The sequence below is a fragment of the Martes martes genome (genome assembly GCF_963455335.1).
Source record: "Martes martes genome assembly, chromosome: X".
NCBI classification, from domain to species: Eukaryota; Metazoa; Chordata; class Mammalia; order Carnivora; family Mustelidae; genus Martes; species Martes martes.
The window spans coordinates 78008414-78080502 of NC_137897.1; the positions used below are offsets into that span (position 1 = coordinate 78008414).

The 72089-nt window shown below is 40.3% G+C and overlaps 2 protein-coding genes and 1 pseudogene across 3 annotated transcripts in view; all 3 read left to right on the forward strand.

Annotated features, from left to right (window-relative positions):
• Positions 1-8354: 8354 nt before the first annotated feature.
• Positions 8355-31452, forward strand: LOC308337429 (aspartate aminotransferase, mitochondrial-like; annotated as a pseudogene). The gene is made up of 10 exons: positions 8355-8441; positions 8918-9022; positions 9135-9215; positions 10009-10113; positions 12119-12178; positions 12929-13224; positions 14667-14806; positions 17614-17796; positions 18066-19265; positions 31239-31452. The product of its transcript is annotated as an aspartate aminotransferase, mitochondrial-like (transcript).
• Positions 31339-43264, forward strand: ARMCX5 (armadillo repeat containing X-linked 5). Its single transcript, XM_080795008.1, has 4 exons — positions 31339-31437; positions 31658-31716; positions 33691-35623; positions 42039-43264. Exons 3-4 carry the CDS (start codon positions 34214-34216, stop codon positions 42075-42077), a joined length of 1449 nt encoding a protein of 482 aa, XP_080651134.1. The 5' UTR covers positions 31339-31437; positions 31658-31716; positions 33691-34213; the 3' UTR covers positions 42078-43264.
• Positions 43265-67108: 23844 nt separating this feature from the next.
• The window catches only part of GPRASP1 (G protein-coupled receptor associated sorting protein 1), a 6332-nt gene continuing 1351 nt past the window's right edge, over positions 67109-72089 (forward strand). The window contains exon 1 of the mRNA XM_080795005.1: positions 67109-72089. This exon is cut by the window's right edge and continues 1351 nt beyond it. Within this exon, the coding sequence (XP_080651131.1) occupies positions 68233-72089 (3857 nt within the window). The 5' untranslated portion in view covers positions 67109-68232.

Consider the following 72089-nt stretch of genomic DNA (forward strand, 5'->3'; position numbering starts at 1 on the left):
CATATGTCCCTTTAAAGGAGCATTTGATTGAATTTTTTTTAATCTGATGCTTTTTAAAGATTTTTTTAATTACTTGAGAGAGAGTGGGGGGAGGGGTGGAGGAAGAGAGAGAATCTCAAGCAGCTTTCCCACTGAGCCAGGAGCCTGACTTAGGGTTTGATCTCATGACCCTGAGATTAATGACCCGAGCCAAAATCAAGAGTGGGACACTTAACTGACTGAGCTACCCAGGCGCCCCTAAGCTAGGTTTATGATCTCTGGTTTTTAATTTGAAACCTTCAGGCCATTGACATATAATGTAATTCCAGCTATAATTTAGTTTAAATTATCTTATTGTTTACCCTATATTTATTTTCCTTTCTAGTTTCCTTTTCCTCTATTTCGTAGTGTTTAATACTATAATTTTTGATTTTTCAATTTTTACCCATTTCACTTGGAAGTTTAACATTCTTTTGTCATTTTTGTAGTGTTTACTATTCAGGTTACAACATATACTTTTGCTTTATCACAGTTTAACATAAATCAGTTCTTTTGCATTTCATTGGATAACACTCATATCTTTCATAGTTCAATTCTATTAATGCCTCTACTGATTTATTGATATGCATTTTAATCATATTATATAATATGTTTGTATAATATAATTATATAAAATTTTTTTCAAAGAAATTATCACTATATTATACAGTCAATATTCATTTAGATTTTCCTCCATATTTTGAAATTTCATTATTCTTCATTCTTCTTGCATCTATATGCCTTCATCTCAGATCATATTTTTTGACTTGAACATAAATCTTTAGTTTGAGTTGGCTGGTGACAGATTTGCTTAGCTTTTGTTTGCATTAAAATGTCTACTTTTAACTTCCATTTCCAAAAGATAAGTTTTTTATAGACACAAAATTCTAAGTATGCAGTTATTTTACTTCAATACTATGAAGATAGAATTTCACTTTCTTTAAGCCATCATTATTTCTGTTTGAACATTATATGTCAGTCTTAATTACGCTCATTTTAAGATAATCTGTTGTTTGTCTCTGTCTTCTTTAAATATTTTCTCTTTATTTGTGTTTCAACAGCTTTATTGTGATGGACCTGGGTTTGGTTTTCCTCATACCTCACTATGGTTGGCATATATACATACTGCTTCTTACATCTGTGACTTAATGTCTTATGTTACTTTTAAAATTTCTTGAACATTCTATCTTGAAATACTATTCTGCACTGTTCTTTCTCCTTTATAGGACTCCAGTTAAACATGTTTAATATATTTACTGAATACCTTTTAAATTTGTTCCATCTCTTTCTATATCCTTCATCATTTTGTCTCTCCATACTTCATTCTGGATATTTTTTTCAGACCCTTCATTTATTTCTCTGACTCTCCTTTCAGTGTGTCTCTTATGCTGCTAATACTGTAATTGTTCTTAATTCTGGGTATTGTGTTTTTAAGTTTTAGAATTTTCATTCATTTTTTTTATATTTTCAAATTCTTGGCCAAATTTTCAATTTTTTATATTTTCTTGACAATTATAGGCAAGATTATCTTAAAGTTTAACATCTAATAATGCCATTATCTGGATTTCATGTGGATTTTTAATGTCTTTTTTTATTCCTTCATTTTTAATCATATTATCTTATCTCTTTTTTAAGATTTTATTTATTTATTTGGCAGATAGATCACAAGTAGGCAGAGAGGCAGGCAGATAGAGGAAGGGAAGCAGGCTCCCTGCTGAGCAGAGAGCCCGATGCAGGGCTTGATCCCAGGACCCTGGGATCATGACCTGAGCCAAAGGCAGAGGCTTAACCCACTGAGCCACCCAGACGCCCCTATCTTATCTCTTTTTAGACTAGTTATTCTAATTTTTTTCAGGAAACTATATGTAATACACTGTGGATTTATTTACTTCAGTCCTAGAATGAAGTTACTGTTCTTCATGAAAAAAGTTTTTTTCATTTGTTTTTCCTGATAAACTGTCAGACAGCAACAAACAACCCCAAATACCTTTAATCCCATTGGTGGTTGAGATTATCAATCTGGACTTCAGTCCCTTAGAGGACTGATCTAGTTTCAATTTGCCCTTACTTGCCTTCTATAGTTCTTGGAAGTCCCTACTTAAGCCTGAGTGGTTGGCTAGGATCTCCTCTCCCTGGAAGCCCCACTTTCAACATTTATATACTTAACCTTATGACTCTGTAGAAAATCTGTCACAAATGTGCCAGCATTTAAGCATTTTATGTGTCTCCTTAGGAATCATCAATTGCTGCTCAAAGAGAAGTAGCCTCAAACATTGGGATTGCCTTCTGGATTTTCTTTTACCCTCTGATCTTTGCTCCATAGAATCTTATAGCATTGCAAGCTCTTTGATGCCTTCAAATAGTATTTTATTTTAAATGATTTTTTTACACATTTCAAGTTGTTCTTATTTGGAAGTTTGGTTCAATTTAGCTCATCTGTAAATGCTGGAAACAAAACTCTAAATTTATTTCTTTTTTCATGCTTTGTTTGGCATAGTCCTTATAATCACTATCTTCTGCACTGTGCTTTCTCTAATGTCTGGAAGATAAGTTAACAAGAACAGGAAAACACATGTAATATGCTTTCCATTAAGTTTTCCAGATGGATGTGTCTGGCCATCATGGAGTCAGTACCTCAGATAATTTTCTTACTTTATTATATTACAAGCACACATCATCATCTTATCCTCCTATTTTTGACTATTTGCTCCTTTTTCTGAGGCCCTCAGTTCAGTCACTCTCATATTTCAACCATTCCACTGAAAATAGATTCTGGATCCCCACTCCACTATATCTTCCTGTTTTAAATAAATACATATATTTATTAGAGGCAATGCTATTCTGAATATAAATTTAAAAGTTAATTGTCGGGGCACCTGGGTGGCTCAGTGGGTTAAAGCCTCTGCCTTCGGCTCAGGTCATGATCTCACGGTCCTGGGATCGAGCCCCACATCGGGCTCTCTGCTCAGCAGGGAGCCTGCTTCCTCCTCTCTCTCTCTGCCTGCCTCTCTGCCTACTTGTGATCTCTGTCTGTCAAATAAATAAATAAAATCTTAAAAAAAAAGGTAATTGTCTAATCAGAATGCAAACTCTTTAAATTTGAGGTGCACTGGTGAGTAAATAGACTCCTTCCCTCACTGTTGATTAGCATGCAGAGGTGTAAAAAAAAAATATATATATATATATATATGTATGTATGTCACTTATAAAAATTTCTTAAAATTGGTAATATTCATGTTTTGACCAAAATAATCTACTTATGGGAATTATTACATGGAAAACAATAAAATATATAGAATGTGTATATAATCTTTTTCATAATAGCTTATTGTAGCAAAACCTTGGATTTGTTAAAATTTGAAACTGTAGGGCGTCTGGGTGGCTCAGTGGGTTGGGCCTCTGCCTTTGGCTCAGGTCATGATCTCAGGGTCCTGGGATCGAGTCCCATATCTGGCTCTCTACTTGGAGGGGAGCCTGCTTCCTCCTCTCTCTCTCTCTGCCTACTTGTGATCTCTCTCTCTGTCAAATAAATAAACAAAATCTTTTTAAAATTTTTGAAACTGTATTAGTAGGTTAATGTTTGTGACAATTAAGATTTTAACTGAAATGATAATCTAATGTACAAATTATATGAAAATCAGAAATTATTATTTCTACATTTTTAAAATATAAAAAAGGTATGTTTCAAATTGATGTTATTTATTTTTTCCTGAGCTTCCAGCTCAATGAAATTAAGCCCTCAGTTCTTGCTCTGGTGAATAAGTTATCTTAGTTTTAATTTCTACAATGCCTTTAAAGAAAAAGCGTATTAATTTGACAAATAATAAAAATCTATTAAATACTTCTGAACATGCAATGGCATAAAAATTTTGTTAAATAAAAAGTGCTGGTTAAATAGATTTTTTGCTGATGATCATATTTTTATATATCTATATATAAATGCAGATATCTATATCTGCATAAATGCACAATATATCCCAGTAGCATACAAACATAAAATACCAAATATATTCACATATCTTTCCCCCTCATTTGTTTGTTAAAGAAACTCGTTCATTGCATCCTAATGCTGAAACAAGAACTTAAAAGTCTTTTTTTTTAAAGAGTTTATTTATTTATTTGACAGACAGAGATCACAAGTAGGCAGAGAGGCAGGCAGAGAGTGAGAGGGAAACAGGCTCCCCGCTGAGCAGAGAGCCTGATGCGGGGCTTGATCCCAGGACCCTGAGATCATGACCTGAGCTGAAGGCAGAGATTTTAACCCACTGAGCCACCCAGGTGCCCCAAGAATTTAAAAGTCTTGATCAGACACAGGTTTGATCCTTTTGACAAGACTTCTTCATAGACAGTGCCTATAACATAACACATGATGTCTGATTTGTGTGTGTGTGTGTGTGTGTGTGTGTGTGTGTGTGAGATATTTACCAGCCATTTATCACCATTGTGCAGGTTCCTTACTTAAGAGTTTTAAAATGATGATGCTCAAATTCTATCATGCCTTCTTATATTAGCTAGAATACACTTATAAAGAGAAACTCCATCACCAATAAATTTGCTATCTTTATGTACACCTTATACAGAAAAAAAGAATAAATATTTGATTCTTCCTCTTTATTTTTAAATTTTCAAGAAACTAAGTTGATTTACTGACCTTCTCCAAATGTCAACAACAAGGTTTCTTTTTGTTGCTGTTATCATGATGAACTCACCTTTTAACATTTTGATGGGCTTCAAGTCCTCTATAGCAAAAGACTGACAAGTTTTGACTTATGCTTTAAAATATCACTTTGCCAGCTGAGTTAAAATAGTGAGGGAGCATAGGTGAAAACAGAGGGACCAGTTGGAAGGCAATATAATACAGAAGACTGATGTTGGTAACAACCAGGTTAGTAGCGATAGAGGGGGTAAGAAGTAACTAGACTGGACATATTTTGAGGGCAAGCCAAGAGAACTTTTTGATAAGTTTGGTGTGAGGTATGAGATAAAGAGAGTACTCTAGGCTAACTCCAAGTTTTGGACACTAAGCATATGGAATTTCTGGTTCAAATACTTTAATTTCATTTCCATATGCCATACAAGGAAAATATCAAAAGTTGCGAGTAACAGGACTTTTCTGACAGAGGGTCACACTGTGAAAGTAACCACTTCCCAAAGGAGTTAATCCAAAGCCTGTTCATAATCAGTGCGTCATGGAGTGACCAGGAATGAATAGATCTTTACTCATAAGCATGCTCTGAGACAATGTGGAGTAATTAATATACAATGTGCAACACACAAACCTAGAGAAACTTAAATGTTAAAACCCAAGAAAATCTGGTTCCTAACCATCTAATTGCCTTAATCCTCCCTCCCCCAAAACCAGTAGTATAACTACCAACTGGTACATTGTTTCAGCTGAATTCCTCTGAATAGTAAAATATAGATACCCTTAGTGACCCTACTTTGGGAGAGATAATTGAAACAATCTTATTTCTGTAGATTCCAGAAAAAAATTTCCAAATATTGCCACATAATGAATTAGATATGTTGTGGTGGCAAGTGTGGGGTCCAAAAAAGAAAAACCGTAGGAGTGAGTAGTGTGAAATATTAAACACACACACACACACACACACACACACACACACATGTTTGGGATCCTGTAAATTTGAATTCCATTAAAATTTATTTCTAAAGTAAAAAAAAAGTTTATATCCATACCCAAGGCCATGATATCTGATAAAGCAGACTTTGGAACAAAGAAAATTAGAGGCATAGAGGATATTACAAAATGGTAGAAGGATAAATCAACTAGCAAGACCAAACAATCTTTAATGTGTGCACATCAAAACAACTGAATCTCAAAGTACATGAAGTAAAAACTGATGAGGTTGAAAGGAGAAATGACCATATCCACACTTATTGTTGGAGTCTCAACACCTGTTCTCAGGAAGTAATAGAATTAGTAGAGATAAAATTATCAGCAATATTGAAGAGCTGAATAATACAATCAATACAGTAGCATAATCTACATGACATATACCAGAATATTCTGCCCAACAACAACAGAGTATACATTTTTTCAAGTTCCCGTGCAACTTCATCAAGATAAACCATCTTCTGGGCCATTAAATAAACCTCAACAAATGTAAAAGAACCGAGATAAAGAGTATGTTCTCTGACTATAATGGAATCAAACTATATATCAATAACAGAAAGCAAACAGAAAAGTAAACACTTGGAAATTGTAGTTGACATCTATCATTCCAGTTCATTGTTCAGATCCTTGTTTTAAAACCTAGAGGTTAGGGGCGCCTGGATGGCTCAGTGGGTTAAGGCCTCTGCCTTCAGCTCGGGTCTTGGGCCCAGGGTCCTGGGATCGGCCCCGCATCGGGCTCTCTGCTTGGCGGTGAGCCTGCTTCCTCCTCTCTCTCTCTGCCTGCCTCTCTGCCTACTTGTGATCTCTCTGTCAAATTAAAAAAAAAATTTTTTAAAAACCCTAGAGGTTAGAAATAATGGTCTCCTGAGCTAAAGGACATTTTGTTGTGGACCAGCATAAGAAGTCCCAGGGAAGACCAAGAGAGAATGGTGGGAAATTAAGAAAAACAAGAGTCAGAAAGCTCGGATTGGGAGGTCTCCATGGGCTGATGACCCAGTGGAGTGCCAACATACATGAGAGACTTTATTTTATAGTTCAATAACAAGAATCAATAAAATAATTGATTTTATAGTTCAATATCAAGGAGCTCAAGGTCAGAGGACCACAATTCAGACCTCATGGCCTTGCTTAAAAAAAAAAAAAAGAATTTACTCAAGCATATTTACAGAGGAGCTCAAGGACCATGTCAGCTTGACCCAGAGTGCTTATGTAAGCCTAATCAAATAGTGAGTGAACTGCTGGGATTGAGGGATATAGCCCTTGGCAAAACTCCCTTGACTGCAAGGACCGCGTCAGCTTGCAGTCAATTCTCCACAACATGTCAGGCTGAACAAAAGAAAACTCATTCTGGATACTTCAGAATATTGTTGAGAGCAAGATTAGAAGGAGAGGGACAGTTTAGAAGGCTGTTACATCAGTCTCACCTGACATTAAAGCTTGTACTATACTAAAAAAGAAAGTACAGCTTGCTGATGTTAATGAAATCAGCTTCATAGTTTATTGGACTTGGGAGGTGAGAGAGAGGTTGCCTACCAGGTTGTGGTGAAGTTGTTAGATTAAAGAGGTCTGAAAGAAGGCAAGATTCAGATGCCTTTCTAGTGTATAACTCATGAATGTTCATACTTCTGTTCTTTATGACTACCACTCTATTTTCTAAATGGTTCTACATAGTTACCTTCTACTTATGATTTCCTCCCTGATTATGCCATCTGTCAAATAAAGCTCCCATATCTAGACAGGTAGAGAAATTTGCTTTGTGGGGTTTGTATGATTGTTCTATCCAGGCAGGTTGACACTTCACTTGCCCTACCATGCTGTTAGACCAAGATGAGGTATATAGTATGAAACCACTGATGTGTCTTCAAATTTGTATGTTTTCTTTCTTAATTTTGAAATTAATTTCATTTTAAATTTATTTTTTATTTATAATAAAAATGATGGTAGCTCTCATTAAAAAAATAAAGGCAAAGATTCTTCCTGGGGTAATTTTGGCAAAGGGAATCTTCATTATAAACATGTGGATATGAGCTTCATCATTCCCATCTTCAGGAGGACAATGGAAAGATAGCAATGTGGTGTCCCCAGTGAGACTCCCAAATAAGAGAGTAAGTGATCAGGCAGCCTAATTTACAACAATCACCCCCTGGGACTCTGAAACATTTTTGTTCTCCATAGTATTTTTCTTCTCTCACTGAAAGTGAAGAGTGATAGAACTGGAATAACAACTGAGCAATTCTAATTGTAGGCCTGGCATTATTGAGGTGAGAATATTAGAAAGTTTTGTAGCATTTCTATGCATTTCTATATATTTATGGACACTCCCTTCTACCAACAACTTCTCCACAACACTCTCTTTCTACTTTCCAATCCAGCAAAGCAGTGTAAAATGGCATAATGAATTCCAAGACAGAACATTTCCAGAGAGGGATATGGAGAACACACAGGATGGAAGCTCAGGGGGCTGGTTCAGGATCACAGTAAGTATCCTGACCAAAAAATAGGGAATGTGCAGGACAGGCAGATCAACGGGAGTTGTGTTGGTCTTATACAGAGATGCTAGGAACTTCGTTGAGGACAAAAGGAGTTAACATCTTTGATCATCTAAGGGTATGTTCACACAAACAATTCAGAAGGAACGGGTTGACTGAAGGGAGGTCACAGGAAATTGACTAAAGGCAAAGGGGAAAGTACTGCCGAGGATATGGAGCAACTCCTCACCAGATGCCACAGTTTGGCTCAAGCTGAGTGTGAAGGTATATACTCTCTAAATTCCTTGTCAGAGGAACACGTAGGGTTTTCAATACATAGGATTTCCTGGAACCGTATTAAAGGAAAATCATTTTAAATATCTAAATTTGATTATTTGGGAGTTAAATATTCAAATAGGGAGAATGGAAAATTAGAAAAATCCATGTCTGGTAAAAGAAAAAGTTAAAATCATGTCAATAGTCCCTACATTGGAAACCTTTTAGAGCTCAGTGGAAGGTTGGAATAGAACACCAATTTGGGTCTATTCTACAGTCTTAATGCCGTGTTGTCTCCCTTCTCTCCCATCCCTTCTTTTCATCCTTAGATTCCATATGAAATAAAGTATAACAAGACATGTCTAATAAATTCAATCCAAAGCCATTGTAGTGTCCCCTTTACCACAGTTAATGTAAGAGAGGATGGTGAAGCCAGATGAGTGGGCACAGGGAAGAGGGGGAGATAGCTCAGCAGGGGCCACTGACCTCTGACACTTGCTGTTGCCTTCAATCCCTGTAGTTCCATTACTTTAAAGACCAAGCCCAGTTCTTTATTCAGGATGTTAGTGCTGCTTCTGCATTGAATGATACCAACTACAAGATTTGTGATGAGAAAAATCAAAAGGTATGTGTTGAAGATATTACCCATGCCTAGTTCCAGTGCAGGAAGACAGGCCAGTGGCCAGTCATCTTAAAATGAGAGTTTTTAGTGCTTACCCCACCTCTCCTTCTTATAGATATCTATGCATGTTAATGCCTCTGCTGTACCCTACTCTATACAAAATAAATTGGAGCCAGAAGAAATGGAGCAGCTAAAGGTAATGAAGACTCAAGGTCCATTGTATGCCATACCCAGACCTACCTCTTCTTCCCCCAGCTCCCAATTTCCCTATCACCATGACAGACTCACAGTGGCTCTCACCATCTTTCTCTGAAGCTGACCTTGAGCAAATGCTGTATATCTCCCATAAAGCTCTTGACCTCCATAAACTCCACTTTGACCCAGGTGCAACTGATAGCAAATAACTGCTATTCTAGGGGTCTGCCTGGAAGGGAGACTGAAGAATGGTAATGAGGGAAAGGTTGGTGCTGGCCCTGGATCCCTCTCAGTCTTCTGATGCCTCCTCTCATCTTTTTGAAAAGTTGATGGACCATAATATAGATATAATCCTGAATTGAAGAAACTACATGGCTGCCACCCTGCAGATAATCAAAGAGAATTTCCCCAAAGTGAAGCCTTATGTCCACTGCTGGTATTATGGTACAGGGTGGAACACAGGGGGTAGAGGGAAGATTTGTCTCTGAGGCCATGGATAGTAACTGTCACTCTAAGTTCTTCCCCAAAAACTTTTGTCCTTGAACTTGTGCAAGAACAAACTGTACCAGCTGGATGGCTTGTCTGACATTATACAGATGGTCCCCACAGTAAATATCCTGAACCTCTCCAAAAATGAGTTGAGAAGAGAGAGCCAGATTAAAGTTGGGGTCGACAATGGGTGGTAGTGCTCATCAGTGTGATGACAGGCGTCAGGAGAAGATACCATAGCAGGAGGGAGGGCCCAGGTGTCTATTCCTGGGACATTTTTCTAGTTTCTTTCCCATATTTTTCAGGTACCATCAGTCTGGGAGTTAGGCAAGATGAAAGGGCTGAAGCTTGAAGAGCTGTGGCTGAAAGAGAACCCTCTGTGTGGCATCTTCCCAAACCAGTCCACCTGTGTAATGTCTGTAGTAACTTCTGTCACCCCTCCTGGGGAACTTTGTAACTTGGGAGCCTGAATTACCCCCTCTAGGAGGGGGGTCCCCTCTCTCCTCTCTCTGTGCCCCTTACCTGTGCTTAGAGGTCTTTTCCTTCCAATGACCTGCTCACTTGTTCTTCTGGTCTGGGCTGTTTCCCCACTCTGCACCAAACTGTTTCTAGCATTTCTTCCCATGAGAAAGCTCCAGGAAGCACAGGTCCTCCTCTTCAGGACCAGAAGTGATCGCCTTGAGCAAGATGCTAATACCTGAAATGACAAGGGTCCTCCAGCCCATGGCCTCATGCTGAGACAGGCCTTCCTACTCCCTGCTGAGATGGGGCTTCCCTCCTCACCCCAAGAGGAGAAACAAATGGGTCCCCTCTCTAATTCTAGGCTGCCTGCCCCATGCTGAGGGCTGAGGTCCTGGGGGTGGGGTGGGGAGGCTCTTCTTCAAGGTCCTGTTCCTCTGGCCCAATGTTAGGAACTGGGCCCTCCTTGGGAGAAACCAGGGTTGCCCGAATCAGGGAGCCAGAAATGGGTGACTGCCAGTGGGCAGAGGGCTTTCTGAAGCAGGAATGGAAGGTAGAGGGCGGAGGTGCTTGAGGAGAGAGGACAGGACTCTCAGATGCACTTCTTCCTCTCTTCCCTCCACATATCACATCATCCTGACTGGTCCTTCAGAGAAGCCTTGGGCAGCCTGACATGACAATAATCCATCAGGCTAGGAACTGACTGAGAGAAGCACAGGTGCATTGGGGCCATCAGGAGGGAAGGTGGTGATCATAAGAGGGTGCCCCACACCCTCAGCTCCATTCTGACCTGGGGCTTCATCCTCTACTCCTTGGAAAGGTCTCCTGCTCCCACGGCTGCCTTGTTCCCCATCCCCATCTCAGACTGAGCTCACACAGGTGACAAAGTTTCAGCTAGCACCAGTAGACCCCCAACCAAACACTGCATGTTTTCCATTCCTTCCTTGGGTGACAGGGCCAACCAGGGCAGATGAAGGAAAGGACTGCAGCCAGGGAGCCATTTTCTCCTTCTCTCTTCTTCCCTGACTCCCACCACCAGGGTAGAGCTTCTTTCCCTTCCATTTGCTTTGCTTTCTCTTCCTTCTTTGTCTCTGCTCCCTATGTCTCTCTTACATCTCCTCTCTTACCTTCACTCCCTCTTCTGTCTTCATCCACATCCCTCTCCCTCCCTGCCTCCTGGGTCTTGCCTCACTTACCTCTCTGCCCCAACATTCTGGGCCATCCCTGGAGGGTATCATGGTCCTGCAGAATACTGCACCCCTAGTGAGGTAGCAGAGCACTAGTTTTCCACCCCATTCCCCTTTCTTTCTGGAGCCTTTAGTGGAGACTTGGAAGAAGGAAGGGAGATGGGGAGGGGAAGGCAGCCCTGGAACCTGGGCTTCTGGTGGCACTGAAGAAGGGAGTCAGGGCAGTCTAGGTGGGAGTTACCCAGGAGGAAGGAAAGACAGAGAACCTTTACACCCTAAACTGCAATTCATTTCTTTCTATTTTTGGTCTTGAACAGTGCCATCAAGGATTGCTTCTCCACATTGTTATGTCTTGTAGGTGCCTACATTCATCATTGTCTCCTCCTATTAACATTGATGACCTCCACACCAGCCCTGAAGCTTTTGGGGATTTATACAGGTTATATTTTTGTATCTGACATTTAGCCCATTGAGGTATATAGAATCCTGACAAGAGCATGACTGTTCTTCCCGGAAAATGTACACACACACACACACACACACACACACACACACAGAGTCATTTACCTATTTACCCAAAGTTGCATATAATAATAGAGACTTACAGGATCCTATGTTGAAGACTCCTACTGTAGTCTTGCTGATAGAATTTTGGGAGCCATTTCACCCATGACCTCTGGCCCTTTTTCCCCCTATGCCTATACATGCCCTTTTTCACCTATTGCAACCTCCGTGGTCTGCACTTGTGATTTCCTCTTCCCTTCTTCAGGATGGCCAAGTGTTACCAACAAGAACTGTAATCTGCATTGAAGTCTCCAATGCCTGTAAGGTGAGGATGAACCAAGCATGATTTGGGATGTTGCAAGGGAGTCTTTGTCTACCACATAGTTTCAAGGTGTCTTTTTTTTTTAATTTTTTATTTCTTTTCAGCATAACAGTATTCATTGTTTTTTCACCACACCCAGTGCTCCATGCAATCCATGCCCTCCTTAATACCCATCACCTTATTTCCCCAACCTCCCACCCCCCGCCCCTTCAAAACCTTCAGGTTGTTTTTCAGAGTCCATAGTCTCTCATGGTTCACCTCCCCTTCCAATTTCCCTCACAAGGTGTCTTTTCCAGGAAAGCTATAAAGGATCTGAGATTCTTAAGAATTTAATCCTTCAATTCCTGCTTCAGTAAGTACCCTTGAGACCATAAGGCGGAACAGGGCTGGAATGGGCCACCCAAGCATAGGTCTGCTCATGGGTTGAGAGGAGCTTTCAAGTCCCCATGGGGACCCAAACTACAGAGATAGCCTATTTATTATTTTTGTTCCTCTTCATGTATTACTTGATCTATGACTCAGGAGATTGATAGGATCTTCTCAGTGCTCACCACAATGAGGGGTGCTTTTCCCTGACCATTCCCTTCAACCTTGAAGATGCAACCTTGTGAGTATCACAGCTCAGACTCTGCTCCTGGGCCATGTGTCTCCCCAGCAAACACAGATCAGCTTCTGGAAACATCCACACTGTCTGACCACCACCTCCCTTTCCTCTTTTTTCCCCCTAGAAACAGCTTGGAATAATACTTCAAGGACAACAGGGATATTAAGAAGGTCAAGAACCCTGGTAAATGTGAAAAGCAAGAAAATCAGCATGGGAAAAGTGGCATGATGAGAACATATGCAGGGGCCAAGGGCCTGAGGTTTCTTTCTGTTTCCCCCACAAACCTGCAGGTTCAGCTGCTAAAACATGCAAAATATGACATTGTTGACTCCCTCAATATGTTACCTAAAACTTGGCATGACCTTAACTCCTATGAGGTGGACCTGAGCATCCAGATGGTGAACAGGTGTTTCCTCCCTTGGGCAGACCAAGAAATTCAGAATGGGTAAGAGGTTCAGAAGGATATTGAGAGCCTTAGTAACTGTTCTCCCCTTTCAGGAAACAATGCTCTGTTTTTATGTCAATGGGGTTTTTAAGGTAGGTACAGATCTATAGAGTCCCCTCCCCAGATGTCTCACTATATCCTTCCGCTGGCTGGACTACCTCCCAATTTTTCCAGCTTTCCAAGTTACTCCTTCCCTTTCCCTTCCCTCCCCTCCCCTCCCCTTCCCTTCCCTCCCCTCCCCTTTCTTTCCCTCCCCTCCCCTCCCTCCCCTCCCCTTCTCTTCCCTCCCCTCTCCTCCCCTTCTCTTCCCTCCCCTCCCCTCCCCTTCCCTTCCCTTCCCTTCCTTTCCCTTCCCTTTTGATTCCTTTGTGTTCTCCCATCCCCACCTTGCCCCCAGACTATCCTGGTCTGACACACATCCATGCCTTTCTGACTCAATACAGTTCACATGTTAGAGGCACAGGCTGTGGCATTTTATACCTCTCATCTCAGTTCCTTACTTGGTGACCTTGAGCTGATTATCTAACCTTTCAGTTTCCTCATCTGCAAAACAGGCTAGTAATATGCTTATCTTCAGCTGCTTTAAAAAATGAATGAAGTGAACATGTATTTGTCAAAGGATCTGATACGTGTTGGGGGTCCTACCCCTGGGAGTTGATTATCCCTACTGTTACCCTCTCAGTCCTTGAAACACCCTCCTATCTCCAGTGAAAAATTGTCCCTGTCAGGCTCCCATCAGGGTACTGCAAGACTATCAAGTAAGTCCCTGAAAGGGGAATACTGCTTGTGTGAAAAATATATACAACTCTAAGGGGATATTGCTGTTTGTTCTCATTGAAGTAGAAAGAAATTCTCAAGGTTCTGTCCATGCTTTCAACCGGACCTTCATCTTGACTTCTGATAGCAATTCCAGGTAAGTGCTGTGTTGTAGGTACAACATGGAACAAACACCCATCCCAGTCTGAGGACAATGGTGTAGGAATCTAGTGGTACAGCCTAGAGGTTTCCTCAGTGGAAAGCCAACAGGTAGACCTAAGGAGAGGTCTAGGATCGTGGTTGAGTGTGGACTCTGGAGTCAGAATACCAGGTTCTTTTCTTGACCTCAACACTCACTAGCTAGCTGAGTGACCTTGGTCAAATTATAATACCTCAGTGACTCACTGTCTTACTTTGAAAATGAGGATTGAAGTATCCATTCTTTGTGTCTCTGTAAAAGGTAAATACATTATAATTAAATTTATAAATCTAGGGAAGCTGGTAGACAATCCCTCCAAAAATGATCTCGGGGGGGGGGGGCAGAGGTACCAGCCAAGGAATCCAGAGATCAGTCACAGTAGGGATATGAAAGGAATCGGGTTGCTGAGTGGCAATGGGAGCAAGAGGGTTGTTGGGGGTAGGGTTGTCTATTTCTCCAATTGTCTAAGGGTTCAACTTTTCTCTAGTCTATGCATTGTGAATGATAAACTGATTGTGGGGAATGCCAGGACCAAAGAAACTCAGAATGCCATCTCCATTCCAGTTGCCTCACCCTCTGCAAGCTGCATGCCTACCTTCTCCCAGAAACAGCAGGAAATGATGCAGGGTTTCTCTGCTTAGTCTGGGACAAACCTCCAGTGGTCTCAGAAGTGGGTCTTTAATTATGTCTCCAAAGGCAAAGGAAACAAAAGCTAAAATGAACTTTTGGGACTTCATCAAGATCAAAAGCTTCTGCACAGCAAAAGAAACAGTCAACAAAACAAAGAGGCAACACACGGAATGGGAGAAGACATTTGCAAATGACAGTATAGACAAAAGGCTGATATCCAGGATCTATAAAGAACTTCTCAAACTCAACACACACAAAACTGATAATCATATCAAAAAATGGGCAGAAGATATGAACAGACACTTCTCCAATGAAGACATACAAATGGCTATCAGACACATGAAAAAATGTTCATCATCACTAGCCATTAGGGAGATTCAAATTAAAACCACATTGAGATACCACCTTACAGCAGTTAGAATGGCCAAAATTAGCAAGACAGAAAACAACATGTGCTGGAGAGGATGTGAAGAAAGGGGAACCCTCTTACACTGTTGGTGGGAATGCAAGTTGGTGCAGCCACTTTGGAGAACAGTGTGGAGATTCCTCAAGAAATTAAAAATAGAGCTTCCCTATAATTCCCTATGGCATTACTGGGTATTTACCCCAAAGATACAGATGTAGTGAAAAGAAGGGCCATCTGTACCCCAATGTTTATAGCAGCAATGGCCATGGTCGCCAAACTGTGGAAAGAACCAAGATGCCTTTCAACGGATGAATGGATAAGGAAGATGTGGTCCATATACACTATGGAGTATTATGCCTCCATCAAAAAGGATGAATACCCAACTTTTGTAGCAACATGGACGGGACTGGAAAAGATTATGCTGAGTGAAATAAGTCAAGCAGAGAGAGCCAATTATCATATGGTTTCACTTATTTGTGGAGCATAACAAATAACATGGAGGACATGGGGAGATGGAGAGGAGAAGGGAGTTGAGGGAAATTGGAAGGGGAGGTGAACCATGAGAGACTATGGACTCTGAAAAACAACCTGAGGGTTTTGAAGGGGCGAGGGGTGGGAGGTTGGGGGAACCAGGTGGTGGGTATTGGGGAGGGCACGTATTGCATGGAGCACTGGGTGTGGTGCAAAAACAATGAATACTGTTACACTGAAAAGAAATAAAAAAAAAGAAGTGGGTCTTTAGATTCTCTAGGGATAGGAGAGAGCTGGGAGGAATGAAGGAGTGAAGGAATGAATAATAGGAACTTACAGTTAATCTGTGCAAAATAACTATTTGGATGTTGTGCTTCCAAAAAAGTAAGCTCATGAAAAATATATATTAATTTTATTGTGATATATGTAAATAATTTTAAAACAATATAATGTTCAGATGACATGACCATGTATATATAAAATCCTAAGGAAACTACCAAAAAACTATTAGAATTAATAAACAAATTCAACATTGTTAATGGATACAAAATCAATATACACAAATAAATTTTAATACCATACACTAGTAATGAACTGCCAGAAAATGAAATTAAGTAAATAATTCCATTTATAATAATGTTAAAAATAACATACTTAGGATGGTTACCAGAAGGGAGGAGGGAGGGGAGGTGGTCAAAATGGGTGAAGGGGAGTGGGAGGTACAGGCTTCCAGTTGTGGAATGAATAAGTCACAGGGCTAAAAGGTACAGCATAGGAAATATGGTCAATGTATTATAATAATTGTATAGGGGCGCCTGGGTGGCTCAGTGGGTTAAAGCCTCTGCCTTCGGCTCAGGTCATGATCCCGGGGTCCTGGGATCGAGCTCCACATCGGGCTCTCTGCTCAGCAGGGAGCCTGCTTCCTCCTCTCTCTCTGTCTGCCTCTACTTGTGATCTCTGTCAAATAAATAAATAAAAATGTTAAAAAAAAACTGAATCTCTAGAATGAGGTCTGCTTTATAATAGCATTGTATAGTGACAGATGGTAGCTACAGTTATGGTGAGTATAGTATAATGTATAGACTTGTCAAAGCACTATGTTGTACACCTGAAACTACTATAACATTGTGTATCAACAATACTTCAATAAAAAATTTAAATAACATACTTAGGAATCAAATTTAACAAAAGAAATATAAAATGTATACTCCAAAATCTGCAAAACATTGTTGAAGTAAATTTTAAGAGGCCTAAATAAGTAGAAAGAATCCCATGCCCCTGAATCAGAAGACTTAATATTGTTAAGATGGCAATATACCCCAAAGTAATATACAGATTCAGCACAAACCATATCTAAATCCCAACTTAATATTGTTAAGATGGCAATATACCCCAAAGTAATATACAGATTCAGCACAATCCATATCTAAATACCAGCTAAATCCATATCTAAATCCCATAGGAATTGGTAAGTTAATCCTAAAATTCATATGAAAATGCAATGGACCCAGAATAGAAAAAATGTTCTTGAAGAACAAAGGTGGAAGACTCATAATTCCATATTTCAAAACTTACTACTAAGCTAAAGTTATCAATACCACATGGAACTGACTTAAAGATATCATATAGATTAATGTAATAGGATTAAAGTTCACACACACACACGTGTGCACACACACACACACACACACCCTCACCTTTATGGACAATTTATTTTCAACCAGAGTGCTAAAAACATTCAGAGTAAAGAATAGTCTTTTCAACAACTGGCTAAGGAACAACTGGACCTCCACTCACAAAAGAATCAGTGTGTACCTCTATCTCACACCATATACAAACATAAATTACTATAAAAATCTTTTGAAAGGTGTCTGTGCCTGCTGCTCCTTCCTGTAAATACCCTCTGCTTTCTCCCCACCCACCATAGCCCTCCTGCACTCCAGCTGCATCCTGTCTTGTGTTGCCACTATTTTCCACGCAGGCCTCACTGCTATGACTCCTACCAGAGCCAGATCCTGGTGGATCCATGTGGGCATGTGGAGATGGGGCCACCAGAGCCCATCCTGGGAGTTAGAGAAGCCTTTAAGAGAGACACCAACAGGGCGCCTTGGTGGCTCATTGGGTTAAACCCTCTGCCTTCGGCTCAGGTCATGATCTCACGGTCCTGGGATCGAGCCCCGCATCAGGCTCTCTGCTCTGCTTGGCAGGGAGCCTGCTTCCTCCTCTCTCTCTGCCTCCCTCTCTGCCTACTTGTGATCTCTGCCTGTCAAATAAATAAATAAAATCTTAAAAAAAAAAAAAGCTAAAAGCACATTTAAAAAAAGAGAGAGAGACACCAACAGCAAAATAAATAAATAAATAAATAAATAAAATTAAATAAAAATTGGAATATGGTGCCTATCCAGATGATATGGAAAGCCTTATGTGCTCCCTAGTATCCAGAAGGCGAAGACCAAGATTGCTGCAAAAAAAAGTAGACAAAGAATACCTGCCCATCGTGGGAGTTGCTGAATTTTGTAAGGCATTTGTAGAACTAGCCCTGAGTGAGAACAATGAAGACTTGAAAAGTAGCCAGTATGTCACTAAGCAGGCCATTTCTGGAACCAGGACCTTGAGGATTAGAGACAGTTTACTGCAAAGATTTTTTAAGTTCAGCCGAGATGTCTTTCTGCCCAAATCATCCTAGGGAAATCATACACCTATCTTCAGGGACGCTGGCATGCAGTTACATGGTTATTGATACTAAGACCCCAAGACACGCAGCTGTGACTTCATAAGCACTCTAGAGGACATTTCAAAAATGCTACAGCAAAATGTTCTTCTGCATGTCTGTGCCCATAATCCCACAGGAGTGGACTTTCACCCTGAGCAATGGAAGGAAATAGCAACTGTGGTGAAGAAAAACAATATCTTTGTAGTCTTTGGCATGGCCTACCAAGGCTTTGCCAGTGATGATGGCAACAAGGATGCCTGGGATACATGTCACTTCATCTTCATTGAACAGGGCATTAATGTCTCTCTCTGCCAATCCTATGCGAAGAACACAGGCTTATACAGTGAGCATGTGGGAACCTTCACTGTGGTCTGCAAAGATACCGATGAAGCCAAAAAAGTGGAGTCACAGTTGAAAATATTGACCTCTCCCATGTATCCCAACCCTCCAGTCAGTGGGATTTGGATTGCATTGATCATTCTGACCAGCCCTGACATGTGAAAACAATGGTTGCAGTGATGGGACACCACATCACTAGCATGTGGGACTCAGCTGGTCTCCAGCCTTAAGAAGGAGGGCTTCCCCCACTACTGCCAGCACATCACTGACCAGATTGGCATGTTTTGTTTCACAGGACTAAAGCCTGAACAGGTAGAGAGGCTGACCAAGGAGTTCTCCACCTACATGACAAAGGATGACCACATCTCTGTGGCAGGGGTCACCTTGGACAACGTGAGCTATCTTGCCTATGCCATTCACCAGGTCACCAAAGTAATTTCCCTGGTGAAGGGAACACAGACAACCTTCCTGTCTACAGCATCTGCTGTTGTGAGATTCACATTGAGGGAGAAGAAGGGTGGATGGTTGTGAGCAGGTCATTTCTTTCAACCAAAGTAATTAACACTCAACCATTGAATCTGTTTATCAGAAAAGAACATGTAGTGAAATAGGGCAGAGGCATCTGTGGCAGGTGCCTGAAACTTTGTCTCTCAAAACCAAACTCCTGCTCATCTTTAACTCCAGCTGTTCCAAAAGAGTTTACATGTACAAGAAAGACATAGCCTTCCCCCCAAAATAACTGTCAATCATGCTATTGCAACCAATATTTCAGAAGCCTTAACTGAAGCACCTTATGGTGTTGGGGCACCTCTGCTGATCCGGCATGAGAATATTACCTACAAGAGTCTCTGTGAAAGGAATATTGAAAAAGAAAGCCAAAGTTGGTGGCATCACAATTCCAGCACCTTATGGTGTTGGGGCACCTCTGCTGATCTGGCATGAGAATATTACCTACAAGAGTCTCTGTGAGAGGAATATTGAAAAAGAAAGCCAAAGTTGGTGGCATCACAATTCCAGACTTCAAGCTCTATTACAAAGCTGTCATCATCAAGACAGTGTGGTACTGGCACAAAACCAGGCATATAGATCAATGGAACAGAATAGAGAGCCCAGAAATAGACCCTCAACTCTATGGTCAACTAATCTTTGACAAAGCAGGAAAGAATGTCCAATGGAAAAAAAGACAGCCTCTTCAACAAATGGTGTTGGGAAAATTGGACAGCCACATGCAGAAAAGTGAAACTGGACCACTTCCTTAAACCACACACGAAAATAGATTCAAAATGGATGAAGGACCTTAATGTGAGAAAGGAATCCATCAAAATCCTTGAGAACACAGGCAGCAACCTCTTCGACCTCAGCCACAGCAACTTCTTCCTAGGAACGTTGCCAAAGAAAAGGGAAGCAAGGGCAAAAATGAACCATTGGGACTTCATGAAGATCAAAAGTTTTTGCACAGCAAAGGAAACAGTTAACAAAACCAAAAGAACTGACAGAATGGGAGAAGATATTTGCAAACGACATACCAGATAAAGGGCTAGTATCCAAAATCTATAAAGAGCTTATCAAACTCAACACCCAAAGAACCAATAATCCAATCAAGAAATGGACAGAGGACATGAACAGACATTTCTGCAAAGAAGACATCCAGATGGCCAACAGACACGTGAAAAAGTGCTCCACATCACTCAGCATCAGGGAAATACAAATCAAAACCTCAATAAGATACCACCTCACACCAGTTAGAATGGCTAAAATTAACAAGTCAGGAAATGACAGATGCTGGTGAGGATGCGGAGAAAGGGGAACCATCCTACACTGTTGGTGGGAATGCAAGCTGGTGCAACCACTCTGGAAAACAGCATGGAGGTTCCTCAAAAAGTTGAAAATAGAGCTACCCTATGACCCAGCAATCACACTACTGGGTATTTGCCCTAAAGATACAAACGTGGTGCTCCAAAGGGGCACGTGCACCCGAATGTTTATAGCAGCAATGTCCACAATAGCCAAACCATGGAAAGAACCTAGATGTCCACCAACAGATGAATGGATAAAGAAGATGTGGTATATATATACAGTGGAATACCATGCAACCATCAAAAGAAATGAAATCTTGCCATTTGTGATAATGTGGATGGAACTAGAGGGTATTACGCTTAGCGAAATAAGTCAATTGGAGAAAGACAACTATCATATGATCTCCCTGATATGAGGAAGTGGAGATGTAACGTGGGGGGTTGGGGGGGTAGGAAAAGAATAAATGGAGCAAAATGGGCTCGGGAGAGAGACAAAGCATAAGAGACTCTTAATGTCACAAAACAAACTGAGGGTGGCCGGGGGGAGGGGATAAGGAGAGGGTGGTGGGGTTATGGACATTGGGGAGGGTATGTGCTATGGTGAGTGCTGTGAAGTGTGTAAACCTGGCGATTCACAGACCTGTACCCCTGGGGCTAATAATACATTATATGTTTATAAAAATATATAAAAATTATTAAAAAAAAGAGTCTCTGTGAGAAGACTTATTTCTAACATTAGCAGTCAGACTCATGTTTTTCCTTCTGTGATTGAACAAGCTTATCAATAGACCTTGTTTTGGAAATCATGTTTCATGAAAACAAGCAAGTGTGCTGCCATTGCATGAGGAAAATAAAAGATGCTCTTTCCTGTCTTATTTAAGAAAAAAAAAGCTCTTCTTTTTAATACTTTCAGGCATTTTAATGTTCCTCTCTACTTTTTTATCATTGCTGTTCTTTTCTTTAGGCACAAAGATCTATAACTAGCCTATATTTTCATCCTATTGTACTGCTTGATTGACCATCAACTCCATCCTATAGGATTTACTTACTTGAATAATGAAGAATATAATTTACAGTTTATCCAATATCCTCACCTTCCTTGTCAAAGAATATCAGAGAGTAGATAACTGAACTTAGGGGCGCCTGGGTGGCTCAGTGGGTTAAAGCCTCTGCCTTCGGCTCAGGTCATGATTCCAGGGTTCTGGGATTGAGCCCCGCATCGGGCTATCTGCTCCGCAGGGAGCCTGCTTCCCTTCCTCACTTTCTGCCTGCTTCTCTGCCTACTTGTGATCTCCGTCTGTCAAATAAATAAATAAAATATTTAAAAAAAATCTGCTTTAGCATGGTTGCTAAAGTCTTAAAAAAAGATAACTGAACTTAACTTCAGCATCCTCTTCAATGATCATTTAATTGTCTCCTGTCAGAGTATTGCTTCTGCCCAGGTGTAATCTCTCATCTCACATCATGAGCTGGTGTTGCAGGGCAGAACCAGGAAAGAAGATATCTGGGCTTTGTTTTTAACCTTTGTGCACTGGGAACCTTTTGGAAAGATAACCACTATCTACTCTAATCATGTAGACTTACTGCAGCCTGGTTTCTCTGTTAAAGTTACTGCAGACAAAAAATATATATTTATCATTATTATTATTAAATTAAATAATAATAACATCATTTATGATATATATTAAGATTATACATATATATATATACACACACACACACACATATATATATATATCTTAAAAGAGGGATGCCTGCTTGGATCAGTCAGTAGAGCATTGCAACTCTTGACCTCAGGGTTGTGAGTTCAAGCCCCATATTGGGCATAAAGCTTACTTTAAAAACATCTTAGGGCACCTGGGTGGCTCAGTGGGTTAAGCCTCTGCCTTCGGCTCAGGTCATGATCTCAGGGTCCTGGGATCAAGCCCTGCATCAGGCTCTCTGCTCGTCAGGGAGCCTGCTTCCTCTCTCTCTCTGCCTGCCTCTCTGCCTACTTGTGATCTCGCTCTGTCAAATAAATAAATAAAATCTTTAAAAAAAAAACCATCTTAAAATATATTGTAACCTTAAATTAGGTAGAAGTTTCTGAAATAAAATGCAAAAACACAAAATAAGAAAGAAAAAATAGATCAATTGGACTTCACCAAAATATAAAATTTTTTGCATCAAAGACAACTAACTATAACCAACAGAATGAGAGAAAATATTTTCAAATCATATCTGATAAGGGATGTGTGTCCTGAGTAAATAAAGAACTCTTAGAATTTTTTTTTCAACTAACATCTTTATTCCTGGGGCTAGAAACATTTTCTTTTTTATGTAAATTCAATTAATTAACATAGTGTATTATTAGTTTTGGACGTACAATTCAGTGATTCATCAGTTGTGTATGACACCCAGTGCTCATTACATCACATGCCCTCCTTAATGCCCATCACCCTGTTATGCCATGGCCACAACCTCCTCCTGTCCAGCAACCTGCAGTTTGTTTCCTAGAGTTCAAGCTCTCTTATGGTTTTTCTCCTATCTGATTACATCTTCCCTTCCTCTATGTTCCTGTTTTGTTTCTTAAATTCCACATATGAGTGAAACCATATGATAATTGTCTTTCTCTGACTGACTTATTTTGCTTAGAATACTACCTTCTAGTTCCAGCCACATCATTGCAAATGGCAAGGTTTCAATTTTTTTATGGCTGACTAATACTCCATTGTGTGTGTATACCACTTCTTTATCCATTCATCTGTGGATGGATATCTGGGGTCTCTCCATGGTCTGGCTATTGTGGACATTGCTTCTATAAACATCGGGGTGCAGGTGTCCCTTCAAATCCGTACATTTGTATCATTGGGGTATATACATAGTGGTGCAGTTGGTGGGTCTTAGAGTAGCTCTATTTTCAACTCCCTGAGGAAGCTCCATACTGTTTTCCAGAGTGGCTGCACCAGCTTACACTCCCACCAGCAGTGTGAGGGTTCCCCTTTCTCTGCATCCTTGCCAACATTTGTTGTTTTCTGAGTTGTTCATTTCAGCCACTCTGACTGGTGTGTGGTGGTATCTCATTGTGGTTTTGATTTGTATTTCCCTGATGCTGAGGAATACGGAGCATTTTTTTATGTGTCTGTTGGCCATTTGCATGTCTTCTTTGGAGAAATGTCTGTTCATGTCTTCTGCCCATTTCTTGACGGAATTATTTATTCTTTGTGTGTAGAGTTTGATAAGTTCTTTTTAGATTTTGGATGCTAACCCTTTCTCTGATAAAACATTTGTAAAAATCTTCCATTCTGTAGGTTGTCTTTTTTTTTTTTTTCCGACTGTTTCCTTTGCTGTGCAAAAGCTTTTATCTTGATGAATCCCAATAGCTCACTTTTGCCTTTGTTTCCCTTTTGGAGACATGTCTAACTAGAAATTACTGTGGCCAAAGTTGAAGAGGTTGCTGCCTTTGTTCTTTTCTAGGATTATGATGGATTCCTGTCTCACATTAGGTCTTTCATCCATTTTAAGTATATTTTTTGTAAATGGTGTAAGAAAATGGTTCACTCTTCTGCATGTGGCTGTCCAATTTTCCCAAAGTCATTTGTTGAAGAGACTTTTTTCCCATTGGGTATTCTTTCCTGCTTTTTGATAATTAGTTGACCATAGATTTGAGAGTCCATTTCTGGACTCTATTCTGTTCCATTGTTCTATGTGTCTTTTTTTATGGCAGTACCATACTATATTGATGATTACAGCTTTGTAATACAGCTTGAAGTTCAGACTTGTGATGCCACCAACTTTGGATTTCTTTTTCAAAATTCCTTTGGCTATTTGGGCTCTTTTCTGGTTCCAAACAAATTTAAGGATAATTTGTTCCAGCTCTCTGCAAAAAGTTGATGGTATTTTGATAGGGACTGCATTGAACGTATAGATTGCTCTGGGAAGCATAGACATTTTAGGAATACTTGTTCTTCCAATTCATGAGAATAGAAAGTTTTTCCATTTGTGTTTTCCTCAATTTTTTTTTTTTTTGTGAGAATTCTATAGTTTTCTGAGTACAGATCCTTTGCCTCTTTGGTTAGGTTTATTCCTAGGTATCTTATGGGTTTTTTTTAAAAAGATTTTATTTATTTATTTGACAGACAGAGATCACAAGTAGGCAGAGAGGCAGGCAGAGAGAGAGAGAGAGGGAAACAGGCTCCCCGCTGAGCAGGGAGCCTGATTCGGGGCTCGATTCCAGGACCCCGAGATCATGACCTGAGCCGAAGGCAGAGGCTTTACCCACTGAGCCACCTAGGTGCCCCTCTTACGGTTTTTGATGTAATTGTAAATGTGGTTGTTTTCTTAGTTTCTCTTTAAGTTACTTCATTATTAGTGTATAAGAATGCAATATATTTTTCTACATTGATTTAGTATCCTGCAACTTTACTGAATTCATTTTCAGTTCTAGTAGCTTTTTGGTGAAGTCTTTAGGGTTTTCTATATATATTATTATGTCATCTGCAAATAGTGTAAGTTTTACCACTTCCTCACAATTTGGATCCCTTTTAATTTCTTTTTGTTGTCTGACTGCTGTGGCTAGGACTTCCAGTACTATACTGAATCAAAGTGGTAAGAGTGGACACCCGTGTCTTGTTCCTGACCTTAGCAGGAAAGTTCTCAGTATTTTCCCATTGACTATGATGTTCACTGTGGGTTTTTCATATATGGCCTTTATTATGTTGAGGTATGTTCCTTTAAACCTACTTTGCTGAGGGTTTTTATCGTGAATGGTTATTGTACTTTGTCAAGTACTTTTTCTGAATCTATTGAAATGATCATATGTTTTTTATCCTTTCTCAAATTGATATGTATCACATTGATTGATTTGTGAATATTGACCTATGATTGCTTCCAAGGAATAAATCTTACGTGATTGTGATGAATGATTTTTTTCATGTATTGTTGGACTCAGTTTGCTAGGATTTTGTTGAGGATTTTTGCATGTATGTTCATCAGACATATGTATATTAATCAGACATAATGACCTGTATTTCTCTTTTGTGGTGTCTTCATCTGGTTTTGATATCAGGGTAATGCTGGCCTCATAAAATGAATTTGGAAGTTTTCCTTTCTCCTCCATTTTTTTGGACTATTTTGAGAGAATAGGTATTAATTCTTCCTTAAATGTTTTGTAGAATTTGCCTGTGAAGCCATCTGTTCCTGGACTTTTTTGTTGTTGTTGTTGGGAGTTTTTGATTACTGATTCAATTTCCTTGCTGGTAATTTCTATGTTCAATTTTCTATTTCTTTTTTTGTTTCATTTTTTTAATTAATTTTTTTCAGTGTTCTAGAATTCATTGTTTATGCACCACACCCAGTGCTCCATGCAATACCTGCTCTCCATAATACCCACCACCAGGCTCACCCAACCCCTACCCCTCTCCCCTCCAAAACCCTCAGTTTGTTTCTCAGAATCCAGTCTCTCATGGTTCGTCTCTCCCTCCAGTTTCCCCCAACTCACTTCTCCTCTCCCTCTCCCCCTGTCCTCCATGTTATTCTTTATGCTCCACAAATAAGCGAAACCATATGATAATTGACTGTGTATGCTTGACTTATTTCACTTAGCACAGTCTCTTCCAGTCCCATCCATGTTGCTACAAAAGTTGGGTATTCATCCTTTCTGATGGAGGCATAATACTTCATAGCATATATGGACCATATCTTCTTTATCCATTCGTCCATTGAAGGGCATCTTGGTTCTTTCCACAGTTTGGTGACTGTGGCCATTGCTGCTATGAACATTGGGGTACAGATGGCCCTTATTTTCACTACATCTGTATCTTTGGGGTAAATACCCAATAGTGCAATTTCAGGGTCATAGGGAAGCTCTATTTTTAATTTCTTAAGGAATCTCCACACTGTTTTTCAAAGTGGTTGCACTGACTTGCATTCCCACCAACAGTGTAAGAGGGTTCCCCTTTCTTCACATCCTCTCCAACAAATAATCTTCAAGAAAAGCAGGAAAAAATATATAGTGGAAAAAAGACAGTCTCTTCAATAAATGGTGCATTTAATTTTTTCATAATGTTCTCTTACAGACTTTTATATTTCTGCGTTGGCTGTTATTTCTCCTCTTTCAGTTGTGATTTTATTTGGGTACTCTGTCTCTCTTTTGTGTTAAATATTGCAATATTTTTATTTCAATTCTAGTTAGCATACATGGTAAAATTGGTTTTAGGTGTAGAGTTTAGTGGTTTATCACTTATGTATAATATCCAGTGCTCATCACAAGTGACTCCTTTTTTACATTTTTTTTAAATTTTCTTATAAGCATATAATGTATTATTAGCCCCAGGGGTACAGGTCTGTGAATCGCCAGGTTTACACACTTCACAGCACTCACCATAGCACATACCCTCCCCAGTGTCCATAACCCCACCACCCTCTCCCTATCCACCTCTCCCCAGCAACCCTCAGTTTGTTTTGTGATATTGAGAGTCTCTTTTGGTTTGTCTCCCTCCTGATCCCATCTTGTTTCATTTATTCTTTTCCAATCCCCCTAACCCCCCTCCCCCATTGCATCTCCACTTCCTCATATCAGGGATATCATATGATAGTTGTCTTTCTCCGATTGACTTATTTCACTAAGCATAATACCCTCTAGTTCATCCATGTCGACAAGTGACTTCTTTTTTACCCATCATCTGTTTAGGCCTTCTCCTCCCCACCCCCCTCCATCAGCCCTCAGTTTGTTCTCTATAGTTAAGAGCCTCTTACAGTTTGTTTCCCTCTTTTTTTCATTCCTTTATTAAATTCCAGAAATGAGGGACATTATATGGTATTTGTCTTTCTCTGACAGACTTATTTCACTTAGCATAATATGTTCTAGCTCCATCCACTTTGTTGCAAATGGCAAGTGTTCATTTTTTATGGCAGAATAATATTTCATTGTGTATATATATCACTTCTTCTTCATCTGTTCATCAGTCAATGGATATTGGGCTTTTCCATGATTTGGCTATTGTCGATAATGCTGCTATAAGCATCAGGATGCATGTGCACCTTCAAATCAGAATTTTTTTGTACGTTTGGATAAATACCTAGTAGTGCAATTGCTGGGTTATAGGGTAGTTCTATTTTTAACATCTTGAGGAACCTCCACACTGTTTTCCAGAGTGGCTGCACCAGTTTGCATTCCCACTGACAATGTAAGAGAGTTCTCCTTTATCTGCATCCTGGCCAACATCTGTTGTTTCCTGTATTGCTAATTTTAGCCTTTCTGACAAGTGGAAGGTGGTATCTTATCATGGTTTTGATTTATGTTTCCCTGATGATGAATGATGTTGAGCATCTTTTCATGTGTCTGTTAGCCATCTGTATGTCTCCTTTGGCAAAATGTCTATTCATGTCTTTTGCCCATTTCTTAACTGGATAATTTATTTTTTGGGGTGTTGAATTTGATAAGTTCTTTATAGATTTTGCACACTAACCCTTTATCATATATGTCATTTTCAAATATCTTCTCCCATTCCATAGGTTACCTTTTAGTTTTATTGATTATTTCCTTTGCTATGCAGAAGCCTTTTATCTTGATGAAGTCCCAATAGTTCATGTTTGCTTTTGTTTCCCTTGCTTCCTGAAACCTGTATAGTAAGAAACTGCTGTTGCAGAGGTTAGAGTGGTTGCTGCCAACCCATGGCAGCATGGGTTGCTGCCATTTTCTCCTCTAGGATTTTGATGTTTTCCTGTCCCATACTTAGCTCTTTCATCCATATTGAATTTGTTTTTGTGTATTCTGTAAGAGGTCCAGTTTCATTCTTCTGCATGTTGCTGTCCAGTTTTTCCAACACCATTTGTTGAAGAGACCATCTTTTCTCAATTGGATATACTTTTCTGTTTTCTGGAGGGTTAGTTGACCATACAGTTGTGGGTCTAATTCTGGGTTCTCTATTCTGTTCCATTGATCTATGTGTCTGTTTTTGTGCTAGTACCATCCTGTTTTGATGACTACAGCACTGTATTATTGCTTGAAATCTAGAATTGTGATGCCTCTAGCATTGTTTATCTTTTTCAAGAAAAGGGTATTCAGAGTCTTTCGTGATTCTGTACAATTTTTTGAATGGTTTGTTTTAGCTCTCTGAAAAATGCTGGTGTTATTTTGATAGGATTGCGTTAAATGTGTAGATTGCTTTGGTAGACTAGGCATTTTAATAATATTTGTTCTTGCAATCCATTAGCATGGAATATTTTTTCCATTTTTTGTGTGTGTCCTCTTCAACTCAATTTCTTTCGTCAGTATTCTATAGTTTTCAGAGTACAGATCTTTTACCTCTTTGGTTAATTTTTTTCTTTTTTTTTAGTCTATGGATTTTGGTGTAATTATAATGTAATCAATTCCTTGATTTCTCTTTCTGCTGCTTCATTATTGGTGTATTCAAATGCAACAGATTTCTGTATGTTCATTTTATTTTTCTTAAGGTTTTATTTATTTATTTGTCAGAGAGAGAGAGTGAGCACACGCAGGGGGAGCAGCAGGTAGAGGAAGAAGCAGACTCCTTACTGAGCAGGGAACCCCATGCAGGACTCGATCTCAGGACCCTGGGATCATGACTTGCTCCAAAGGCAGACCAAGTGAGCCACCCAGGCATCCCCATTAGGATAGATTTTTAAAGGATAATTGCTGGTCAATAGTTATGTGCATTTGCATTTTGATAAACATTGCCAAATAACCTTCACAGAGGGTGAAACAATTTATACTCCAACTGGTAACATATAGGAATGCCAGTTTTCTCACCTCTTCTCCAATAAGCTTTGTTTCCAAATTTTCTTTCTTTGTCAATATGATAGATGAGAAACAATTTATCACTGTAAGTATAACTTGCATTGACATTATCAGTGAAATGAAAAATTGTCTCATATACTTATAAAACACTGACTTGTCTTTTTAATGAACAGTCAGTTCATTTATTTTTCCATTGGATTGTTGGTCATTATCTTTCCTTTACAAATTCATAGAGGTTTGCTATATATTCGGGAACTTAGTAAGGCATAATTCTAAACATGAATAGAAGAGAAAAAAAGAGTAACAAACCACCAAATCCAAATTATATGTATCCACCAAATATTATTACAGTATGAGATATTAAGATACCCTATGTTTCTTTCTAAAATATATTTTAGTAAACTATTTCTTCCTTCCTCCATGGAAAAATTAATATAAAACATTTCCTGTGTGACAGACTGTAGACTAAGTCCTGGGGTTATAGACATCAAAGACAAAGACACACTTATAGACAGATATTGGTCTACAACCATCAGAAGATACCATAGTATCCTCATGACTCAGTGGCCCTCACCTCCTTCAACTATTAACTGACTCCTCTTTCTTTAATGTGTGACACTGAGGATACAGTGGTTAACCAAGACTGAGAAAGGGGCTCTTCCTTCATGGAACTTACAGTATAATTCAAATTCCCTCCTGATAGTACTTGGAATGGAAATTCAAAGAATTTTATATATTCAGGGAGAAAGAGCAAATACGTTCATTAGGCAGGTGGGAGAAAAGGAGTCAGGAGAGCAGCTAGGTTCTGCCTTGAGAAGTACATTGGTAGTATCCCTTTTCCTTAGAGAGGAGTGTGGAAGAGAAGCTAGAACCGCTCCTAACTAGCTCCTGACACCTGGGTGTGAGGTGACAGAGAGGACTGCATGACCCCGTCTGGATCCTTACAGAAACAGGCCCTTTTTCTTGGGCAACTGTAGGGACCTGGAAATGATACAGTGTAAGCGAGAAAAAAAGGAGTGTGGCAGAAAGACAGGCACAGGCCAGTAGTTTGTTTCTTCGGGTTAGAGGGTGAGATCTGCTTTCTTTTAGAAGGCAGTGGTGAGGCCTCCGTGGGCGCCCCTTCCCACCTTCTTCTCTTCCATGGCCCACGAGCAGTGAGAAAAGTTGGGAAGGCCACTATAAACCCTCCAGCACAAGCGGTATACAGGTACAAAGTTATTTAACTATTAAACCTCTTTCATGACTGCAGAGTTGTTTTCCTCATGCACATGCTCAGGACCATGCATATTTAGGTCCAGGGAATATTGTGGACATCAGGAGGGGAGGCAGGGCTTGAGAATGGCATATGTACACACAGGGGTAGATTGGTATTAATATGCTTCTCTTATCCATCACCAATTCCCCTATATCTTTCTCCCACCTTACCTTCAACTACTTCAGTGCAAGAAACATTGTAGGCAATAAAATGAGAGCCTTAGAGGAGAGGAACAATAAAAGACTAAGATATTTGACATGGATCAGCAAGTCAGACCAGGGTGGTTTTCCAGACGCCAAGCCCACAGTAGCCCAATTTGTGCAGAGAATTTAGTGCTTGGAGCAGCAGCTTGGAGGGTCTTATCTCATAGAAGGACACAACTTTTGGAATAGATTAGAACGTACCCTCTTCTCTCAGTCTTGAGCTCCCCCACCCTCCCCGCCACGCTCTTATCCCTTCCCCAAGCCCCCTAATTATGTAGGCCTAGGACTTTGGAGAAGCGAATGCGTAAACACAACCCTGAGGTATCCTTCCGCATGCTCGGCCTGGCGTGGAGTCAGCAAAGAAACCGCCCCATATCCGCATGCGTTTCAGTTCAAGAAGAAAAAAATATATAGGCTTGGTTGGGGGAGAACCTAAAAGACGGCAAGTAATGCTGAGACCCTTTGCTACTGGTCTGCTTCTCTCTGTATTGCGCTTCTTTCTCTAGGTTCAGACGTCGCCCCAGCCCTTACCGAGATGAGAAAAGGCTAGGGTTGAGCTCACGGACAGAGGGCGGAGTGGTGTTGTGCAAAGCTTGGTATCACTCCGCTTCCGTGAGGCCGGATCCTCTTACACCGCTCTCTAGCTTCTCCCGCTGCAGATTTGGGTACGGGGGACGTGGCAAAGCAGAGTCTGCGGAAGAAAAGGTAGCAGTTAATTAGTCACTAGGCGTGGGTCTCGGAGGAGCTTTGGGGACGGGAGGAAGGGAGTACCAAAAAGTGGCAATTGTTTGCCAGTTAAGGCCCTTAATCTGACAAAGCAGGTTTCGCGTCGTAAATCCCAGGTGCCGGGCCAATCCCCAAACACAGTCGCCGCCATTGTCTCGTGTTCTCGTGTCCATCTGACTGTCCGTCCCTCTTTCTGTAGGGCACGGCACCTCTTGAGGCAAGGAAATAAGAAAACTGCCTCTGATCCAAGCAGAGCAGGTCAGTGAGAAGGCGGGCATCGCTTGGGAGTGTGGATATGGGTATCAGAGAGGAATGTGGGATACGTGATCTGGTCGTGGGGCGCGGGTGGTGAGAGGAAGAGGGGGACAGGGTAAATTTGAGTGGTACGCAACTATAAATTTAAAATGATCTTGCTAGCTTGATTTCCAGACACTAATCACCTCCGATCGTGTTTGGGAAGGTAAAGGAGTATAACAGCGGCTTCTAGCGGAGAAATGGCGGTTTATGTAATAGGAGGAGGGGCTGCTGCTGTTGGTGAGAGCAGTTGTCAGGGAATCCCTGGGGGAGAGAGTGTAAAAGGGAAGTTGTGTTTGATAATCAAAGTCCTGGATTAGAAAATGTTCTCCTGTCCTACTAGTCTGACCATTAATAACCGAGTCTCTCCCACTGTGTTTTCGTTTGGTCCTTAGGTGTGTATCATGCGTTTATTTCGGTCTGTTCGTAAATTTTCAGTACAGCATGTTTTTGTAAAGATCCTGGAAGGCTGTGGACCTCAAAGGGAGGGGATAAGAAAAGGAAACTTGGCCTAATTTTTGCGGAGTGGGCAGTGCTTGGAGTTGGTAGATGTCTAAGACTAGAACAGGCAGGATTCTGGGGGAAAACTCTAGATTCCCTTTGTGCATGCTTTCCAGACAGCCCTCCGTTACTCCTGTTGTATTGCAGAAAATGTTAGGCTTTAGGGAGAGGAAGGAGATATAAAATCTTAGAAATTTGGAGATAATACTTTTTATTGATTTCCAGCCAGCTTCCATGGCTTGTCTGAGCATTCCATCTCTACCACCACCACCACTATCTTGCGGGGATGTTTGAGTTGGCTGTGCAGGAGAATTAGCAGACTTTTGGGATGGAGCAGAGGAACTTGGAGGGAGGAGGAGAAAGAAAGAGCCATAGAAATTTTTGGCAAACAGGTACCTGTTTTCAGAAAGGGTCGGTGTCCCAGGTGCTGATCTCTACCAAGGACTCAGTCTCCATTGTATCCTGTGGCTTGATTTATTTATTTATCTCTGCATTTGTGAAACCCTGGGTATAGACCCATCCCCAGGTCTGTGGAACTCTCAGTTGTTATGAAAGTTTGCAATTTGAACTCAAGTTCAAGTAACCCAACTTGAACCTGGGAAATAATGAAAAAGAGAAACATGCGCTGTGTCTGTTAGAATTGGTGTGAGGGTAGGTGGACAGGAGAAGTTTGAGACTTGGAAATTTTATTCTCTTTTGTTTTGCCAGTTTACAAATCCCTCTTTGGTCCCCTGCTAACCTAGTTGGGAATCTTTGAACGCTTTGGGAGTATAGAAGGTTAACACTTGTTTTTCTGATTTCCCACTTGCTTTTCTTATTCTTATGCTTCACCCAGGCCAATTTTAAATGAGAGAAATGCAAGGACAGTCACTGAACAGTAAAATGGTGGGCAGCAAGGAGACAGAGGATCAGTCCTGAATATGGGTAATGGTGGTATGGGACAGAAGGAGGGAAACACCAGACAGACTCAAATATAGGGACCAGGAACCAAGGTCTTTCTACCAAGAGGTCATTTTCCATATCCTGTTTGTTTATTTGTCCATACATCTGCCTGTAGGTATGCTGTAGGGCTTGTCAACATTGGAAGCAAGGAGAAGAAAATTACTCCAGATCACTGAAGTTTGGTATGAGTATGGAGACTTCCCCAGTAGACATATAAGATGAAGTAGGATTCCAGCAGGGATAAAGAGCCAGTATAGGGATTCCTCAGTCTCTCTCACCTCCATTAAGCTTTCCCACTCTCCATATTCCTGTTTTGTGTCTGGAAAGAAGATTAGTAGCACCTGCAGTTTTGTAGAGAGTGTGAAATGAGGAGAGAGTTTGATTATTATCTACCTCTCCCACTTAGTACTGAATGTTCATACTCTCCTGTCTCTCTGTACTAATCAAAATAAATTGGAAGCGTCTCAAAGCCCCATTTCCTTCCTCCACCCCTAGGTCCAACTTCAGTGGCAGATCTGGTGTCCTTGGAGTGGCTGAAGACCACCACCCTCCACAGGGCTGCGCTCAGGCACACAGCCATTCTTCCCTTACCTGAGTGAGCTTCCTCTGCACGTTGTTTATATCATTGGCAGAGCCTGTAGTTGGAAAGGGGGCCGAGTGACGAATGGACTTTGTATGAAAACACCAACCTGGGACAGAACTTCAGTCAAGGTTGAGACGGGGTTGGGGCATATAACTTGGCCTTGCCTTTAACTTGGATCATGACTGGCTCTGAGGCTAAGGCAGGGGCAGAGCAGGAGCTGGAGCTGCCCTAAAAGCTCGAATCAGTGGCCCTGCCAACACTAGAGCCAAGGCTAAGATCCAGGCCAAGGCAGTGGCTGAGGCAGAACTGAAAACAGGACCAGTGACCCAGGCCAAGGCTGGGGATGGAGCAGTGGCCAGGACACAGTGACCTACACTGAGGCCGTGGCTATGACAAGGAATGTGGGCAAGATGGAAGCTATGACAGAATAGAGTCATGACTGAGACTAAGGCAAAATCCATGGCAGAACCTGGTACAGTGCCCCAAACCAAGTCAAAGGTGATGCCTATGGCCAGGGTCAGTGCAGTGACCAAGTATGAAGTCAAGGCTTGTGCTGGAAGTGAAGCCAATATCAGGTCCTTTGCCAAGGCTGATGATAAAGCCAATATTGAGTCCAGGCCCCAGAGAAAGAGAGAGGATGGCATCAAATTCAGGGCTGGGGCTGAGGACAGAGCTGGTATTGTAACCGAGTCCATTGATAAGGATGAAGAAAATGTCTGCTCCTGGTTCTGGACCGGAGAAGAACCTAGTGTAGGATCCTGGTTCTGGCCTGAAGAGGAGACCCCTTCTCAAGTTTATAAGCCTCCACCTAAGATCCAGGAAAAGGCCAAGCCCATTCCCAAACCAGAACTCACTATAAAACAAAAAGCAGCAGCATGGTCAAGGGCCAGGTATAGTGTCCTAGTCCCAATAGAAGGAGGGGAGCCATCCTTGCCTCCAGAAGGGAATTGGACTCTGGTTGAGACCTTGATTGAAACTCCTCTGGGGATTCGGCCTCTGACCAAGATTCCACCCTATAATGGGCCTTACTTCCAAACCTTAGCTGAGATCAAAAAACAGGTTAAGTATAGGGAAAAGTATGGGCCCAATCCAAGAGCCTGCCGCTGTAAATCACGTGACTTTAGTTTAGAGCCTAAAGAATTTGATAAACTCGTTGCCCTACTTAAGTTAACTAAGGATCCTTTTATTCATGAAATAGCTACTATGATAATGGGCATCAGTCCGGCTTATCCATTTACGCAAGATATAATTCATGATGTAGGTATTACTGTTATGATTGAAAACTTGGTCAATAATCCCAATGTTACAGAACACCCTAGAGTTTTAAATATGGTAGATGACAACTCTGAGTCTTCTGAAGAACCAAAACCAGCAGAGTCGTACATACATCAAGTTTGTAAGGACATAATCTCTTACCCATTGAACTCCCCCGTGCAACTGGCTGGACTAAAATTATTAGTGCACCTGAGTGTGAAATTTGAGGATCACCATATAATTGCTAATTACATTCCAGATTTTCTTACCTTGTTAAACAAGGGAAGTGTCAAAACTAAGTTTTATGTTTTAAAAGTGTTCTTGCGCTTGTCCAAAAATCAAGCCAATACAAGAGAACTGATTAGTGCCAAAGTACTATCATCATTGGTTGCGCCCTTTAACAAGAATGAGTCAAAGGCCAATATTCTTAATATCATTGAAATATTTGAGAATATAAATTTCCAATTCAAAAAGAAGGTGAAGCTGTTTACCAAGGAAGAGTTCACTAAATCTGAGCTTATTTCCATATTCCAGGAAGCAAAAGAGTTTGGTCAGAAACTCCAAGACTTAGCAGATCACAGTGATCCTGAGGTGAGAGATAAAGTTATACGATTAATACTGAAACTCTGAATGGTTGTATGTTCTTACAAAACTGTGAACAATTTTTTTTGGTGTTGTAATATGAAGCCATGCATATTTTAACTGTAAGTTTATCTAAGTTCAATATTTATGTTATTTGTATTGATTGAAGGAGGCAGCTTTATGGATACCAAATGATCTTGAGAGCTTGAATGTTCATTTTTATTGTGCTATATAAATGGAGATATTTTTAGTATTTCTGCAACATTACCTGATAATTAACCTATTCATTCTGAATAAGCTATATTTCTGTGCTTTATAGTGACATAAATGTATTCGTTTGAGACTTTATTTACATGTTAATAAAGTTGCATGCTCAAACTGGTGAAAACATTGTCCTAGTTCTTCAGCTGAATGAAGTCTAGTCAGAAGGATAAAGCACAATCACCACAAAGATGATAAAGAGCACTGTCTGTATGTAGGAGGGTACAAACAAAACAAGTTTGCATAGATAGATCTTCTAGTTTCAACATGTTCAAGGAATGGAATCACTCTACACAAGAAGACAGGACTGTGCTACTAGATGACGTCTGTGCAGATCTGGGGAAAGGGGCAAGGACACAGACCTAGGAGAAAGGGAACACAGATTCTTTCTTTCCAGTCTGAGTCCCTGAACTTGGGTTTACCCTTTAACACAGGATTTCTCCTCAGGATATCTTGAAGCTTTTTAACTCCCAGGAGGATTCCTGGTTCTCACCCCTACTCAGTAAAGCCATGGAAATATGGTTCTGAAAGGACCCAGCCCCACCATGCCCTCAAAATCTAGGTACCCCATCAAGGGACCAGGTTTACTGCTTCATTCCCTGTAGTCCTGGGCCTCAGAGGAATGTCTTCCTGGAACTAATTACAGAAGCTGCTTCATGGATAGTCTCATTTGTCCTACCTTGGTGACTCTTTACTCTCATCCTTGCTTTTGTTTGCTGGTCAACACTTTGGGCTTGGTAATTTGCACCTATCCTTGGTGGTAGGTAGCTTGGAGCTGAGCAGGCTGAGCAAGCTGAGCTCAGTGAGATAGCTGCAGGGCTCAGAAGTCCTTAAGGGTGTATAGTTAGGAAGAAATTAATTCCCCTAATTCCGTTATCCTATCTGGGCAGTTTGCGGAGCTGAAGCCATGTGGTCTATACCTCTTCAGGTCCTCCTGTTTATACTTAACGAAAGCTAGGTTCTGGCTGGGGGTTACTGACATAGAATGCCAGGGTATAGATTGGTATATGGGGTTACCTTTGCCTCCTTTGCTGTTATTGGCCCTTTCCTTTACTGCCAAGAATTGGGAAATAAGATACTAGGATCAGTGTATAAATACTAGTCTTTCTTTTGAACTTCCTCTTGCTCCTAATTTATGTATTTGGGGAAAGGCCTAAACTGAAAAGTCTCAACAAGGTTTCATGTATTCCTAGTTTTAGAAGCCATGCCTAGTTTAATTTCTGTTAAGGTCAGTTCTAAACCTATCTTTTATATATCTAGGAGTTAAAATGAAGGACACCTGGCCATACATGTGCACTAAAGGGTGAAAAAAGTAGGGATTTTGCAATGTGCAGTTACTACTTAGATGATTTTTGAAGTTCTTTGTAATTTTTTTATAAGTAGGCTTTGCGCCTGGTGTGGAGCCCAATACAGGGCTTGAGTTCAGGACCCTGAGTTCAAGACCTGAGCTGAGATCAAGAGTCGGATGCTCAACCTACTGAGCCACCCAGGTTCCTGTTTATAATTTGTTTTTTAGTCCCTTGGAATTCCAGCCATGTGTATTAATTTCAGAGTTGGGATCTTCCCAATACAATCAGATCAGACCCTTTGGAAATACTCTGTGTCTCATGCCCTATGGCGCACACAGTCAGCTATGGAATTTTCCATTGGCTAAAGAGAAGAATGAGTGTGGCGTATGCAGGTATTTGTGTCAAAGTAAGAAGCTGATGGTCTCCCTTAGGTGGGAATTATGGGAGACAGTCATTTCCCAAATTGTTCCTGGGGTGTGCTTGAAGTCAAAACCCTGTTGCTCATTCCTTGTTTCACTCCTTTCCTGGAAAAATAATTCAGGGAACTCCATGTAGTATCAGAGTTGATCTGATATTACTCCTCTTAAAATGTTGCTGCCTGGGAGTGAAAATCAGGATGGATTTCTCATCTTTCCTGTCATGAAGTAAAGCAAGTAATCTTCCTACAACAAACCTGGACTGTTAGCACACACTGTTAGTGGGAACTTCATTAGAATGACAACTGTGATGTTCCTCTGCCCTCATCCTTGCTCGCTCTTATTTTTCCATCTTCCCTTTCTCTTTGAAAGTTTGCCTTACCACAAAGGGCTGTGTCCTACTTTTCTTTTCCATAATATAAGTTTTCATGTGTGCAGTGAAATACATCCCCAGTTTCTAATTAGGTGGGATATTGTAGCAAATTCTTGGATTTATTTTTAGGAACACTATTGTCTGGAATTCTAAGTCACATTCGTCTGTATCAAATTTGTCAGTAACAAAGATTCTTTTATTCCCCAGGTTTACAGAGATATTACTGACATATAACATATGTAAATTTAAGTTGTATAACATCATGGTTTGATATACATATATATTGTGAGATGATTACCACTATAAGGTTGGTTAACATCACCATTCCATCACATGAATACCATTTTTTGTGGTGATAATATTTAGGATTTACTTTCTTAAAGATTTTCATATGTGTAATACAGTATTATTAGTTATAGTCACCATACTGTACATCAGATCACCAGAACTTGTTCATCTTATAGGTGGAAATTTGTACCCTTTGACAAACATCTCATCTCATCCATCCCCAGCCCCTGGCAACCACCATTGCTACTCTCTATTTCTGTGAGTTGTTTTGTTAGATTCCACATATAAGTAAGAATATTTTGTATTTGTCTTTCTCTGTCTGGCTTATTTCATATGGCATAATGCCCTCAAGGTCCATTGTTAGGGTCCCTAAAGAGAGGATTTCCAGTTTTGTGGTTGAATAATATTATTTTGTATATACACCACATTTACATTATCCATTCATCTGTCAATGGACAGTTAAGTTGTTTCCATGTCTTGGCAATTTGAATAAGGCTACAGTAAACATGGAGGTAAAGATGTCTCTTTGAGAAAGTGATTTTATTTCTTTCAGATATATATCTAGAAGTGGGATTGCTAGATATGTGGTAGTTATATTTTTATTTTTATTATTTTTTAAAAGATTTTATTTATTTGACACAGAGAGAGATCACAAGTAGGCAGAGAGGCAGGCAGAGAGAGAGAGGGGAAAGCAGGCTCCTCGCTGTGCAGAGAGCCCAATGCGGGGCTTGATCCCAGGACCCTGAGATCATGACCTGAGCCAAAGGCAGAGGCTTAACCCATTGAGCCACCCAGGCACCCCTATATTTTTAATTCTTCAAGGAACTTCCATACTGTTTTCTATAGTGGTTAAACAAATTTACCTTACCACCAACTGTGCACAGGGGTTTATTACTACAAATCTCCCTCTTAGACAAGCTGATACATCCTATAAGTTTTGGTATGTTGTGTTTCCTCTTTCATTGTTTGAAGATTTTTTTAAATTTACTTTTTGATTTTATTTTTGATCCATTGGTTGTTCAGGAGCATGTTGCTTAATTTCCACTTATTTGTGAATTTTCAGGTTTTCCTCCTGTTATCTTCAGCCTTTTAAAAATATTTTGTTTATTTATTTTGACACAAAGAGAGAGAGGGAGAGAGCACAAGTAGGGGGAGAAGCAGGCTCCCAGCTGAGCAGAGAGCCCTATGTGGGGTCTATCCCAGGATCCCGGGATCATGACCTGAGCCAAAGGCAGACACTTAATGAACTGAGTCACCCAGATGCCCCTATCTTCAGCTTAAGGAATTGAAGCTTTTGGGATGCCTGGGTGGCTCAGTCCATTAAGCATCTGCCTTTGGCTCAGGTCATGATTCTAGTGTCCTTGTTTAGCAGGGAGCCTGCTTCTCCCTTTCCTTGTTGCTCCCTCTGCTTGTGCATGCTCTCTCTCTCTGACAGATAAATAAATGAAGTTTTTTTTTTTAAAGAATTGAATCCTTTAAGAACTTAAAGAACTGAATGATGAATCCTCCTTTCATTATTTCTTGTAAGGTAGATCTAGTGGTGATGAACTGCCTCAGCTTTTGTATTTTTGGTAAATTATTTATCTCTCATTTGTGAAAGACAACTTTGTTGAGTAATGTGCTCTTGGTTGGCAGTTTTTTTCCTTCCAGCACTTTGAATATATCATCCCACTCTCTCTTAGCCTGCAAGATTTCTACTGAGAAATCCATTGATAGTATTATGGAGGTTCCCTTGTAAGTTATAGTCTTCTTATCTTTGCTGCTTTTAAGATTTTCTTTTTGTCTTTGGCAGTGACAAAGTGTGCTTGAATCTTAAAAAAACCTTGTTTTAGGTTGAAATTTGGGGCTGGCCTATGACCTTCATGAACTATATGTCCAAATCTCTCCCCAAATTTGGTAAGTTCTTAGTCATTATTTCTTTAAATAAGCTTTCTTCTCCTTTCTCCCACTCTTCTTCTGGGACTCCAGTAATGCAGAGATTTTTTAAAAATAATATCCCCTAATTTATGTAGTATTTCTTCACCCTATTTCATTATTCTTTCTTTTTGCTTTTTACTGAAAGATTTCAAGTGACATTCAGATACCTTCTTATTCACTAATTCTGCTTGGTTGAGTCTGCTGTTGAACTCTCTTTTGAATTCTTCAGTTCATTCAGTGTCTTCTAGGATTTCTGCCTTTTTTTTTTAATAGTTTCTGTATCTTTATTGAACTTCTCACTTTGTTTTTCCCTAATTTCATTTACTTGTCTGTGTTTTCATGTAGTTCACTTAATTTAAGAGAATTATTCTGAATTCTTTGTCAGTTCATAGATCCGTTTCTGTAGAGTCAGTCATTGGAGTTTTATCAGTTTCCTTTGGCAAAGTTGTGTTTCCTTGATTACTCATGATCCCTGTGGCCTTGTTTCAGTGCCTGCACATTTGAAGAATTAGAACCTCTTCTAGTCTTTATAGACTGCTTCTGCAGACAAAAACCATCATTAAACAACTCATCCACAGATTCAGGGTGGGCTATCCAGTGGTGTCCATGGTGGACTCTCTGCTGGACTCTGAGTGGGCAGGTCTGGTAACTGGGTAAGCAAGTGGGCAAGCCTCATGCTTGTGTACATGGGGATCCACCTGGTGCCTGGGTCCAAGGAGGCAGGCCTGGAGCCTAGGTTTACTGGGACCTAATAGGCACCAGGGACCACTGGAGTTGGCCTGATGTCTCAGTCCACAGGGGCCAGTTGTGTACTAGGGGAAGCTGTGAGCCTGGTCACAGGAGCCAACCTGAAGGCAAGGGCCATTGTGACTACTCTGGTGCTGGGGAAGGCCAGGTACCTGGGAGCTATCCTTGAGGCTCGAGCACAGAGGCTGGCCTGGTGCTGGGATAGGCTAAGAGCCTGGGTCCATAGGAACTGCCCTAGAGTTTAGGTCTGCAGGGACTAGTCTGGCACTGGGATGGGCTGGGGGACTAGGGCTGCAGAAGCTAGCCTGGTGCTGGGGTGTATCAAAAGCCTGGGTCGGCAGTACCCAGCCTGATGTTGGGTTCAGCTGGGAGCCTGAATTCATAGTAGCTGATTAGTAGCCTGAGGTGACAGGAACCACCTGGGGCTGTGGGAGTTGGCAAGAATGAGGATATACTGAAAGCCTGGGCCACAGAGCCATTCATGGCCTTAGGAAACAGCCAGCTCTGTCGTAAGCCGGGAACCTAGGTGTGCAGAAGCCTGCTATGAATATGGACCCACAGATGCCACCTCAGACCATTGGGGCTGGTTTTTGCCAGGGTGAGCCAGAAGCCTGGGTTCATAAGAACCCTCTGGGATCCTGGTGCTACAGCAGCCACCTGAAGCCACAGGAGTTGGCAGACACCTGGATGAGTCAGAGGCTGGGGTTTTTGGGAGCCTGCCAGGAGTCTGGGGCTCTGGAAGCTGTCTGGAACCATGGGAGTCACTTGGGCATGCTGGAGCTGATAGTACTGAGGTGAGCCAGGAGCCTGGTTTTACAGGAGCTGATTGAGAGCCTGGTGTCATGGGAAATGCCTAAAGTTGTGGATCTGAAAGGCACTGCAGTGAGCTGGGGGCCTGGGTTTGTGGGAGACTGCACAGAGCCACTTAGGGCCATAAGAGTTGACCTTGTGCTGGGACAGTTTGGCTCTGGAGTCTGGTGAAATTGGACACTCACTTCACTCTCCATTTCCCATGGGAAGGGTATCTCTCCATGCTGGGCTACTGGGTTTGGGGAGAAAGGTGATAGAGTTAATGTGAATCTATTTTCCTACCCTCCTCAATACATCTTTTCTTATTTCTGTGCTTCACCCAGGTGCTGTCATCCCTCAACTGGAATCCTTGGCTCTTTTGAAGGTATTTTTGTGCATGGATAGTTATTCAAATTGGTATTTCTGAGGTGTTTGAGCACTAGGAAGCCCTATGCATCTGTGTTGCTGACATCATTCCTTACTTTATTATTTTTATTCATTTTATCTAGAGCATAGTTAGGGGAAGAAGATATTTACTTGGACCCTCAAACCTCTAATAGTACAATATCTTAATACATTCTACTTTCAAAAACTTAAACATCATAAATAAAGACCTCTTTGAATGCAACTCCAATCCCAGCCTCTTCCTAGAGGCAACACATATTTGTCAGTTTCTAGAACTTTTCTATACATTCCCTACATACAAAGCTATATAAATGTCCTGAGGATTTTTAAAGTATTAAATTTTATCATAGTATATGTATTATTCTTTAACATTTTTTCAATAGTTTGATTTAGAGATTTTTCTGTATAAGTATGTATCTATGTCTTTCTTCTTAGTGCTGTATTGAATTTCATGTATTACAATATCATTTTTGTTTCTTTGGGTGATTCTAAGTAGACTTCTGGGTCATAGGTACTTTTCATTTTAATAGACATTTGAAATCTCCTTAAAAAGGGATTATATTATCTTACCCACTGACTATCAGTATATGAGAGTCCCTGGTTCCCTACACCCACTAACAGTTCTGATTATTTACATATTTAAACATATCTGCCAATCTGATAGATGCAAAATGGTATCACTTTGTTTTAATTAAAATTTTACTAATATTGAAGAAAATATATAAGTTCCGTTAACTCACAGAAAAGAATCAGATGAGGAATATGAGTTTCCCCTTTAAGAAAATACAATTCAGGGGCACCTGGGTGGCTCAGTTAAGCACTTGACTCTTGATTTCAGCTCAGGTCATGGTCACAGGATCATAGGATTGAGCCTTGCATTGGGCTCTGTGCTCAATGTGGAGTCTGCTCCAGATTCTCTCTCTCCCTGTGCCCTTCCTCTCTCTCTTTCTCTGTCCCCCTCTCTCTCAAATAAATAAATAAAATCTAAAAAAAAAGAAAAATACAACTCAATTTCTAAGTGGCTAAGTGCTTCATAGTAGCTTTTTGGGGGCTGTGGAAAAGTCTGAAAAGAAAATTTTTTTTGCACAAACTTAAGATTCACAGATCCCTGGTATGCAAAGAAAAGATAAGAATTCTCATAGTGCTAATAAATTTGAGAGTTTACTATTATGAGTTATAAGATGCTTTGTTATTTTGTTTCAAATATGTGGAGATACTGTTCAGATAATTATATAAATAATTAATATAAATCATCAATAATTTGTGTGATGAATGATTTCTCAGTAAGATTATCAAACTTTTCTAAAGAGAAGGGACACAAGGGGAAGTTATTAATTTATTTGTATGTGGGGCAGAATAGAAGGAGGGGTGAAGCTTAAAAGCTGACAGTAGTCAAAGATCAAAAAATGGAGCCAGCCTTTTTATTACACAGACTATAAAATGTTTTTTTTTTTTTTTTACCAGTCATAAGTAGAAGCTTATACAGATAAGTTTCTATTGTGATTGAAGCAAAATGTCAATTTTGGTTGATCAAATTTCTCTGAAATATGTACTTTTGTTCTGGCATCTTTGTCCCCAAAACTAAATGTATCAGAATATCCTGGAGTTGCAAGGATTCAATAAATCAATTGCATGGATATCTTGAGTAACTTATGTATTGGCTTTACTACATTGATACCAGGGTTTAATGATTAATATGATGAATATAACATAATGAATATTAATATGTTGAATACTGAATTAATATAATGAATACTGTTTTCCAAAGTATTTTCCTCTAGCACTTTTTAGAACAAAGCTATTAGGCTTACTCAATTTGGCTTTAAACATAGTAACATGTTTCAAATGGTGCCATCACTAAAGTAAAAAGACTACTCATGGCATAGGAGAAAGTATTTGCAAATTTTGTATATGATATGGGTCTAGTACCCAGAATATAAAATATAAAATATAAATATTATATTAATAATATTAATTTATATTTATTAGTATAAATATAAAATATAACTCTTTCTACTCAATACAGAGACAAATAAAATTATTACAGAATAGTCAAAGGATTTGAATAGATATTTCTCCAAAGAAGATATTCAAATAATCAATAATGGTTCAAGTCAAAACTGCAGTGATATCAATTCACAGCCACTAAATAGTTATAATTCTTTAAAAAGTGAGTAATAGCAAGTGTTAGCAAGGATGTAGAGAAACTGGAGCCCTTGTACATTCTGGTGGGAATGTAAAAAAGGTATAGCCACTGTGCAAAGCAATTTGGTATTTTCTGTACCATTTTGATTTACTTCTTGTTTTTTGTGTATGTTTTTAGTTTTTTTTTTCCTTAGTGACTACTCTGGCAATTATAATTAATATCTTAAGTCTGTAAAACCCCAGTTTGTACAAGTATCAACTTAGTTTCAGTAGTATACAAAACTGCTCCTTTACAACTCTGGTTCCCTCTTTATGTTATTATTGTCACAAATTAGATCTTTATACATTGCATATTCATTAATGCAAATCTTTAATTATAGTTTTATGCATTTGGCTTTTAAAATGCACTAGAAAAAAACAAGAAATGACGAACCAAAAATGCAATAATATTGGCTTTAAAAGAATTACTTGACTGTTTTAGAGCAGTTTTAGTTAGTAACTGTACTTTGTTGAACAGAAAGCTCAAACATACTACTTCTCTCCCACCCCCCTTTCCCCACATGGTTTCTCATAGTATTAGTATCTTACATTAGTGTGATACATTTGTTATAGTTGATGAATGAATATTGCTACATTTTTGTTAACTAAAGTCTCTAGTTTACATTAGCGTTCACTTTTTGTATTATACATTTCTGTTTTTTTAACATTGTGGTAATATATACATAACATAAAATTTGCCATTTTAACCAATTTTATATTTATAATTTGTTGGCATTAAGTACATCCACTTGTGGTTCAACCATCACCACTGTCCATCCCTAGAACATTTTTTGTCATCCCAAACTGAAACTCTGTATCCATTAAGCAGTAACTTCCCAATCCTTACTACCCACTCCTAGTCAGCCACTTACAGCACTATTCTATTTTCTGTCTCTAGAAAGTTGCCGACTCTAAATATATCACAAAAGTGAAATCGTACAATATTTATTACTTGGTTTCTGGCTGTTTCACATAGTGTTTTCGAAGTTTATACTTGTGTCAGAATTTCATTTCTTTGTAAGACTGAATGATATTTCAAAATTCCATTCATCTCTATGTATATTTTGGTGGTTTGCACACTTTGACAGTCGTGAATATGCTGCTAAGAACACTGGTTATACCACTGAGTCCCTGCTTTCAGTTGGTTTGGATACATACTTAGAAGTGGAATTGTTACATCATATGTTAATTCTGTGTTTAATTTTTTGAGGAACCACCATACTCTTTTCCAAAGCAGCTGCACCATTTTACTTTCCTACCAGCAATATACATGGGTTTTAAGTTCTCCACATCCCTGCCAGCATTTGTTGTTTTCAGTGGTTTGATAATACCCGTCTTAATGTGTGTGAAGTGGTATCTCATGGTTGCTTTGTATGCCCACGATGACTATTGATTTGATCATCCTTTCATGTTCTTATTGGCCACTTGTATATTTTCTTTGAAAAATTCCTATTCAGGGGTTTTGCCCTTAAAAATAAGCCCTTAAAATAGGGTTGTTTGGTCTTTCTGTTGCCATTGGTGAGTTTTAGGAGTTCTTTATAAATTTTTGGTATTAAGCCCTTACCATATTTATGATTCAGAAGTTTTTTCTCCCACTCGGTGTGGGTTGTGTTTTCACTCTCTTCAAAGGGTCTTTTGATGTGCCAAAGATTTTAATTTTGATGAAGTCCAATTGATCTATTTTTTCTTATGATTTTGGTGTCGTATTGAAAAAATCATTGCCAAACCCAATGTCATGAAGTTTTTCCCTATGTTTTCTTTTAAAAGTTTTAAAGCTTTAGCTCTTAAGTTTGTCTTTGATCAATTTTGAGTTAATTTTATATATTGTATAAGGTAAGGGTCCAGATTTATTCTTTTGCATATGATTTCCAGTTTTCCCAACACCATTTCTTGAAAAGAATAATCTCTTCTCCATCGAATGGACTTGATACTCTTGCCAGACATTACTTGGCCATATATACAGGGGTTGATTTCTGGCATCTCTAGTCTATTTTACCGGTCTATTTATCTGTTTTTATGCCAGTACCATACTGTTTAGATTACTGAAGTATTGTAGGAGGCTCTGTGTGATATTATGGTTTATAAGAAATATATATTTGGTCTTTATCCATGATTCCTGGCTCACGGCTCCCAAAAACCCTTGGAATTTCCTGAGTGATAAGAACAATGGGGGCATCTTTTTTTTTAATTATGTTATATTAATCGCCATACAGTACATCATTAGTTTTTGACATGGTGTTCCATGATTCATTGTTTGCATATAATACCCAGTGTTCCATACAATATGTGCCCTCCTTAATACCCGTCATCGGGCTAACCCATCCCCCCACCCCTCCCCTCTAAAACTCTCAGTTTGTTTCTCAGAGTCCAAAGTCTTTTAGGGTTCATCTCCCCCTCTGATTCCTCTCCTTCATTTTTTTCCTTCCCTCTCCTAATGTCTTCCATGCTATTCCTTATGTTCCACAAATAAGTGAAACCAAATGATAATTTACTTTCTCTGCTTGATTTATTTCACTTAGCATAATCTCCTCCAGTCCCATCCATGTTGATGAAAAAGTTGGGTATTCATCCTTTCCAATGGCTGAGTAATATTCAGTTGTGTATATGGACCCCATTTTCTTTATCCATTCTTCTGTTGAAGGGCATCTTGGCTCTTTCCACAGTTTGGCAATTGTGGCCATTGCTGCTGTGGACATTGGGGTACACATGGCCCTTCTTTTCACTACATCTGTACCTTTGAGGTAAATACCCAGTAGTGCAATTGCTGGGTCTTAGGGTAGCTCTATTTTTAACTTTTTGAGGAGCCTCCACCCTGTTTTCCAAAGTGTCTGTATCAACTTGAATTCCCACCAACAATGTAAAGGGTCCTCCTTTCTCCACAATGTCTTCAACGTTTGTTGCTTCTTACCTTGTCAGTTTTTGCCATTCTAACTGGTATAAGGTGGTATCTCAATGTGGTTTGGATTTGAATTTCCCTGATGGCTAATGATGATGAACATTTTCTCAGGTGTCTGTTAGCCATTTTTATGTCTTTTGACAAGTGTCTGTTCATGTCTTCTGCCCATTTTTTGACTTCATGATTTGTTTTTGGGGTGTTGAGTTTGAGTTCTTTATAGATCTTGGATACCCTTTGTCTGTAGTGTCATTTACAAATATTCTGTGGGTGTGAGACAGGAGTCCATCAAAATCCTAGAGGAGAACATAGGAAGTAACCTCTTCCACATCTATTTTAGCAACTTTTTTCAAGACAAATCTCCAAAGGCAAGGGAAACAAAAGCGAAAATGAACTTCTGTGACTTCATCAAGATAAAAGGCTTCTGCATGGCAAAGGAAACAGTCAACAAAGCAATGAGGGAATTTTTTGTCATAATATTTGGTCTCTTGTCCTCAGTTCCTGAAATCTACTTTAGAGCCATTAACATGAAATGGGTGTCAAATTCATATTCATAACAAGTACCTTTTTACTACAAATAGGGTTATGTTAATGAGGTGACTTTTGGAAAGCACCTAAGGGTGGGGGCTGATTTCCAAAGGAACCAGCCATGTGATTAGAGGGTTGGAACTTTCAGTCCAACTCTCTACTGCTTTGTCCCACCCCTACTTCCCAGAAGGGGAGGCACCTGGAAGTTGAAGCAATCCCCAGTGGCCAATAATTTAATCAATCATGCCTACATAATAAAACTTCCATAAATACTCAGAGGACAGGGTTTAGAAAGCTGCATTGGTGAACACATGAAGATTCTGGGAAACTGGAGTGCTGGGAGAGAGCATGGAAGCTCTGTATACATTCCCCATACTTTGCCCTATGCATTTCTTTCGTCTAGCTATTCCTGAGTTTATATATGTGTGTGTGTGTGTGTGTGTGTGTGTGTGTGTATATGTATATATATACATATACATATATAATTACGAATCGTAATTCAATAAATGTTTCTGTGAGTTCTGTGAATTGCCATAGCAAATTAATCAAACTTAAGGAGGGGGTCATTGAAACCTCCCATCTATAGCCTGTCAGTGGGAAGCAGAAATGGTAATCTGGATTTGAGACTGGAATTCAAAGGTGAGCAGGGGGAGTGCAGTCCTGCAAGACGGAGAGCTTAACCTATGGGATCTCATACTATTTCCAGGTTGATAGTATCAGAATTGAGTTTAATTATAGAATGCCCTGCTGGTATCCAAGCATCTCTTAGTGGTTTTGGAACCGCTTCCACACACACACACATTGAAATTGTGCCAGAATACCTTTATTTTGAAATTAGGAAGAGTGAATACCAACTTTTTTTTCTTTCTCAAGATCATTTTGTTAATTTTGGATCCCACAAGATTCTATATGAATTTGAGATAGGTTTTTCTATTTTTGCAGAATATATCATTGGGATTTTTAAAAAGATCGTATTTATTTGTTTGTTTGTTTATTTATTTTAGAGGGAGCAAGAGTGCCCCCCAACAACAGAGGGAGGGGCAGAGGGGGAAGAGGAGAGACAAGCAGAATCCACGCTAAGTGCAGAGTCAAACTCAGGGCTTGATATTACAACTGAGATCATGACCTGAGCCTAAATCAAGAATTGGACTCTTAAACAACTGAGCCACCCAGGCACCTCTCTCATTGGTATTTTGATAGGGATTGCAGTGAATCGTACAGGTCACTTTGGGTAGTACTGGCATCTTAACAATGTGTAATCTTTACAGTTGATGAGCACAAGATGTGTTTCCATATTTATGTCTTTAAATTTCTTTTCAGCAGTGTTTTGTAGTTTTTAGTGTACAGTCTTTGGCCTACTTCATTGTCTTCTTAAGAATTATATTCTTTTGATGCTATTGTAAATGAAATGGCTTTCTTAATTTCTTTTTTTGGATTGTTCATTGTTATTGTATAGAAATGCAACACATTTTGTGTTTTGATTTTGAATCCTGAAATTTTGCTGAATTTGTTTATTAGTTCTAAGATTTTTTTGCAGAATCTTTGGGGTTGTCTACATATATGCCATGCCATTTTTGAGCACAGATCATTTTATTTCTTCCATTACAAATTAGATGTCTTTTGTTTCTTTGTTTTGCATTATTGTTACAGCTGAAACCTCCAATACTACATTGAATAGAAGTGGAGAATGTGAACATCCTTGTCTTATTCTCTATCCTAGGGAAAATCTTTTAGTCTTTCACTATTGAATATGATCTTTAGACATGGGCTTTTCATTTATGGCCTTTATTGTGTTGAGGAAGTTTCCTTCTATTCCTGGGTTGTTGACTGTTTTGATGAATTTTGTCAATTTCTACATGAATTGAGATGATTTGTTTTTCGCCTTCATTTTGTTAATGTGTTGTGTTGCAATATGATGGATTTTTTAAAATTTTATTTTATTTTTTCAGTGTTCCAGGATTCATTTTTTATGCACCACACACAGTGCTCCATGCATTATGTGCCCTCCTTAATACCCACCACCAGGCTTACCCATCCCCCCACACTCCTTCCTTCCAAAACCCTCAGTTTGTTTCTCAGAGTCCACACAGTCTCTCATAGTTCGTCTCCCCCTCTGATTTCCCCCAATTCACTTTTCCTTTCCTTCTCCTAATGTCCTCCATGTTATTCCTAATGCTTCACAAGTAAGTGTTGATTTTTGTATGTTGAATCATCCTTAAATTCCAGAAGTGAACCCCAGTTCGCCATGGTATACAATTCGTTACATATACTGTTGAATTTGCTTTTTAGCATTTTGTTGGAGAATTTTGCATCAGCATTATAAAACATATTTGACTGTAATTTTCTTTTCTTGCCATGTCTTTGTCTGATTTTGGTACCAGGGTAATGCAGACCTATTGGAATGTTAGGAAGTGTTCCCTTCTCCGTTTTTTAGGAAAAACTTGGGAAGGCTTACTGTAATTCTCCTTTTATTGCTAATTCAGTAGTGAAGGCATCTATCATATGGTTATTTTATTTATTTTTTGGAAGGAGGAGGTTTTTGATTACTTATTTAATCTTTTCACTAAACATAGGTTTATGCATATTTTCCATTTTTTCATGATTCAGTCTTGATAGGTTGTGTTTGGTTTTTTGTTTGAGTGTGTTCATTTCCCCTAGATTACCAATTTGCTTTGTATACATTTGTTCATAGTATCCCTTTATAATGCTTTTTATTTCTGTGAAATTGGTAAGGTTTCCATTTTTATTTTTGATATTATTTTGATATTGATATTTTTGATATTTTAGTCTTTTCTTTTTTTTTTCTTAGTTAATCTAGCCACAGGTTTGTGAGGTTTGTTGATCTTTTGAAGAACTAAGTTTTGGTTTCATTGAATTTCTCTATTGTTCTTCTATTCTCTGTGTTTATTACTTTCTCCCATCTATTAGCTCTAGGTTTCATTTGGTATTTTTCTAATTTCTTAAGGTATATGGTTTAGTTGTTGGTTTGAGATCTTTCTTCTATCTTAAATGTAAGTAATTGGAACTATAGCATTGCTTTTGCTGCATCCCATAGATATTGGTATGTTTTAACTTTCATTTCCTCAGTTATTTTCTAATTTCCTTTGTGATTTCTTCTTTGGCCTGTTGGTTGTTGTAGAGTATTTTATTTAGTTTTCACATATTTATGAAGTTCCCAATTTTTCTTCTATTATTGATCTTTAGTTTCATTCCAGTGTGATCAGAAATGTTATTTTGTATGATTTCCTCTTTTTAAAAAAATATTAAGACTTGTTTTGTGGTCTAACATATGGTATATTCTGGAGAATATTCCATGTGTACTTGGGAAAAATGTGTATCCTGCTATCATTGGATGGCATGTTTTGTATATGTCTATTAGATCCAGTTAGTCTATAGTGTTATTCAAGTCCTCTATATCTTTATTGATCTTCTGTCTTGTTTTCTAACCATTATTGAAAGTGGGGTTACTGATGTCTTTAATTATTAGTATAGAACTTTCCATTTCTCCTGTCAATTCTGTGATTTTTAAATATATTTTTGAACTCAGTGTTTTGTGCATATATTCGCAATTGTCACATCCTCTTAGTGAATCAGCCCTTTATTCTCAATATATAATGTTATTTCTTCTAACAGTTTTTGACTGAGTTTCTTTTTATTGCTCCTATAACAAATTACTACAAATATGACTTTATTATCTCAGTGTTCTGTAAGTCAAAAAAGTCTAAAATTCGTCTAACTGGGCTAGAGTGAAGGTATCAGCAGGATTGGTTCCTTCTGGAGGTTGTGAGAGGAGAATCCATTTCCTTGCCTTTTTTGAGCTTTTATAGTCTTCCTGCATTCTTTGGCTGATGGCCCTTTCCTTGCATCACTCTAACCTTTGATTCCATGGCCCCATTTCTGTCTTCTCTCTTTGACCTTCTTGTCTCCCTATTTTAAGGATCCTGTACTTACATTGGTCCATTTGCATAATCCACGATAATTAATCTTCCCATCTCAAGAGCCTTAATTTAATTACACTAGCAAAAGTAGCTTTTTACCATGTAAGGTAATATACTGATAGGTTCCAGGGATCAGGACATTGACATATTTGTGGGGGGAGGTTATTATTTAACCTACCACACTACTTATAGTAAAGGCAGTAGTCACAGAAACAGTAAAGCAAGTTCCAGATGGGTAAATAAATGCTGTGGTAAAGCAGGCTACTCATATACTTAGGGTTTGGGGCATTATATAGACATCTTTGACAGACTTATATCCAGTCATCACCATGTCACCATCCATGAAATCATAAAAGGATATGTTATAATAAGTAAAAACAGATGAGTATCAAATTTCCATAACAAAGTGAAATTTCACCACTTTAAGTTTCACCTCACAGTGAACTATAAAACAACTTGGAAATGTGTCCTTTGGTGGAGTTCCTGGAAGTATGATAGGGGTTCATTTTAACACTCTCTTTTCCATGATAATCCACTGTTGTGGGCTGAATTGTCCCAAATTCATATGTTGAAGCCCTAACCTCTGGTATCTCAGAATATGATTATATTTGGATACAGGGCATTCAAAGAGGTGATTAAGTTAAAATGAGACTATTGGCCTGGGCCCTAACCCATTTCTACAAGTGCCCTTATAACACGTGCAAATTTGAACACACAGAGAGACACCAAACATGCATGCTTACAGAGGAAAGACCATATGAGGACATAACAATAAAGTGGCCATTGAAAGCCAAGAAAGAGGTCTCAGGAGAAACCAAACCTGCTGACACCTTGATCTTGGACTACCAGCTTCCAGAACTGTGAAAAAATAAATTTTTGTTGTTTAAGCCACCCATTCTGTAGTATTTTATTATGGTAGCCCCGGCAAAACTATACAGCCTCAAATTTTCATTTATTGGCTCAGCATCTTATATCAGCTTGAGAAAAAAGAAGCCCCATCTTTGTGGTAAATGTAGGGTATTAAGGAGGGCATGTATTGCATGGAGCACTGGGTGTGGTGCATAAACAATGAATCTTGGAACACTGTAAAAATAAAATAAAACTTAAAAAATGTATAGAATTTTGTGGGAGCTTCTTTAAAATTCTAAACTGTATAAATCTTAGCAAACCTACAGCTTTTTTTCAGTATTATGTTCCAGTGGGTACTGTACTCATTAGCTTTCACCTGCTTCAGATGACAGAATAGTGGAGAAAATCACCGTGTGGGACACTTTCACCTTCACCAACACAAAATATTATCTCCCAACAAAATAGTCTAAGGAATTTTAATAGGGTGCTTCTAAGTCTGGTCAATGACAGAAGTATAAAGCTTAATAACTCTGTCCAGATTTTAAATTATGGTGTAAACTGATCCTAACCAACAACAGAAAAACACCTTAGGGTTTCAGAGGCATTTATATATTTAGCAAATATTTATTGAGCAATCTATTATGTGGCAGGCACTATTTCTAGTTGTTGGGAATATATAGAATAGAATACTCCTGGAGCTTACATTTAAGAATGGAGGGAAATAGACAATAAAGTCAATATATAAAATACGTACTATAATATTTAACAGTGATAAATGCTATGGAGAAAAAGTATGGGAGCAAAGGATATTCAAAGGGGGAATACAGTTTTAGATTGGATAATCAAAGAAGTTCACTCTGAGTAGGTACCTGAATGAAATGAGGGAATGGCCATGAAGCTATCTTAGGGAAAAGCATTATAGGCAGTGGGAACAAAAATGCAGAGCTCCTTGGGTAGGGATATGCTTGGTTTGTTCAAGAAATAGCAAGGAGTCCAGCATGGCTCAAATGGAGCAAGCAAAGGGAGAATGGTTGAACGTGAGTTTAGAGTGGTGGCCGGGGGTCAGATCTTATGAGATATTGTAGGCCATGGAAAGAAGTATGGGTACTATTCTAAAGGTTATGGGGAGTCATTAGAGGATTTTGGCAAGGAGATCAGCATGACATGACTTGTGTTTTTAAGGGATAAACCTGGCTACTGTAAATAGAATGGACCCTAGGGAAACAGGAATGAAAATGGAGAAAAATTTGGAGGTAGGAAGCAATCAGTGATCTAGATAAGAGATGATAGTGGTTGGACTAAGGTGTTGACTGTTGATATGGTGATAAGTGTGCAGCTTTGACATATATTTTGGAGGTAGAACCAATGGATGTTGTGGATGAATTGGATAGAAAGTAAGAGAAAAAGAGGGTTCAATGATGTTTCTGAAGCTGAACAACTGAGTAATCATTTATTAAGATGGGTGAAGACTGGGAGGAGCAGGTTTTAAGGGGAATCTGAAGAGCTCAGGTTAGAACATGTTGAATTTGAGATGCCTTTTATATATACACATGGAGATAAAAAGTAGGCAGTTGGATATAAGAGTCTAGGATTTTTGAGAGAGATCCAGATTAGAGATGGATATTTGAGACTCATCAAGGTATAGATGGTATTTAATGCCATGAGACTTGATGAGATCACTAAGGAATATAGATAGTGTATGTAGTAAGGAAAGAAGTTCAAAGATTGAGCCCTGGGACATTTCAATATTGGGATACAGGAGATGACAGTGAACTAGCAAAAGCAACAACAAAAAAGGAAGCTAAGAATGTGCAGTCAGAAGTAGTCGGTAAAGTAGGAGATAAACCAGGAGATTATGGGGTCTTGGAAGCTAAGTCAAGATATTTCAAGAAGGGAGTTTTCAACTTTGCCCAACACTACCGATAGGTAAGGGGACCAAGTACCCCTATTTTCCCAGGACCGTCCTAGTTTATGTCTTTTGTACAGGAATAACTTGTTAACAACAGCTTTTTTTACTCTCAGGAATGATTTGATTTGAATGACAAATTATATGGTCATTAGGGTGGTAGAACAAGATGAGGATTGAGAATTGATTATTGGATTTACCAACATAGAGATCATTAGCAGTCTTGACAGGCAGTTTCAGTACAGCAGTGAAACTTCATTGGATGTTGGCGATAAAAGAATAGAGTGATATCAAGAAAAAGGGAGGAGACAGTGTCAAATGGTAACTATAGACCACTGTTTTGAGGACTTTTGTGCAAAAGAAATAGGGTAGGAGATAGTACAGCATGTTTGGATGTTGACGGGGATGCTTCACTAGAGGGAAATTTTTTAAAAATATTTATTTATTTATTTATTTACTTATCAGAGAGGGAGAGAGAGTGTGTGCATGCATAAGCAGAGGAAGTGGCAGGCAGAAGGAGAAGTAGGCTCCCCACTGAGCAAGAAGCCCCAATAACGGGATTCAGTCCCAGGATTCTGGGATCATGACCTGAGCTGAAGACAGATGCTTAACCAGCTGACCCACCCAGCATCCCTAGAGAGGGAAACTTTTATGATAAAGGAGAGAAAGAAGAAAATTTTGGGATAATGACCATGTGTAGAAGAGATGGGTCATCATTGAATGGACACATGGAAAGTCTGGCTTTAGATAGGAGCATGGCCAGTTCATTCAGAGAACATTAGGGTGGTAGGAGTTTGTGGAAGTTCTATTTAGATTGCTTTTGTTTGTTCAATGGAATAAGCAAGGTCATCAGTTGAGATAGGAAGTCATTGGGGTCTGAGGAGAGAAGAGAAGGTGTGATTTTTTTTTATTAAGGTGAAACATACGTGACAAAATTTTCCATTTCAACTATTTTTAAGTGAACAATTAAGTGGCATTAATTGCATTCACAGTTATACATCCATTACCACTATCTATTTCAAAAATTTTTATCATCTGTCATGGGTTAAATTTTGTCTTCCAAAAATGTTAGAGTCATAACATACACAAAAATCAATTCAGGATGTATTAAAGACTTTAAACATGTGACCTGAAACTGTAAAACTCCGAGGCAAAAGCACAGGAGAAAGGCTTCTTTATAGTGTTCTTGGAAGTGATTTCTTGGTTATAACACCAAAGCCACATGCAACAAAAGCAAGAAAAGACAAATGACACTACATCAAACTAAAAAGCTTATGCACTGCAAAGGAATTAACAAAATGAAAAGGCGAACTGCAGAATGAGGGAAAATGTTGGCAAACTATATTATCGAGGGGGCTAATACCTAAAATATATAAGGAATTTCCACAGCTCAATAGCAAAAAACAAAACAAAACAAACAAACAAACAAAAAGGCAAAAGGCTTGAATAGACATTTCTCTACCCTTTTACACTGTTGGTGGGAATGCAAACTGCTGCAGCCACTCTGGAAAACAGTATGGAGGTTCCTCAAAAAGTTAAAAGTAGAGCTACCCTATGGCCCAGCAATTGCACTACTAGGTATTTATCCAAAAGATACAATCATAGTGATTCAAAGGGGCCCATGCACCACAAATGTTTATAGCAGCAGTGTGCACATAGCCAAAATATGAAAAGAGCCCAGATGTCCCTCGACAGATAAATGGATAAAGAATATGTGGTATGTGTATACACACACACACACACACACACACACACACACACACACAGGAATATTACACAGCCATCAAAAAGAATGAAATCTTGCCATTTGCAGTGTTGTGGACAGAGCTAGAGAGTATTATGCTAAGCAAAATAAGTCAGAGAAAGACAAATACCATATGATTTCACGCATATGTAGACTTTAAGGAACAAAACAGATAAATATAGGGGAAGGGAAGGAAAAATAAAATAAGATGAAAATGGTGAGGGAGGCAAAGCATAAGACATGCTGAATTATAGGAAACAAACTGAAGGTTGCTGGAACGGAGGTAGGTGAGGTAAGGGATAATTGGGTGATGAACATTAAAAAGGGCACTCAATGTAATGAGCACTGGGTGTTTTATGCAACTGATGAATCACTAAATTCTACCCCTGAAACTAATCATACAATATATGTCAACTAAATTGAATTTAAATAAGGAATTTTAAAAATTAAAAAAAGACATACAAATGGCAGACATTTATATGAATAGGTGCCCAACATCACTAACCACCAGGGAAATGCAAATCAAAACCAAAATGAGATATTACTTCATACTTGTTAGGATGGCAATTATTAAAAAAAAAAAGTTACAAGTGTTGATTAGCAAGGATTTGAAGAAATTGGAATACTTACACATCTTTGGTGGCAATGTAAAATGGTACAGTCATATAGAGTACAGTATGGAGTTTCGTAAAACATATGTATATATATAAAATATCTCTACCATATCACCTAGCAATTTCACATCTGGGTATACATCCCAAAAAAATTGAAATCAGGATCTCAAAAAGATTTCTGTTCTCTCTTATTTATTACAGCATTATTCACAATACCCAAGATATGGAAACAACCCAAATGTCCATTGACAAATGGGTAATAAGAAAATATGGTATACCTAGAATTGAATATTATTCAACCTTAAAAGAGAAGGAAATCCTGCCATTTGCAACAACATGGATGAACCTGTAGGACATTATGCTAAGTGAAATAAGGCAGTCACAGAAGGACGGATACCACATGATTTCACATTATGACTGTGACAGTTTACACATATATGTGATATCTAAAATTGTCAAACTCATAGATACAGAGAATAAAGTGGTGGTTGCCAGGGGTTGGGGGAGGCAGAAATGGGGAGTTGTTGAGGATGTGTAAAGCTTCAATTGTGCAAGATGAATATGTACTAGAGAATGGTATAACATAATGCCTATAATTAACAATACAGTATTGTGCACTTAAAATTTAGTTAAAAAGGTACATTTTGTATTATGTGTTCTTACAACTACAATAACAACAACAGCAACAATGGGGCACAAGTAAACTTTTGGAGGAGATAAATATGTTATTTGTGATGATGATTTCATGAGTGGATGCATATGTTCAAACTAACCAAATTCTGTATATTAAATATATGCAGTTTTTAATATGTGAGTTATATCTCAATAAAGCTGTTGAAAAAGTCATCTTAAGGTCATCAAGTTTTCTCCTGTTATCTTATAGGAGTTTTATAGTTTTCCTTTTTATAGTTAGCTTTGTGATCCATTTTGAATTAATTTTGGAAGGGTGTGAGGTCTGTGTCTAAATTCAGTTTCTTGCATGTGTATGTTCATTTCTTGCAGCACCATCTGTTGAAAAGACTATCTTTGCTCCATTATATGCCTTTGGCCCTTTGTCAGAGATTGACTATATGTCTGTACATTTCTGGATTTTCTGTTCTGTCCCATTGATCTATTTGTCCAATCTTTTTGTCAATATCACACCATCTTGATCACTGTAACTTTATAATAATTCTTGAAGTCAGGTAATATCAGTCCTCTGATTCTGTTCTTCTTCAATATTGAGTTAGGTATTTTGGGTCTTTTGCCTCTTCATATACACCTTAGTATCAGCTTGTCAATATCCATAAAATAACTTTCTGGGATTTGACTAGGATTGCATTGAATCTATAGACCAGGTTGGGAAGGACTGACATCTTGATAATATTGAGTCTTCCTATCCATGAACATGGAATATCTCTCCATTTATTTAGTTCTTCTGAGATTTCATTCATTAGAATTTTGTAGTTTTCCTCATGTAGATCTTGTACATACTTGTTAGATTTATACCTATGTACTTCATTTTTCGGGGTGCTAATATAAAAGGTATTTAATTTCAAGCTTCACTTGTTCATTGCTGGTATACAGGAATGCATTGACTTTTGTATATTAACCCTGTCCTCTAACCTTGCTAGTACCACTTATTACTTCTAAGAGTGTTTTTGTCTATTCTTTCAGGTTTTCTATATAGACTGTCATGTCACCTGCAAATAAAGGCAGTTTTATTTCTTCTTCCCAATTTGTGTTCCCAATTTGTATTCCTTTTGTATTCTCTGTTGGTCTTAATGCATTAACTGGGAATTCCAGTACAGTGTTGGAAAGGAGTGGTGAGAGAAGATATCCTTGGCTTTTTCCTGATCTTAATAGTAAATCTAAGTTTCTCACTATTAAATAGGGTTTTTGTAGATGTTCTTTATCAAGTCAAGGATGTTTTGCTCCATTCCTGGTCTGCTGAGACAACTTTATTCTTCTGCATGTGGATATCCAGTTGTCCCAGCTTGTGAACAGTATTTTCAATAAATGGTGATTGAATTCCAGTCAATTGAATGGGAGTAGAAATGTTGTAAGCATTTCTTGACCAAGGATTTTAAGAAGTGTGTGGATTACCTCTACTCTTTTTTCTCCCCATTTTGCTGTCTGGAAGCAGATGTCAATGATACCCTGTCATAGGCAATAAATGATGGTTAGGTAATGAGAAACATAACAAAATGTACTATGGACTTATATATATTTTTTCTATTTTAAAAAGTAATTTGACATTTAGTTAACTGTTAGTATTTGCTCACATTGTAGAAATTCAGGATTGCTTATCCCTTCAAAACTAATAACCTAACCTTACCAGCCCCTATAATTCTAGAAATCCTCAAGGGGTATTTCCCATGTCCTGAATTTTGATGGTTTTACATGATTTTTCCAGGTGTTGTTGCCACATTAAGCTTTACTGTCAGAAATACTTAAGTCCCTCCAATCCTCCCTCTAATTTTCTCATCCCAGAGTCCTCATGATGTCAAAGCTGAGTACTACTCTTAACTTTAAATCCCTGCTGTAGAGGAATATATTTTCCTCTTTATTTTACACTTTATAAATGGGATCTGCACACCAGAATGTTACAGAATGGATGTTCTTTCTGGGACAACCTTTTGTTTGTTTGCTTTTTTGTTTTGTTTTGTTTTGTTTTACCTGCCTTTGTTGTGGCAAACATATAGTTGAGGGTGTCTGCTAAACCAGGTGAAAATAGAAGTTCTAATCCCAGTGTGGGACCTAGCTATTAAAATAGCTATATTCCCCTAATGACAAGGCTTTGTTTCTGGACTGAGGTCGTTGTGCCTGGCTGTTTTCCCTCAAGATAAATTCTCTTAAGGCAGAACCCACTTCATATGTAACCTGAAAATATTCTTGGGTCAGGCTTCCCCACAAGTTTTCTAGATGTGCCTTGTCTCAAGTAGTGGACACAGGCTGAGATCTTTCCTGAGGCTCATAAGGCTCTTGAGACAATTCCATCAGTTCACAGGAACCCAACCCAGCTTGCTTGGTCCTAATGCAAGGGACTTGAGTTCCTTTGTAAAGCTCCTAAAATTCAGGGATAGGAGAATGGATAAATGCTAAGAATGCATTGAGAGTTTGGCTCAATCATAGACAAAAGGGAGATCCCAGAAGGAAAGTTTGCCTGAGGCACATGAAAGACAGAAGACATAAATGGGCAAAAAAACAGGTCCATGACTCTGATGATTGAGAAAGACAAAATGAAATAATTTGACCTGCACATGTAAGGAATATACTAGTTTGAAAGTTCACATGCATGTACGTGGAAGGTGGGGGGGTGGGGCTGGGGCAAAGCTGCTTCTGTATCCCTGGTTTAATACATGGAGGATTATTTCATTCTAAAGTTGTTCCATAGGTCCCAATCATATGATGGGGGGTGGGAGGGAGAACAGGCCTAAAACACTTCCTTTATGAGAATCTGGGGATGGGGAGCCTAGGGTTCCACAGGTATACTCCTAATGGCTAATTTAAGGCATAAGAGTGGGAATTAAGGCTGGGAAGGAAAAAGTAGGATGAGTCAAAGGGCTCAGTTATTTAGGTTAACTGGGGCATTTTGAAAGGTAACTTAATGGATGGAGGTGGCTGAGTTCCTTATCTGGTTGTTTTGCTAAGAGGTGGATCATATACCAACCCATTTGTCTATTTAAGATGGGTATCTTTTTTTTTAAAGTTTTTAATTCCAATTAGTTAACATACAGTGTTATATTAGTTTCAGGTGTATAGTTTAGTGATTCAAGAATTCCATATACCACCCATGTATGGTGTCTCGTGGATCTCATGTGGATTAAGGAGTGCTCATCACAAGTGCACTCCTTAGTCCACATCTCTAATTTAACCCATCTTCCTACCTACTTCCCCTCTGGTAACCATTAGTTTTTTCTCTAATTAAGTTTGTCTTTCTCTCTCTATTTTCTTTGTTCATTTGTTTTGTTTCTAAAAATCCACTTATGACTGAAATCATATGGTATTTCTTTCTCTCAGTTATTTTGCTTAACATTATACTCTCTATCTCCATCCATGTCATTGCAAATGGCAAGATTTCAATCTTTTTATGGCTGAATAATATTACATTGTATATTATACCACATCTTCTCTATCCATTTATCAACTGATGGATACTTGGGCTACTTCCATATTTTGGCTATTGTAAATAATGCTGCTATAAACGTAGGGGTGCACGTATCCCTACAAATTGGTGTTTTTGTATTCTCTGGGTAAATACGCAGTAGTGAGATTGCTGGATTGTAGGGTAGCTCTAGTTTTAACTTTTTGAGGAACCTCCGTACTGTTTTCCACAGTGGCTGTGCCAGGTCATATTTCTGCCAACAATACGAGGGTTCCTTTTTCTTCACATCCTCGCCAACACTTGTTTCTTCTGTTGTTGATTTTAGCCAGTTTCACAGGGGTGAGGTGAAATCTCCTTATAGTTTTGATTTACATTTCCCTGATGATGAGTGATGTTGAGCATTTTTTCATGTGTCTGTTGGCCATCTGGATGTCTTTTTGGGGAAATGTCTGTTATCATGAGCACACTATGAAGGCACACACACAGTTTGTGTCTTTCCACAATGTCAGTTTTATTCAATCATAAGACAAAGTTAATCACAATTATAAAGCAGGTTCCAGATTCCAAACTCAGTGACATTTCACCATATGATTAAACTTGGCTTCTTAAATAGCACACAGAGTAGAACATAAGAGAAACCTCACAACAAATAAGATAACAGAAGGGTGTAGGAAGTTAATGAACCAAACGCAAAGTTAGTCTGTGGGCTTGCAGTTGAGAGAAGGTATTGGTCCAGTTCAGGTCAGCTCTTGGCACTAACTGCTCATTATGTTCAAGCAGTAAAGGATCTCAGTTCTGTTCAGAGATCAGTTGGGCAGAGCCCTTGGTGGCAGTTGCCTTCTTTAAGTGGTCAGACATAGAGAGAGGTCATGTCTGAAGAATCTGACATTTTGCTGCAAAAATCCTCCCTTTTTTTAAAGGGATTTAATCAGTCTTGGGCCCCTGCAGACCTCCTCTGGTTCTGTTTGTTATCAGTTCTGGGGTGTCAGCTGATGCTGATCCCAACAATATCTCCTGGATGCAGTATCTTTAACTACTTGCGTCATTGCTTGACACAGGCCCCTGCTTGACACAGGCTCCAACTTAATGTGAGAGACTCCATTTTGATTTCTACATATGTTCATGTCTTCTCCCCATTTTTTAATTGAATTATTTGGTTTTTGGATGTTGAGTGATATCAGTTCTTTATATATTTTGGATACTAACCCATTATTAGATATATCATTTACAAATGTCTTTTCCCATTCTGTTTTGTTGATTGTTTCCTTTGCTGTGCAGAACCTTTTATGTTGATGTAGTCCCAATAGTTTGTTTTTCCTTTTGTTTACCTTGCTGCAGGAGACCTAGCTAGAAAAAAAATTGTTATGGCCGATGTCAAAGAAGTTTCTACCAGTGTTCCCTTCTAGGATTTTTATGGTTTTGGGTCTCACATTTAGGTCTTTAATCCATTTTGCACTTATTTATATATATGATGCAAGAAAGTGGTCCAGTTTCTATCTTTTGCATGTTGCTGTCCAGTTTTCCCAACACCATTTGTTGGAAACACTTTTTCCCACTGAATAATTTTACCTCCTTTGTTGAAGATTAATTGGCTTTATAGTTATGGGTTTATTTCTGAGTTTTCTATTCTGTTCTATTGCTCTATATGTCTATTTGTGTGCAAGTACCATACTCTTTTGACTACTACAGCCTTGTATTATAACTTGAAGTCCAGAATTATGATGTCTCCAGCTTTGCTTTTCCTTTTCAGGGTTGCTTTGGATATTTGCAGTCTTTTGTGGTTACATATAAATTTTAGAATTCTTTGTTCTAGTTCTGTGAAAAACGCTGTTGTATTTTGGTAAGGATTGTATTAGATGTGTAGATTGCTTTGGGTAGTATCGGCATTTTAACGATATTTGTTCTTCCAAGCCATGAGCATGGAATTTCTTTCCATTTCTTTGTGTTGTCTTCAATTTCTTTCTTCAGTGTTTTATAGTTTTCAGAGTACAGGGCTTTCACATCTTTGGTTAGGTTTATTCCTAGGTATCTTATTACTTTGGTGCAATTGTAAATGGGATTGTTTTCATAATTTCTCTTTCTTATGCTTCATTATTGCTGTATAGTAATGCAAGATTTCCATAATTGATTTTATATCCTTTGACTTTACTGAATTTGTTTATCAGTTCTAATAGTTCTTGGTGGACTCTTTAGAGTTTTCTATATAGTATGGTGGATGTCTTTTGAAGGGGATGCCTTGGCAGTCAAAAGCTCAATGGCAACTACTTAACACTACAGAAATTTATATTTCAGAAGCTAGTCAGTGTTAGACAGATGCTAGTAGAGATACTGGGGAGTGAATCTATGGCTGTTCCAATCAGACCAGAATTCATTTTAGAAGAAAGTAAATAGACTATTACTTGGCAACACAAAGACATAGATCAATATCCTGTTTCAAACCTTTACATACTCTCTGATATTAAAGATGACACTTAAGTTATCTGATATATACACATTAAGTGCTAATACATACAGAGCTTAAAATAGGACTTTTCTCAGTTCAATAAATATTAAAGAGCAATGGGGTCTGTTCTGTAAATGGATTGAGAAAAAATTGTCCAACAAAATTTCAAAGTCTCACAATGTACTCTTTCAGTTTGTGGTAGGTCCACTCCCCTGTTAGTAAATACCTTGGAATCAATACTGGATCACCTTGAGAATTACCAGACAACGTTATGCTGGTATGACCATAAAATTCTAGGATAAAAATTTGAGTAAGAAAGAGACTACAAGTAAATGTAACCTCCACAAGAACAGAGATTTCTTTCATTTGTTTCTACAGTATCTCCAGTGCCTAGGATAAAGAAGGTATTCATATGTATTTCTGGAATGAATGAAAGGCACCAGAGAATTTAAGAAAGTGAAAGAACAGTTCAAGGAGGCAAGGAGATTCACACACACCCACAGGTCCCAGCAGAGCTCAGACTCCCTTCTTCAAGCCTGGCACTCACCCAAGAGTGTATGCTGTGGAATAAAGAAAAAAATGATCCACAGTTCAGCTAAAGCCATTTAAACAGCACAGCAAAAGCAGCCCTCCTCTGATAATTGACATCCATTGTCAGTCCAGATATTGTATAGAATCATCTCCAGATGGTTTTTTATCACTTAACTATTGCACAGTTATAATAAGTGTTTAAATATAAATAAAACCTAAGTGAAAATATGTGAACATTCCTTGTAAGAATATAGTTCCTTTTCATCATCAAAACCATCAGTGATTTTCAGCAAATGGGGACTTTCTCTAAGATGAACCTAAAAGGCCATTGCAAAAGTCTCTCTTCTTTAGAAAACAGAGACAGGGGATTGCTGGAGAGGGTGGTTATAGGAGTAAGAGATGAGCCCCCAAATTGATCTTCCCAGGGGTTGAGGGCCAAGTAAAGTAAATCAAGGGGAATGGAATTTCAAGAAAAGAGGGTGAGTAAATTTAGTTCCTACTAATGTAATGTAACACATTACCACATTCTTGGCGGCTTAAAATAACACAAATGTATTAGCTTACAGCCCTGGATGTTGGGAACACAAAACGGACCTCACTGGTCTGAATTGAAGGTGATGGTCAGGCTTCATTTCTCTAAGGGATCCTGGGCAGAATCTGCTTCCTTGCCTATTCAGCTTCTGGATCATTGAGGGACCTTTATTCCGCCTATCATAGTGAAAGTGCCATTTAATCGGGTTTAAAATGGGCCCCAGCAGGTTCATGCTCAACCACAGTCGTGCTTAAACGCGTTGCTCTGTTTGCCCCGTGGAGCACAGAAAGGAAGGGCTCAAGACTAGAGGAAGGATGTAGGGGTAAAGGAATCAGAAGATTCAAGAACCCGCAGGCTCTGTCCTGGGGAAGTAGGTACATAATGGGGCCTTCTTCCAAAGAATGGCTGGGGAAACTAGACAGGCGTGTATGGCAGGTGGCTGAGAGCCAAGCTGGTTCTAATCCCTGCCACATCTCCGCACGGCCAAAGATCATGAGAGCTTGGATGTGACTGCGAGAGAAGACTTACTAGGACAGAGAAGGAGAAAGAGAAGACTTACTAGGACAGAGAAGGAGCTAGGAGCCGCCCGACCCCTGGCCATGGGGGGCAACAGACAGGAAAGATCCTAGGACCCAGTGCGGGTCCTGACAAGGAAAAAAGGCCCTCCTTCTTGCGCAACTGTGGGGACTGCAAAATGGCAAAGCATGCTACCAGTTTAAATGAGCAGGGAAACAGGAGCGTGGCAGAAAGAATGGGCGCAGAGCAGGGGTTGGTTTTCTCAGGGTCGAGGTGTAGGTCTGCCTTCCTTTAGAAAAGGTGCAGTGGTGAGGCCTCCGTGGGGGTCCTCCCCGCCCTCCTCCCTTCCGTGGCCCCGCGAAGCAATGAAGGAAGAAAGTGAGAGGGCCATCCACCCCAGAACCTCCGGGGCAGTCGGGCCTTAGGCCTCCTGTCTCCTCGCAGCCTGCTGTCCTGACAGCCCCCGGCCCACCCGCCTCCAATTAGGATGGTGGACGGAAGTGGGGAGAGGGAGGTGGACAGACACTTGAGAGCAGCCTGGGGGTTCTCACACACCGAGGGGCGGTTGATATCCATCCGCCGCTGCTCACCGCACACCTTCCCTCCCCGCCGCCCCCGACCTCTGGATCCCAGCCCCCACCGCCAACCGTCCCCCGGTCCCACAGATTGCAGGGCCAGCAACCAGGGGGTGGTCGCCCGCGGAGGTCTGCAGAGGCGGCTGCCGTGAGCCCGCCCCTTAGGCTCGGGCACCTCCTGGCCCCGCCCCCTCTGGGTCGGAACTAGGGTGGGCCAGGGAGGGGGCGTCGAGCCCATTCGCGCCGTATCCCTCCGCCCTCCTTCCCGACACCCTCGCCGGGAGCGTTTCGTGCCGCATCCTGCGCAGCCCCTGCTCAGTTTGGTGCAGCAGCGCGGGGGGCGGGACGCCTCTTTGCGATTCTGGCCGCACGCAAGGCGGTGGGAATCCGAGTGAAGAGCTCCGAGAGGAGGGGGAGGCCGACGATTTGCACCTTGAGCCTGTGAGGGCAAGTGGGGGTGTCGTGGGGGGAGGCGGGGGACCCCCACTGTCGCCCGGCTTGCAGGCTGCCCGGACCCCAGACCCTGACAGCCTGGCAAGGAGGAGGCGACCCTGTCGTAGCTGGTCCCTGAGAGAGATGCGCAACGCCGCGGGACTCCTGGCGAGGAGAGGCGGCGACTGGCGCGGGCCGGGCCCGGGGCACTGGGGCTGGCCGGAGAGGCTCCCTCGGATCCTCTGGAGGCGAACTGCGCCCGCCATTCCGCGGCCAGCTTTCCGGGCGCCCGCGACCCGCCGTCGACGGTGTCTGTGCCGGCAGAGAGCTGTGGCTGCGGGGGCGGGGCGGGGGGCTCTGCTGCGGAAGAAATGGCGGAGCGGGAGCTGGGGTGTGGAGTGCCCAGGCAGGCCACCGCGGCGGGGGGCGGGGCTGCCCGGAGTTCTGTGCCCAACTGGCGGGAGCGGATGCCCCTCGACGTTGGCTGCTTCGGGCCCTGATTCTGGAAAGGGGCCTGTTGGGCCCCGCACCGTGGGTACTGTCCTTTCTACAGGTGCCTGGTTGATGCCAAAGTCTTCTCTCTGCGTGTTAGCTCTGGCGATTTCATCCCGTAGGGTGCATCCATACAGGAAAGGCTTGAGAAAAAGGAGGAGCGAGACAATGGCCTGGATTTCTGGAGGTGTGTGGCACTGGCGAGGGGCGGGGTGGTTCGGAAAATGGGCAGCAGCCATTGAGTGGAAACTACCCGAATGGGGTGACTGGTGGGACCAGGACAAGTCAGGCATCCAGGAATACCTTCCAAAATTCCCCTTTGTATTAGCTTTCTAAGCACTTTTCTTGTCTTCCTCCTTCACTTCCACCCAAAATTCCTGCTAAAATTGGGCTAGGACGTGAGGGTGAGACACAAGTCATAATTACAAGTGTCACTGCACATACTGTTTTCTGGAATATGCTGTGTTCTTTCCCCCATTTCTGTAGTACAAGGGAGTGTGAACACCTAGTAGTTAATTCTCATAATTGGAGAAAGTAGTAATGGGAAGGGTGTCATATGAAGAGTTGTTATCCAGAACTGTGAAACAGAGGGCCTAAATTAAATGTGAATATTTTATCAATAGGTCCCTAAATGTTAGAAGATAATATGGATACTCTTATTTTTGGTGTTGGTCAGTTCACCAAGCACTCAGTTGCTGCCATTATTTCCTGAATGTTTTACCTTTGTGTCTGTCCATAGACTTGCTTGAAGGCCGCTCATTTCTGTAAGGAAGGAGAGAGGAGGAGACTGGTTCAGATCTCTGGAGGTTTCTGTGAAGGTGGGTAAATCAGGGGAGCACTTTAGAGTAAGATCATGGCAAGTGTCTTTGATCCACGTGGGTCTGGGACCTCCTCCACCTCTCCTGTTTGCTGCCAGATTTACACACTGCCACAGCATCCCTTGTCCATTTCTTGCAGGAGATACTAGGAATTTTGGAGTAGTTGTGAATTGGCTCTGAAGGGAAGTAGAAGACCTGAGAGCAGGGACAAGGAGATAGGAAACAGACAAATGGAACTGTTATGGTAAGAGATACTTGCATCAGAGGTCAATGTGCTCTCTTACATATCTAGCAGTCAGGCTCCATTTCCTCCTTTATTTTTACTTACTCCTAGGATATCCTCCAAGTTGCTTTAGGATTTGACAACACTGGAATCAAGGGAAGGAGGGGGAAATCAGACCACATCCATATAGGTTGGTATGAGAGTAGGTACAACTTTGGGTGGGGAAGTGGAAATCAACACTGGCCTAAGAGCTATTAGGGTACTTTGGGGGCTCCTAAACCTCTCCCATTGCTAACACTTACCAGTTTCATACCTGTTTTGTATCAGGCAACGTAACATGGCAAACTCTGGGGTAAAACATGGGTGAAATGAGGATGACAGAAGACTTTCTAACTAGTCCCAACTGTCCCACTGAACATTCAAAGTCCAGTCTCTGTGTGAATCTCTGCATAGAACAACACAATTAGAAGAGATTCAAAGCCCATGTCATTCTCTTTCCGTAGATCCACCTCCAGTGGCAGCTCTGGTGGTGTTGGAATTGCTGCTGATCACAACCCTCAACAGGTCTGCACCCAGCCGGGAACATCCATCATCCCCCAGCTTGGTTGTGCCTCTTCTGCACTTTGTCTGTGATATTGACTGAGGCTAGGCTTCAGAAGGAGGTTGATTGACTGATGGATTAGTGATTGATTCTAACATTTGTTTCCAACTACACCACCTGAATCACTGAAAGATCAGAGTGTGAAAATACAGAACTGTGAGAGATCTGTGGTAGAGGCTGAGACTGGGGTAGGATTACTTAACTAGGCCTCTTCTGTAACTTGTACCATGACTGGAGCTGAGATTGAACCTGCTGCCCAGGCAAAGCCTGAAAAGAAGGCTGGAGAAGAGGTTGGGGATAGGGCTGAAAGAGAGAATGAAATCCCATTGGTGGTCAGACCCAAGGTTAGGACCCAGGCACAGGTAATTCCTGGGATAAGGCCTAAATCTGATGCCATGGTATTAGGTGGTGCAAGGCCCAAAGCTGAACCCATGGGAGTAGGTACAATGCATTCGAAGACCGAGGCCAAGGCAATCCCTGGGTCAAGGCCCTTAGATAAAGCCCATTCTTGGTCCCAAACTGAATTTGATAGTAAAGCAATGTTGAAGACAGGGGGAGTGTCCCAGACCAATACCATAGCCTGGCCACTGGTCAGTACTGAGTCTGGGTCAGCTGCTAAATCTAAGACGTTATCTGTGGATAGGGAGCTGATCAGTGTGGATACTGAGTCCTTTTCTGGCACCAAGGTCAAGTACCAATCAGGAAATCAGCCTTTGTTTGGGTCAGAGGAGAAGACCAATGTTGGGTCCTGGTGGTGCCCCAGGCCTACATCCAAACAAGAGATCTCTCAGAAGTATGATTTCAGTTGGGCAGACAGATTCTCTATGAGTTCCTGGTTCTGGAGTGGAGAAGAGGTCAGTACAAAGTTTCATCCTAGAGAAAGGGTAAAGGCCAGTGCCAGATCCAGGCACATAGCTAAAGAAGAGGCCATGTTTAGGCCCACTATCAATCAGGAGTACTATATCTTGTCTAGTTCTGGCTCTGAGGATGAATCTTTTAAGACATCCTGGCTCTGGGCCAGAGAAAAGACTAATACCTGGTCCAGGCCCAAGGAAGAAATCAATAACAGGTCCAGGTTTAGGTCCAAGAAAATCTCTGAGTCCAGTTCTGGATCTGAATGTGAAGACAATGTGAAGTCCTGGTTCTGGGCTAGGGAGGAAGCCAAATCCAGGTCCAAACCCAGAATCAGGAAAGGGGCCAATGTCAGGGCAAGGCACAGGGCCAAGCAAGAAGCTTCCATTGATTTTGTTTCTGGATCTATAGATGTAGTCAAAAAAGAGTCCTGGTTCTGGCCTAGAGAAAAGAGTGATAATTTGTCAAAGCCCAAGTCCAAGAAAGAGGCCAGGACCAGAATAACGGCAAAGGAAAAGGTGAAAACTAAGGCCAGAGCCAGGGCCAAGGAAGAAGCCAGGCCTGAGGAGGAGTTCCTCCTTGGGAACTGGTTCTGGGCTACAGAAGAGTCCAGTGTAGTTGGTGGGTCCAGTGTCAAGTACAGTTCTCAAGGGGAGGATGAGTCAATTGTTGGCAGTTGGTTCTGGACTGAAGAAGAAGCCAGTATGAGGACTGATGCCAGCAGCAAATCCAGACCAAGGGCTGAGGAAGAGTCTGCTGGTAATTCCATGCTTGGTTCTGAGGAAAAGATCAGTATGGAAGCTGGGGCTGAGGCTACCTTCAAATCTGTGGTAGCATATGATAAAGGAAAGGTCATTGCTGGTTCCTGCTTCTGGGCAAGTGAAGAAATCAACCTAGAGGCTGAGGAAGAGACCATTTTTGGGCCCTGGTTTTGGGTCAGTGATGAGACCAGTGTAGAAGCTGATGTTAGAGCCAGCTGTGCATCCAGGCCAAGGTCTGAGGAAGAAGTGGTCATTGGTCCCTGGTTCTGGGATAGAAAAGAGGTCGATACAGAGGCTGAGTTTGGAGAAGATGCCAGTCCAGAAGATGAAGAAGAGACAATATTCGGGGAGTGGTTTTGGGCTGGAAACCAGGCCCAGATAGATTCTGGGGTTAAAGTCAGCTGTGACACCATGCCAGGAGCTGAGGAGGAGCCCACTATTGGGTCATGGTTCTGGGATGGAGTAGAAGCTTATGTGGGAACTGAGGTCAGCAACAAGTCTAGTCTGAAGGACAAGGAAGAGGTTATTCTGTCATCTTCGTTTGGGACCACAGAAGAGGTCAGTATGCAGTATGGAGCTGGTGCCAGATGTAAATTTATGGCAGGGGCTGAAGAGATGAATAATGAGTCTTGCTTCTGGGATGAAGATGATCCCTGCATGTATACTGCCAATGGAGGCAGCTGGAAGTTAAGGCCAGAGGAGGAACAGGACACTGTTGATTCATCATTCTGGCCCAGAAAATACACAAGCCCAGAGATCGTTATAGGGCCCTGGTTATGGGCTACAGAAGAGGTCACTATAGATGATGGGACTGGAGAAGAGGCCAAGGCACTAATGGAGGAGGAGACCATGATCACATCCTGGTTCTGGAAAGGAGATAAAACCAGTAGAGAGGCTACAGACAGAAAAGAATCCAGGCCAGATGCTGAGGAGGAGGACATTATTGATTCTTGGTTCTGGGCTGGGGAAGAGGACAGGCTCAAGACAGCAGCTGGGGCTAGAGAAAAGGACAGGCTGGCAGCTGAGGAGGAAGCTATTGTTGGGTCCTGGTTCTGGGCCAGGGAAGAGATCATTAGGAAGGAGACTGGCTTTTGCAACAATTCCAGTCCAGAGGCCGAAGAGGAAGAAGCCACTGTTGAGTCTTGGTTCTGGGCTGAAGAAGAGGCCAATTTGGAGGCAGGAGCCAGTTTTGAGTCCATGCCAATGACTGAGGAAGAGGAAATCATTGTTGGGTCCTGGTTTTGGGCTGAAGAAGAAGACAGTACAGAGGTTGGGCCTCAGGCAGTAGAAGAGAGCAGGTCAAACACTGAAGAAGAAATCATTTTTGGATCCTGGTTCTGTGCTGCAAAGGAAGTCAGTGCAGAAGCAGAGAAATGCTGTGCATCTCAGCCAGAGGATGATGAGGAGGTAATTGTTGAGTCCTCGTTCTGGTCTGAAGAGAAGGACATTAATGAGACTGGAACTGTTGTTACCTGTGAGTCCAGGCCAGAAAACAAGGAAGGGACAGTTGTTGGGTCTTGGTTTGGAGCTAAAGATGAGGCGAATAACAGGACTGGGTATGGGACCAAATATGAGACCAGGACAGCAGCTGAGGAGGATGAAGCCATAGTGGGGTCCTGGTTCTGGGCAGGAGATGAGTCCCATTTTGAATCAAATCCTAGGCCTGTGTTCAGGGCCATTCGCAGGTCTGAGTGTTCATTTGAGCAGGAGCCGGATACCTCGCGCAGGCCCCAGAGCTGGGAAGAGGTCACCATTCAATTCGAGCCTGGTCCATGGGGTAGGATTGGCTTCCCATCTCCAATCCCCTTTAGATTTCCAAAAGAGGCGGCATGTCTGTTCTCTGAAATGTTTGGAGAAAAGCCCAAGCACATGGAACTTAACACAGAAGGGAAAGAGCAGGAATCTTTGCTTCAGCCTGATCAGCCTGAACCTGAGTTCCCATTTCAGTATGATCCATCCTACAGGTCAGTCAGGGAAATTCGGGAGCATCTTAGAACCCAAGAGAGTGCGGAGCCTGAGAGTTGGTCCTGCAGCTGCATACAATGTGAGCTCAAAATTGGTTCTGAAGAGTTTGAAGAACTCCTTTTATTAATGGACAAAATCCGAGATCCTTTTATTCATGAAATATCTAAAATCGCAATGGGTATGAGAAGTGCTTCTCAATTTACCCGAGATTTCATTCGGGATTCAGGTGTTGTCTCACTTATTGAAACCCTGCTCAATTATCCTTCCTCCCGAGTTAGGACAAGTTTTTTGGAAAATATGATTCGCTTGGCTCCACCTTATCCAAATCTAAATATGATTCAGACATATGTGTGTCAGGTGTGTGAAGAAACCCTTGCTTACAGCTTAGATTCCCCTGAACAGCTATCTGGAATAAGGATGGTTAGACATCTCACTATAACTACTGACTACCACACACTAGTTGCCAAGTATATGTCTGGATTTCTCTCCTTGTTAGCTATGGGCAA

Coding starts and splice junctions, on each gene's coding strand:
- ARMCX5 (XM_080795008.1), top strand. CDS start 34,214: ATGACTGAGACTAAGGCAAAATCCATGGCAGAACCTGGTACAGTGCCC. Junction 35,624..42,038: donor CAGATCACAGTGATCCTGAG/GTGAGAGATAAA, acceptor TGCTTCACCCAG/GTGCTGTCATCCCTCAACTG.